At 41.0% G+C, this 72,089-nt stretch overlaps 1 long non-coding RNA gene across 1 annotated transcript; it reads right to left on the minus strand.

Annotated features, from left to right (window-relative positions):
- Window positions 1–2,260: 2,260 nt before the first annotated feature.
- On the minus strand, window positions 2,261–17,845 carry LOC134332105 (uncharacterized). The gene is made up of 3 exons (XR_010015213.1): window positions 17,767–17,845; window positions 2,686–2,827; window positions 2,261–2,449 (listed from the first exon to the last, which is right to left on the minus strand). It is a non-coding gene; the product is annotated as an uncharacterized LOC134332105 (long non-coding RNA).
- Window positions 17,846–72,089: the final 54,244 nt, after the last annotated feature.

Genomic DNA, 72,089 nt, shown 5'->3' on the forward strand with positions numbered 1-72,089 from the left:
AGTGAATAATTTAAAAGCCTTTTTAATGGTGGATATGGGGAATGTGATGAGCACTGTTGCAGAAGACAGGTTGAGAGCATAAGGCACTGATTCTGGGATTTAATTACTCTTCCAATTATCACAGTTCACACACCACAACCACTGGACACCTTAATGAATGTATTCTTAATGGTGAAAAGTGTCCTTATTGGGAGAAATGGCGACTAAACAATACAAGAGGAACTGAAGCAGAATGATTGAAGACCATAAGCCTTAAAGACCAGCCATCTCCGAGAATCACAGCACAATGAAAGCTTTAAAACAATGTGTTCAAAACATTTTACAACTTAAAAAACATGTTAATAGAGAACTTTAAACAGAACTATAACAATTACAGTAAACTAAAAAATCAAATAAAAAATGCATAGCAGAAATATTTCGTTGGATGTGAATGAAAACAGCTACAGTGGTACCTTGTAACTCGATGACCCTCAAACTCAAAATCTTTGAAACTTGATGCACTTTCTCGAGAAATTTGCAGTGTGTGCAACTGCTGTTTTGTTCAGCACTTGGCTTGAGCAGTGCGGTAAAACGTCATCAAAGTGCGAATATGAGACGAATCTGCATTTGTGTGGAATAACCATTAAATTCACTCTGAAAGCTCCACATGTATCTGTGTTTACCTGGATTTTTCTCCTGTTTCACTTTTAAACTTGTGTTATAGCTCTGGGTTCTGAGAAATTGTGAGAATCAGTTTTTCTGAGACAGTCTAAAGCGCTTATCCTTGAAAAAAAAAATTTGACTTCATGTATTAAAAAAATGACATAGAAACACTTAACCTCTCTGAATTATTACTGCTCATAAGTTCTCTCCACTAATGAATTTTTTTGCTTGTAGTTTTAGTACAATAAGCCACGTTAAGCTTTGTGCACCACCACACTCCATGGGAAATAACAGCACAGCCGGCGCAAAAGCGGTTTTGCCGCTTCTCATGTGACTGCTCCTTTACTGAACTCACTAAGGAATACGGTATTCCAAGATCAAGTATATCCACGACTAAGAAGCATAAGGAAACAATAAAGTAAATGTAAAGTGCAGGTTTTACTGTATTTTTTGTTAATTTTTAACTGTTTTTCAATTGTATTTCAGTGTTTTTATATTATATTTGTGTTATTTTTAGTGTATAAGTGTGAAAAACAACCACATTATTTTACATTAGCCTTAAATATATGCAGTTCCACAGGACCATGGAACACATTAACAGGTTTCCCATACATCCTTATGGGAAAAAATACCTTAAATATCAATGACTTTTAAACTTGACGCCACTCCCAGAACCAATTGACATCGAGTTTCAAGGTACAACTGTACTTACATCCCTTACTTGAGCTACTTCTCACCATATTTTATACAGACTGCTAATTATTTATGTTAAACACAAACCTTCATATATTGATCATTAAACAGAAAGATTCAGACTGCTTCTAAAACCAGCATCAGACAAGCAGATGCACACAAACCTAAATTTACCATGTGCAATGCCAAACATCAGCTAAATTAATGTGAAGAACCTCTTTATTGGACTTTAGGTCAGATAAAATGCTCTTTGTATTCTACAGTGATATATCAGTTTCTCTGTATTACAAAAATAGATTTGATTGTCTGACCTTAACCAAATCCAACACCTTTGGGATGAACTGGAGGTTTTCTTCAAAAGTCCAAATCAGCTAAAAAAAACTAGATTTATGATAAAGTCAGCAGTCAGCACTTGAGAGTTTGTGCCCAGATATGAAGGTTGCTGTTTTTCTTGGTTGGCATTTACAATGGTAACTCCCTCTTGTATTAAAAACAGATCCTAAAATCAGTTCAGAATCAGACCAATTCTACTGAGAGCCAAGCACTTCTATATTAAAACCATGGCAGTCTTCAACTTCAGTTGCCTGGCAATCTTGCCAACTCATTCAAGTAAAAAAATACACTGTACACTGTAAGCCCGGATGAGTTCAACCTACTTAAAAAATTTGGGGAAACCGCTTGCCTTAAAAAAGTTAAGTAATTTATAATGAAAACTTGAGTTAGCATAACTTAAATCATTAAGTTATTACATCTAAAAGGCAAGTTGATTAAACTTTATTTTTTTTGTTATACCAACTGGTTTCCCCAATAATTCTACTTATTATCTTGAGCTCAATGGACAAAAATATTGATTTCTTCTTAGTTTTCATGTTAATTACGTTTTACATATCAATTAGAAATGTTTATAGAAAAACAGACAGAATAATAACATTCTTTTTCTTTATTTCACTTCAGAAGTATTTACTTAAAATACAACATGTCAATAAAACATCTTAAAAACTGTACAAGCTGTATATAAAGTTCTGATGAAACACAAACAGCTCTTCACAGTAACCATGAACCTGTACTCAGTTTCACACAGCAAGCTGATTTCTTAACGTTTGGCTGCAGCTCTCTAAAACAAAAAAAACAAAAAACAAGAAACAGAAGTATTAATATCAACATTAATACCATTCATTTAAGGAATAAAATAAAGCAAGCCAGCACACTCTTTGCTTCGTATGAAGGCTAGCATGCTAGCATGTAGCCTAAACACGGGGAAATAAATCAGCGCTGTTTGATTATTTGTTTAGTGTCAACATTAAGATCATTTATTTGAAACAAAATTGTTAAGTAAAGTACAACACTTACCAAAATTAGACGGAAGATGAAAAAGTCCCATCAGACTGGTGTACATGCTACTCAAAAATAGCATAATGAGAAAGAAAATTTCGTCCATTTAGTTTAACAAAGGTTCCACTTCACAAAAGACAAGTTTACTTTTGCAAAAAGCCTTAAATGAAAAGTAAAAAGTAATTTGCAACAATAGGATATAAAAGTTAAAACAAATGGCTACCCGAACACAAGAAAATCATTTTTGCCTGATTCACCAACAGCAAGCTGAAAAAAGGCAGACTTACACGTAAATGGTGGGCGTTTTTCTGTTTAATGACCTTAACTTAACTTCTTTAAGTTAATCTGATAGAAAAGTCTTTTTTTTTTGTTTAGTAAACTTAAATCTTTTAGCACATTTAAATGTGTACTCAAATGAGTACAATGTACTCTGCATTTTATAGTAGGGCAAAAAAAACTTAAATATTTTATGTATGTTGTACTAAAAATGTTTGATTAGATATAAAGTCCGGGCTAACAGTGTATTCAAAACAATCTGCATTTCACACACTTCTGCGTGCATCAATTCTGCGTGATTCATTTACATGGAAAGGAGTCTGTTCATTTATGCTTGACCTGGAACTCAGTTCATTCTCATTCTGTACTGCATGAACAAGCAGATAAAGAGATCAGCAGCAAACAATCCAATTTCTATTCATTTCAAATTCTAAATCTGAACCTCTCTGACCTGCTGTAGCACAGCAATAACCAGTAACCAAAAACAGATTTGCAGTTAAAGAGCTAAACTGTATGGCCAAAAGTATGTGGACACCCATATGAATTTTAAGTGCAGGTGTGCAGTTTCAGTTACATCCATTGTTAGGTGTGTACAATAAATAAAATGAAAATACTTACATGGACCAGGCATAACATTATGACCGGTGAAGTGAATAACACTGATTATCTCTTCATCACAGCACCTGTTAGTGGGTGGGATATATTAAGCAGCAAGTGAACATTTTATCCTCAAAGTTGATGTGTTAGAAGCAGGAACAATGGTATAAGGAGTATAAGGATTTGAGCAAGTTTGATAATGGCCAGACTGTGATGGCTAGACAACTGGGTCAGAGCATCTCCAAAACTGCAGCTCTTGTGGGGTGTTCCCAGTCTGCATTGGTCAGTATCTATCAAAAGTGGTCCAAGGAAGGAACAGTGGTAAACTGCCGACAGGGTCATGGGAGACCAAGGCTCTTTGATGCACTTGGGGAGCGAAGGGCGCATTATCCTGCCACAAAGCAAAAATGGCTCAGGAATAGTTTGAGGAGCACAACAAGTTTGAGGTGTTGACTTGGCCTCCAAATTCCCCAGATCTCAATCCAATCTAGCATCTGTGGGATGGGCTGGACAAACAAGTCTGATCCATGGAGGCCCCACCTCACAACTTACCGAAGTTAAAGGATCTGCTGCTAACATCTTGGTGCCAGATACCATAGCACACCTTCAGGGGTCTAGTGGAGTCCATGCCTCAATGGGTCAAGGCTGTTTTGGCAGCAAAAGAGGGACCAACACAATATTAGCAAGGTGGCCATAATGTTATGCCTGGTCAGTGTATATTCTTTCAGCTTTGCAGCATTGACCTTAACCTCCTTTTTAACCATTTGGCAATAAATTGGAAAGTTGGTTGCAAGCCAGGCCTCCTCAGAAAACATTAGAAGCTGACCTCACACACAGCATATTTATAAGCATAAACCAATTTATATTTTATATTAAACATATAAAAAGTATTTAGACATCACAGATTATTAACATCAGTACTTCGTTCCTGACTTTCATTTGTGGTTCAATGTTGACTTATGCCTATTGGCCAATTGTTTTTAGGAACAACAGTACCATCAGTGCCCACTCCATTAATGACCTGTATACAGTGCCTTGCAAAAGTATTCAGCCCCCTTGAACTTTTCAACCTTTTGCCACATTTCAGGCTTCAAACATAACGATATGAAATTGTAATTTTTTGTGAAGAATCAACAACAAGTGGGACACAATCGTGAAGTAGAACGAAATTTATTGGATATTTAAAACTTTTTTTAGAAATAAAAAACTGAAAAGTGGGGCGTGCAATATTATTCAGCCCCCTTGCGTTAATACTTTGTAGCGCCACCTTTTGCTGCGATTACAGCTGCAAGTCGCTTGGGGTATGTCTCTATCAGTTTTGCACATCGAGAGACAGAAATTTTTGCCCATTCTTCCTTGCAAAACAGCTCGAGCTCAGTGAGGTTGGATGGAGAGCGTTTGTGAACAGCAGTTTTCAGCTCTTTCCACAGATTCTCGATGGGATTCAGGTCTGGACTTTGACTTGGCCATTCTAACACCTGGATACGTTTATTTGTGAACCATTCCATTGTAGATTTTGCTTTATGTTTTGGATCATTGTCTTGTTGGAAGATAAATCTCCGTCCCAGTCTCAGGTCTTTTGCAGACTGCAACAGGTTTTCTTCCAGAATGGTCCTGTATTTGGCTCCATCCATCTTCCCATCAATTTTAACCATCTTCCCTGTCCCTGCTGAAGAAAAGCAGGCCCAAACCATGATGCTGCCACCACCATGTTTGACAGTGGGGATGGTGTGTTCAGGGTGATGAGCTGTGTTGCTTTTACGCCAAACATAACGTTTTGCATTGTGGCCAAAAAGTTCGATTTTGGTTTCATCTGACCAGAGCACCTTCTTCCACATGTTTGGTGTGTCTCCCAGGTGACTTTTTATAGATATCTTTGAGAAATGGCTTTCTTCTTGCCACTCTTCCATAAAGGCCAGATTTGTGCATTGTACGACTGATTGTGTCCTATGGACAGAGTCTCCCACCTCAGCTGTAGATCTCTGCAGTTCATTCATGGTGATCATGGGCCTCTTGGCTGCATCTCTGATCAGTCTTCTCCTTGTTTGAGCTGAAAGTTTAGAGGGACGGCCGGGTCTTGGTAGATTTGCAGTGGTCTGATACTCCTTCCATTTCAATATGATCGCTTGCACAGTGCTCCTTGAGATGTTTAAAGCTTGGGAAATCTTTTTGTATCCAAATCCGGCTTTAAACTTCTCCACAACAGTATCTCGGACCTGCCTGGTGTGTTCCTTGGTCTTCATGATGCTCTCTGCGCTTTAAACAGAACTCTGAGACTGTCACAGAGCAGGTGCATTTATACGGAGACTTGATTACACACAGGTGGATTCTATTTATCACCATCAGTCATTTAGGTCAACATTGGATCATTCAGAGATCCTCACTGAACTTCTGGAGTGAGTTTGCTGCACTGAAAGTAAGGGGGCTGAATAATATTGCACGCCCCACTTTTTAGTTTTTTATTTCTAAAAAAAGTTTAAAATATCCAATCAATTTCGTTCTACTTCACCATTGTGTCCCACTTGTTGTTGATTCTTCACAAAAAATTACAATTTCATATCGTTATGTTTGAAGCCTGAAATGTGGCAAAAGGTTGAAAAGTTCAAGTGGGCTGAATACTTTTGCAAGGCACTGTATTTGTGACGGTACCATTGAAATGGACCCATGCTGCCACCAAGGCAATGAAGCTCCTAGTGATTAAGTGACTAATGAAGTGTATTGCTTTGGCAATACGAATGTCCCTATTTGTCATGCCAATAAAGCTTCTTTTGAGTTTGAGTTTGAGAAGTGACGGTGTAGCGCTCAAACGAGCTGTCAATCAAAACGGGATTCAGCCTTTCCACTGATCCTCCAATCATCTTGCAGAAGCTCAGCGTCCAGACCCGAGGCATTTATCCAATGACCGGCGAGTTTCGGAGCATTAAAAAAAAACCTCAACGCAGTCCCATAGAAGTGAAGAGACGCTCAGCTTCTGCGGGCAAATGCATTGACGCTACGGGAATGTATGAGTTAAGTTAAGAAAATCGAGTCGATTTGTGATAATTAGCTGATTCTGAACGAACTCGTCTTCGAGATATACGTGTTGTAACGCATTTGTAGTCAATGAAATGTTAACACAACTGTACATTTTTGACCATTTAATTGTGGACATTTTAGGGGAAGCTGAGCTTCCCTTGCAGTCTTAGAGAAATCGCCACTGATATATACACTGTATACTGCAAAACAATCGATGGCCATCCCTTTCGATCTACATAGTCCCTGTACCCGACTGCTGGAGGGAGGATTGGAATGTGTGTACCATCCAGTGCACCGTACACCTGTGGTATGTGGTGCGCTGCATAATTACGGTGTGCTATTTCTTTTGCTTCCTGCGCGTTTGGTAATACAACGTAATGTTTCATTAGTTTTGATGTTATTGCTTGGCATACAGCGTATACACTACGGTGAACTGTTGTTACGCTCACGCCGAACGTCTCACCCACTACCCTGTACTCCGCACAAGTGGCCAGCTTGTACAAGGCAATAGCAATCCTCTTTTCAGTTGGCACGGGTGGCCGGTGACTGTAAACTTTTGGCTCTGCAGATGACCCGATCATGGTGCATAGCTTATCAAAGGCTGATTTTGACATTCTGAAATTCTTGATCCAAAGCTCGTCTGAAAAATGGTTCTGCACAATGTGCTCCCAATATTGTTTAGTGCGTTTACGTTCCCAGATGCGAGGTGAACGTCGCCGTGGCACGGAAATTTGAGCCCGCATTAGATGGGCCATTGCTCGTTCTGCCCGACATCTCTTAGCTGCAAACAACATAACTATAAAAAGATGGCAAATGGTTGTAAATATAATTGTACTTAAAGCAAAAACCGAATTAAATCTCATCTTGCTCGTTTCTCTGCAGCGCGTTGACACGTCATGTAAAGGTTTTTTCGCATAACTGTAGTTGATGGAAACGCGACATTTTTAGCTTTTTTTCTGCCAATATTTTGTAAATGCGCATTACACTTGCGAAACGTTTGGATGGAAACCCGGTTTGTGACCAGGGGAACATTGAGTTGTTGAAGAGTTGTATCATGCAAGAATGGACAAAAAGTCCACTTGCAAAACTGCAACAATAAGTATTCTCAATTCCCCACAACCATGGTTAAAATTACAGAAGGGGGATTGGGGGAGGGGGGGTGTAGTCTAACCCTTTCCCCTAAAAAAAATAAAATAAATAAAAAATAAAAAGGTAAAAACCACAGCTCGCGTGCAGCTTAGCATATTGTAACTTTAGGCAAAACTTAGAAACTAGCTGATGTTAGCATTCATTAATATTTTGTTGACACAATCTAGTTCAGAAACTCAAAGCAATAAGCATACAGTGCCTCCTTTGGCTTGTGCAACTGCAACCTTAATAAAGACTTCACCAATGTGAGTGACGGCAGGCAGATGAGATGAGAAATTGTATGGTCCACCCTATGGGTAATCGTATTCTTCCAGACATAATTATGGTAATATTTATTCATTTATTACAATTATAATGTCATGGTTACATTCATGACAGAAATGGTAGTTACTCGTTACACACGATTCATCAGTTCAAGTTTAGTGTCAAACACAGTCATGGACAATTTTGTATCTCCAATTCACCTCACTTGCACGTCTTTGAAAAGAAACCAGAGCTCCCGGAGGAAACCCACACAGACACTGGGAGAACATGCAAACTCTACACAGAAAGGACCCAGACCGCCCCACCTGGGGATCAAACCCAGAACCTTCTTGCTGTGAGGTGACAGTGCTACCCACCAAGCAACCGTGCCGCGCCCCAGAAAGCATTAAAGTGTATTAAACAAGCTATTAAGCTTTTTACATTAACATACAGTGCCTTTTTTGGCTGGTGCAACTGCAACCCTAATAAAGACGTCACCAATGTAAGTGATGGCAGGCAGGCGAGATGAGAAATCGCATGGTCCACTTTATGGGTGTGTAAAATCATGTTCTTCCAGACATGAATATGGTAAAATGCTAAAAATACCTCAGCCCTAACTTTCTTAGAGTGCTGCAGACATCAAATTCTAAATCAGTTAATATTTATAAAACAAGAGAACCACAAATGTTTTATTACATTTTACAGGATGGATGGGTGGATTAAATGTTCCAGTTTTTTCAAGACAGTAAAACACACCCCACCCCCCCTCTCTGGGAGCTTTTTCTGCTAAACCTCTGCTAGCCCCTTGTATAAATATGGTCACACCAACATATGACCACCTACCCTGATCTGCTGTTAAATTCCCCTGTACCGAGTCTCTTAATGATGAGAGATCTGCAGGACATTCAGAGGCACCCAGCATATAAGAAGTTACAATCTGTGAACGATCTGGATGTGCTCTCTTCAGGGCATAAATTCATGATCCTCAATTCACATCACAGAAGGGGTGAACATAAAGTCAAGGGAGCACTGTGGTCTAATTTATGAGCCTTTTTGCCTTTCAAGGAACAAGATGCCAAGGTTATTTATTTGCCTTGACCTGAAATGTACAACTGAGCTTTGGTATATAAAGCTGTCATTGAACGCTATTTTAAATTATCTACTCAAGCCGATTTCTGTCATGCAGCTCTGCCATTATAGGTTGAATTACAAACCTTGTGGAAATCTGAAATCTGAGCAAAAAAAAAAGTGAAAAAGCTTAAAGTGAAAACTTGATGGTGAGTTTTTCAGCTTTCTGCCACTTAATTATTATTTTGAGACAATAAGCAAAAATGTCAATCTGTCAGATTTCACAGGATGTGTTGGTACAAATATGTCTTTTAGACACACTGTAATTAAGACTCAGCACTCTCGCCACCACTTACTGAAAACAGCACATGGAGGATGTTCTTATTCTTGACTGCTTAAAGGACAAAGATGTCGAAAAACAAATGTTTACGGCATTTAAATATGCTGTATAAATAGCACACAGCTGCTAGCTTCATAAAACTGCTAGCTTATGGAAAATGTGGCTCTGTGTTGCATAAACAAGCTTATTATTGTTGCAGTATAATTTTTTTTGTATACTGAAATCAAATTGTGGCACAGCATGTGTCAGGTCAAATATATAAAAACATAAGGCTTTGAGTGTTTCCAGGGCAAAAGTGACCCCAGCAATTTTTAAATGTGAAACCCTATGAAATAACTATGAACCCTCCTAAAGCCCTGGTAAGAAAGGCTTTGGTCAAGTAAATAAGAAATAACTCAATGGTTGCACTAACAGAGCTTCAAAATCATGTGCAGAAATTAGAGAACCTATTGGATGAACAACCGTCTATGCAGCAGTCCCCAAATTAGACAGTAAGGGAAGAGTGGCAGTGTGGTAGACATTTTTAAGTACAAGGGTTCTTCAGAAATTTTCCACACTTAACACTATTAAGAATTTCAAAAGCAAATGACATCACTTTTCTACATAGTCACCTCATTTTGCCATCAGCGAAAATGTTTTTGATTGAGCGTGTAGCCACTGATGCACCGCTGCTTTCACATCATCATCACATGAAAATCCTCTTCCCCTTAAAGCTTCTTTGAGTGGTCCAAAAAGGTGGAAATCAGATGGCTCTAAATCCAGACTCTCTCAGTCTCTCAGACATGACCAATTACTACTCGTCCCACCCTCACCGTTTCTAACAAAAATTTGTTTGGAAACTTTTTGAAGATCCCTCGTAAAAAGCATCTGACAGCCTGATTTGAGTTGGTTAAATGGGATGTTAAGGACTCTGGCAACATAAGAAAAACTCAGATTCTCTGATCTGATGAGACTAATAAAACTCTGGGCAGAATCAAGCACTGTGTACATCACCTGGCTAATTCAAATCATTTAACAAAACATGGCATTGGCAGCATTGTGCTATTGGTGCTTGATGCTATTGGAATAGAAATGCAGCCAACTATAGGAACATCCTTGAAGAAAACCTTCTGTGTGCATGCAAACTCAGACAAATGACAGTGACCTAAAGCATACAGCCAAAACAACTCTGGAACAGCTTCAGGTCAAGTTCCTGAATGTACTTTAAAAAGAAGCCCAGAAAAAAAACCAGACAAACTTTATTAGACATCTTTGGACAGACCTAAAGATGGAAATTTACATATGCTGGCTATTTAGTACATACAATCTCAGACTGGGTGACAATCCATTTTTCTAAATGACAGTGACCTAAAGCATACAGTCAAACAACTCTGGAACTGCTTCAGGTTGAGCTTCTGAATGTACCCGAGAAGCCCAGAAAAAAAAGACAAAATCTATTAGACGCCATTGGACAGACCTGAAGATTGCAGTTCACACGTGTGATGTGTAAAGTATGTAATGACATTTTTCAAAAAGACTTTGCAGCTGTGATTGCAACCAAAGCTTCTACAACATATTGACTTTAGGCTCTGAATACTTTTGTAAATAAGAATAAGATTTTAATTTGTATTACTTTTCAAAATACTGTATAAATGTTTTCACTATATCATTATGGGTGTAGATTGATAAAAAAGGCAAATTTTATAATTACCTCCACAATCCTTTCCCTCCATGGCCTAGAGAACAAAGACTAGCTGTCCATTGTTTACAAAAGCAATTTTATATGTGGATGTACCAGAGCATAGCACACAATCCCACTTTGCATCTGTCTATTTTACATTAAAGAAGTCAGCAGCATTTATGGATGTTGTTAATTTATAGTTTCAACTTTGCATTTGCTTTTTCAAAAGCTCAAAGAAGTTGGTGGCGATTGTGAATGTTGTTGATCAATGGCTTCTGCTTTGCTTAGCAAACCTGCACTTAAATAGCCAGCAAATAAATGTGTTTACTGAAATGGATTTTATAAAAAGTTTTTCAGATCAAGCATGTCAGATTTTAATGCAGTTTCATCTAAAGGATTGAAGGTCATGGGAGTTTATTATTTGGTTTTGCCCTCCCAAACCAAACCACCCCCTTACCTAACATTTCTAATATCTTAAATGGTCTTTTTTGTTATAAATACAACTATATTTTCCCTTAAATCTTAAATGATAGAATATACTGTACATTCTTGTAATAAACAATAATAAACAACAATACACAGTAGTACTGTACATAACACACATCACATTTCAGTACAGTAAGTGTGCTTTACTGTACACCATAATACATTTCCTTCTTTTTTTTTTTATTAAAATGTATCTACCAGAAACAACAATAACTCTTATATTTCTCTATTACTTCCTTCTTTATTTCAAGTTTTGTATTTTGTATGTGTAATTGCACGAAAGTAAGACTACTTTACTCAGTCGTCTTCCTTCCTCTCTCTCACTCACTGTCCCCTCTGTCTTATACACAGTGACAGCTACAGGCAGGAGTAATTATACAACAACGAATAGTAATAGATTTGTTCATTTTCTCAGCACTACGCTTCCTCTGCAACTTCTTTGAGGCCATTTTAATATTGAATTTTACAAAATATAAAGAAAACACAGAAAAAACACTGTCCGCTGTCTGAATGTTCGCTCACTGTATATACACTGCCTGGCCAAAAACAAGGTCACACACACTAATATTTCATTGGACCGCCTTTAGCTTTGATTACGGCACGCATTCGCTGTGGCATCATTTCCACAAGCAATGTCACAACATTTATTTCTGTCCATTGCATTCTGATTTTATTTAAATTGTAAATACTGTCCCAACTTGTAATGGTTTTAACTTAACAGTAATAGTTTACGAGAGAAGCTGAGCCAGGATTGCATTTGGGAAATCTTGGCAGTGGATTGTGGGACTGCTCATTTATTACAGTTAATCGACCAAATCACTAATGTCCCTTCTGGACAAGTGTTCAGTAGCCTTATCTTTTGGCAGCAGAGTAAATGCAAGTGTCCAGTGTGTGTTTGTGTGTGTGTGTGTGTGTGTGTGTATATACAGTGTATCACAAAAGTGAGTACACCCCTCACATTTTTGCAGATATTTAAGTATATCTTTTCATGGGACATCACTGACAAAATGACACTTTGACACAATGAAAAGTAGTCTGTGTGCAGCTTATATACCAGTGTAAATTTATTCTTCCCTCAAAATAACTCAATATACAGCCATTAATGTCTAAACCACCGGCAACAAAAGTGAGTACACCCCTAAGAGACTACACCCCTAAATGTCCAAATTGAGCACTGCTTGTCATTTTCCCTCCAAAATGTCATGTGATTTGTTAGTGTTACTAGGTCTCAGGTGTGCATAGGGAGCAGGTGTGTTCAATTTAGTAGTACAGCTCTCACACTCTCTCATACTGGTCACTGAAAGTTCCAACATGGCACCTCATGGCAAAGAACTCTCTGAGGATCTTAAAAGACGAATTGTTGCGCTACATGAAGATGGCCAAGGCTACAAGAAGATTGCCAACACCCTGAAACTGAGCTGCAGCACAGTGGCCAAGATCATCCAGCGTTTTAAAAGAGCAGGGTCCACTCAGAACAGACCTCGCGTTGGTCGTCCAAAGAAGCTGAGTGCACGTGCTAAGCGTCACATCCAACTGCTGTCTTTGAAAGATAGGCGCAGGAGTGCTGTCAGCATTGCTGCAGAGATTGAAAAGGTGGGGGGTCAGCCTGTCAGTGCTCAGACCATACGCCACACACTACATCAAATTGGTCTGCATGGCTGTCACCCCAGAAGGAAGCCTCTTCTGAAGTCTCTACACAAGAAAGCCCGCAAACAGTTTGCTGAAGACATGTCAACAAAGGACATGGATTACTGGAACCATGTCCTATGGTCTGATGAGACCAAGATTAATTTGTTTGGTTCAGATGGTCTCAAGCATGTGTGGCGGCAATCAGGTGAGGAGTACAAAGATAAGTGTGTCATGCCTACAGTCAAGCATGGTGGTGGGAATGCCATGGTCTGGGGCTGCATGAGTGCAGCAGGTGTTGGGGAGTTACATTTCATTGAGGGACACATGAACTCCAATATGTACTGTGAAATACTGAAGCAGAGCATGATCCCCTCCCTCCGGAAACTGGGTCGCAGGGCAGTGTTCCAGCATGATAATGACTGCAAACACACCTCTAAGACGACCACTGCTTTATTGAAGAGGCTGAGGGTAAAGGTGATGGACTGGCCAAGCATGTCTCCAGACCTAAACCCAATAGAACATCTTTGGGGCATCCTCAAGTGGAAGGTGGAGGAGCGCAAAGTCTCGAATATCCGCCAGCTCCGGGATGTCGTCATGGAGGAGTGGAAAAGCATTCCAGTGGCAACCTGTGAAGCTCTGGTAAACTCCATGCCCAGGAGAGTTAAGGCAGTTCTGGGAAATAATGGTGGCCACACAAAATATTGACAATTCAGGAACTTTCACTTAGGGGTGTACTCACTTTTGTTGCCAGTGGTTTAGACATTAATGGCTGTATATTTAGTTATTTTGAGGGAAGAATACATTTACACTGTTATATAAGCTGCACACAGACTACTTTTCATTGTGTCAAAGTGTCATTTTGTCAGTGTTGTCCCATGAAAAGATATACTTAAATATCTGCAGAAATGTGAGGGGTGTACTCACTTTTGTGATACACTGTATATATATGTGTGTGTGTGTGTGTGTGTGTGTGTGTGTGTATGTGTGTGTGTGTATGTGTGTGTATGTGTGTGTATGTGTGTACAAGAAAATGTAAATATCACTTGTCACTTGTTTGAGTAAAATTAACATTTTTGTACTATTAATTTGAATAAAATGCACTATAATAATGCTTTTAAAGTTTAAATCAATATTTGGTGGAATGACCCCGTTATTCTACTCTCTACGTCACAAATTGTTAATGTACGTATACTGAATATGGACTCTCAGTGAACCAGATAATAAAACACCTGATCTGAGAAAGAGGTGATGGACACTGCCCCTCTTGTACATCCAGTAAAACTGGATGCCATTCTGTTTAATAGAGGAATCCACTCATGTGTTCACTCATCCATCAGTAAACTGTTGGACTGACCTTCTGCACTCGGGGGCAAAATCAGTTGAACACTGCAAAGAGCTCAAGGTTGGCTCATATAAAACCTTTCCAGAGAAATAAAACATTTAAGCTTGGCTTGATTTATTTTATGGAGCCAAAACTGATTTTCTTGTGTAATGCATGAGTGTATGCAGGGTGGACTGTAGGAAGAGCACAGGGGGTCAATTCTTGACCAGTTCTGCCAGTTTACAAATCAGAGGTGTATGTTGGATGAAGTATCTGAGTTTTTTAAGCAACAGTAAGTTGTAACGTGTGTGGGGTGATGTGGAATGGTGTACATGGTCTGCAACAATGCTTAGGTAAGTGGTACGTGTCAAAGTAACATCCACATGGATGGCTGGATGCAATCCCAAAGCATCACACTGCCTCCGCCGGCATTAACTCCTTCAGCAATTTGAGCTACAGTAGCTCTTCTGTTGGATCGCTCCCCATGTGCATCAATGAGCCTTGGCCACCCATGACCCTGTCGCCGGTTTACCACTGTTCCTTCCTTGGACCACTTTTAATAGATACTGACCACTGCAGACCAGGAACAAAAAGCTGCAGTTTTGGAGATGCTCTGATCCAGTAGTCTAGCCATCACAATTTGGCCATTGTCAAAGTCGCTCAAATCATTGCACTTGCCCATTTTTCCTGCTTCTAACACATCAACTTTGAGGATAAAATGTTCACTTGCTGCCTAATATATCCCACCCACTAACAGGTGCTGTGATGAAGAGATCATAAGTGTTATTCACTTCACCATAATCATAATATTATGCCTGGTCAGTGTATAAGGTGTTTCAGCCATACTCATTGTCAAAAACCTAGTGAGCTCTCTACATAGGCAGCATTTTATATCATCCTACATGAACGCTCGAGAAGAAGGTTGTCTAAATTCATAAATATCTTAAAATGCTGCCTACCAAGATGTCCTATTTTGAGTAAGATTCTAGCCTAATAACGAGGGAGCATTTAATGCTTCCTCAGCAGTAAAGGCAATCCCAGCATTCAGTGCAACAACTTTTCAAATTCAAATGTGGTGGAGGACGCAGAGCAACGCACAGAGTTTTTTCTCATTTACCTTCAGTTTGTATAAGGGTGTACATTATTATTCATTATAGTGTGTTATTTATTTATTAGGATTTTAATGTTATGTTTTACACACTTTGGTTACATTCATGACAGAACATTCATCATTTTACAAAATTCAAGTACACAAAATTCATCAGTTTAAGTTTTTTTTTTTTAAATGTCAAACACAGTCATGGACAATATTGTATCTCCAATTCACCTCACTTGCATGTCTTTGAACTGTGGGAGGAAACTCACGCAGACACGAGAAGAACATGCAACCTCCGCACAGATAGGACCGCTTCTCCTGGGAATTGAACCCAGAACCTTTTTGCTGTGAGGCGACAGTGCTACCCACTGAGCCACCCCATGTAAAGATGTACAAGTGTAGTTTATTCACAAATGTGGCCTTGTCAGTGATAAACTGACCAATAGCTGGCATGGTAGTGGGTTGCGTCCCCTCAGCTCATTGGTTTGAATGGCCTCAGGCTAATTGTGTTAGCTCGGTAGCGAAACCTGCGTTGACAATCACTGTAGATGAGTGTTTACATAATCTGCCTTATAAGTTCAATGTCTTATTAGAATCCTCTTTACTTAGGCAGCTGCCTAGGTAGGCAGTAGGCAGCAAGGCAGCTCACTAGGTTTTCAGACAGATCCACAGTCAATTATACAAAGTAAGCAGTGGCGGCTGCTGGTCTTTCAAAGAGGGGAAGCTCATTGTCGGCTTACATCATAAAATTTGTCAATTTATTTACACATAAATTCTGCCCTCTGTTCCATTTACAAGAAAATGGCCTGAAATGGGTTGAAGTTTGTCTTTCGACTTCACTTGCAAAATCCGCGATGGGACTGAAGCTCCTAGTGATTAAGTGACTAATGAAGTGTATTGCTTTGGCAATACGAATGTCCCTATTTGTCATGCCAATAAAGCTTCTTTTGAGTTTGAGTTTGAGAAGTGACGGTGTAACGCTCAAACGAGCTGTCAATCAAAACGGGATTCAGCCTTTCCACTGATCCTCCAATCATCTTGCAGAAGCTCAGCGTCCAGACCCGCCCACAGCCCCATTCACCCCAAGAGACGCTCAGCGTCCAGGGGCGGGACAAAATCGAGGCATTTATCCAATGACCGGCGAGTTTCGGAGCATTAAAAAAAAAAACTCAACGCAGTCCCATAGAAGTGAAGAGACGCTCAGCGTCTGCGGGCAAATGCATTGACGCTACGAGAATGTATGAGTTAAGTTAAGAAAATCGAGTCGATTTGTGATAATTAGCTGATTCTGAACGAACTCGTCTTCGAGATGAACGTGTTCTAACGCATTTGTAGTCAATGAAATGTTAACACAACTGTACATATTTGACCATTTAATTTTGGACATTTTAGGGGAAGCTGAGCTTCCCTTGCAGTCTTGGAGAAATCGCCACTGAATGTAAGTTATATATTTAAATGTGGGGAAGGCCTATTTCTGTTTATTTTCCTTTTCTATAAAAATACGGTTTGCCAAGTTTGGTCTGGAGGAACTCCAGTTGCCTGCACAGAGACCTGACCTTAATTTCTTTTTTTTATTTGACTAAATGAGCTTAAATGTCCCACAGACAAAATCCAAAATATTGTGACAAGCCTTTCTGGAACACTGGAGGCAGTTACGTATCTCAAACAATGATTAATTTTAGCAGGGGATTTACCGACAGGATAAGCTTTTGATGATTTTAAATCTTGTCTAAGTACCTCAAACTTTAACAGAAGGAACAATTCAAGAAGCCTGAAGACACAAACAGAAGACAGGATGTTCTGGAGAAACACTATCCATATGGTTGCCAGGAGTCAGAATCGACTTGACGGAACTTAATAATGAGTGCTGCAATAGCTTTTCAGTTCTTGAGAAGAAAGAGATCTTTTTTCTGGTTTAAGGCAAATGCCCAAATCCCCCTTGAATTTTTATATAAGAACATGATGATGATGTTCCGTCAGAGTATTGTAAAATGTAATATATTTAACAACCTGCAGCAATACAGAATACTGTGAAGGGAAGCTTTAGCAGAAGGTCAAATAATTGGTGACTGCTCTTGCATAACACTTATTCCACACTTGAATGGAGCTTGCAGGAAACTTTTCCCAAGTGACTGTTATTTTTCTTGCAAAAATGAAACGTGAAAGGCCAGTTTGAAGATTTCTTTAATCTCTTAGTGTTAGGATCCGCCAGCACTTACCTTTCATTTTCAGGGTTTCCCAGCGTTTTGTTTTCATTCCGGTTTGTATTTTGTTTTTCTCCGTTTTCTTTAGTTTCCCCGATCGCTTTTGTTCTTGGTGGTGGTTTGCGTTTGCTTTCCCGTTTTGCTCCCTTCTCCCCCTAGCGGCCTGGAGCGGTACTGTTTTCGGAGGTTGCTGCGGTACCAGCCAATAGATCGCTGGAGGGCGGACCCCTCACACACCTGCGCCTCATTCCTCATCTCATCAACTCCTGCATTTAAACGCCGGCTTTTCTCTCACTCGTCGCCAGATTGTCTGCTTGCCATACGGTACACAGACGGCCGTTCGTTGTGTCCTTAAGTCCTCTTCTTGTACCTTCTCCTCTTTAACGTATTTTGTTTTTCATCGCCTCCTAGACCTTCCCCCCGTTCCTGCGTTCCTGCCGTTCCTGGTTCTCCTGTGTTCCTGCCGTTCCTGGTTTTCCTGCCGTTCCGCCGTTCCTGGTCATCCTGCATTCCTGCCGTTCTTGGTTCTCCTGCGTTCCTGCCATTCCTGGTTCTCCTGCCATTCCTGGTCATCCTGCATTCCGGTTCATCACTCCTGGTCATCAGTCCGCCCTGCAGTTCCCCGGCGCTTCCAGTACCGCTCCTGCCGCTCCCCTCTCGTTTTCTGTTATCTTTTTGGTTGTTTGTTTTTGTCGTTTATTTATTATTTGTTTAAATAAAATATCGTATTATCACTTCTGGGTTTTGTTGTTTGTGCACTCGCCTTTGGGTTCCCCCCTAGTCTTTGGTGGGTTATTAACTAACCCTAACAGTACAATCTGGCCACCATGGAACCCACGGGTGCACAAACGGTTGAGGGGATCCTTATCCGCCATAACCAGATGCTGGGGACACTCAGCCAGCAGCTCGCTGACTTGACCCAGCAGGTAGTACGTCTAATACCTCCTAATCCTGTACCTCTTGCTCCTTCCCAGGTTCCGGTCGTACCTCCGACGGGTCCCGTGGTTCCAGGGTCCTCCGTGGAAACACCTGTCCCCAACCCCGAGCCCTTCTGTGGAGACCTGGAGAGGTGCAGAGGGTTTTTGTTCCAATGCGAATCCATTTTCCGTCAGCGTCCCACTACCTTTGCCACCGAGGCCAGTAAGGTGGCCTTTATTATTGGTCACCTGAGAGGCAGGGCCCTGACCTGGGCCGAAGCGGTACAGTCACAGACGGACCCTCGAGAGGGCTCGTTTGTTGACTTCCTCGCCCGGTTCAGGACAGTGTTTGACCACCCGGATTATTCGGGGAGTGCCTCTTCCCGACTATTTTCCCTGCACCAAGGTTCCCGGTCCGTGGCTGATTATTCTATTGAGTTCTGGACCTTGGCCGCCGACTCGGGGTGGAACGACGAGGCCCTCCGGGAGGCTTTCCGGCAAGGTCTCATCGACTCCCTGAGGGATGAGTTGGCGGCAAGGGACGAGAGCCCCGACCTCCACTCCCTGGTAGCTCTGGCCATCCGCTTGGATAACCGCCTCCGCAGCCGCCGCCATGAAAGGGCGGCCAGAACCGGTTCCAGGCTACCTTCCCCTTTGACCTGTTCGAGCCCCTCAGAGCCCTCAGGTGCCTCCAGTGTTGCCCCTATACCCTTAGTACCAATGCCTGAACCCATGCAGTTGGGGCGTGCCCGGTTAACCCCCCAGGAGCGGGCTAACCGCTTCAGGGCCGGGCAATGCCTTTATTGTGGTCAGGCAGGCCATATTCTCCGGGCATGCCCTGTCCGGCCAAAAGAGGGCGCCCGTCAGTAGCCGTGGGGGTACTGGCGGGCGACTCTCAGCTATCCCCCCTCCCACAACTATCCCAATCCTCCCAGCAACGCCACCTCCGCATGCAGGCAACCCTTTGTTGCCATGGCTGCTCGGTCCCTCTCCAGGCCTTGGTGGACTCGGGTGCGGAGGACAACCTGTTAGACGAAGGGCTGGCAAGTCAGCTGGGGGGGACCCTGGAGCCCCTGGACCCTCCTATCACTGCGCGAGCCCTGGATGGACGGATCATTGCCCGGGTGACCCACCGTACCGCGCCTTTGTCCCTGATCCTCTCAGGAAACCACCGGGAGACCCTCTCCTTCGTAGTTATCAAAGCTCCTCAGACCCCCCTGGTCCTAGGCTACCCCTGGTTGGCACGTCACAACCCCCACATCGACTGGGCTCGTGGACGAGTTGTGGCTTGGAGCGACTTTTGCCACGCCAATTGTCTGGTCTCCGCCATCCCTCAGCCGGGGAACGGGACAAGCACCACCCCCTCTGCAGCATCCCCTGACCTGTCCAAGGTGCCCCGGGAGTACCACTTCCTCCGCGAGGTGTTCAGCAAGTACCGGGCCCAGTCTCTACCCCCTCACCGACCCTACGATTGTGCCATCGACTTGCTGCCTGGTGCCCCACTGCCTACCAGTCGGCTCTATAACCTCTCTCGTGCTGAGAGGAGCACGATGGAGAGCTACATCTCGGAGTCTCTGGCCGCCGGAATCATCCGCCCCTCATCATCTCCCGTAGGAGCTGGTTTCTTTTTTGTCGAAAAGAAGGATAAGACCCTGCGGCCATGCATCGACTACCGGGGCCTCAACCAGATCACGGTCAAGAACCGGTATCCCCTGCCGTTGATGTCGTCGGCCTTTGAACCCCTGCACAGTGCTACCATCTTCACAAAGTTGGACCTGCGTAACGCGTATCACCTGGTGCGGATCCGAGAAGGCGACGAGTGGAAGACGGCGTTCAACACCCCGCTCGGCCACTTCGAGTACCTCGTAATGCCCTTCGGGCTTTGTAACGCCCCAGCAGTCTTCCAAGCCTTGGTCAACGATGTGCTCAGAGACTTCCTCAACCGGTTCGTGTTCGTCTACCTTGACGACATCTTGATTTTTTCCAAGTCCCGGGAAGAACACGGAGCGCATGTCCGGAGGGTCCTCTCTCGGTTATTAGAGAACAGATTGTTCGTCAAGGTCGAGAAGTGTGAGTTCCACGTCGACTCTGTGGAATTCCTCGGGGTCGTTCTGGAGAGCGGCCAGGTTAGAGCCGACCCCCACAAGATCCGAGCGGTCACAGAGTGGCCTACCCCTACCACTCGGAAGGAGCTCCAACGCTTCCTGGGTTTCGCTAACTTCTACCGACGATTCATCCGAAACTACAGCCACGTGGCAGCACCCCTCACTCGCCTCACCTCGACTAAGATTTCCTTCACCTGGCCCCGGGAGGCAGAGGAAGCTTTCCTCCGGCTCAAGACTTTGTTCACTTCCGCCCCCATCCTCATCCAGCCCGACCCCGACAAGCAGTTCGTGGTGGAGGTGGATGCATCCGATACTGGGGTAGGGGCTGTGCTCTCCCAGCGGGTGAGTCCCGAGAACCCTCTGCACCCTTGTGCTTTTTTTTCACGTCGCCTTTCTTCAGCTGAGGCCAATTACGATGTCGGGGACCGTGAGCTACTGGCGGTGAAACTGGCCTTGGAGGAGTGGAGGCACTGGCTGGAGGGGGCCGCTCAGCCCTTTGTCGTCTGGACGGACCACAAGAATTTGTCTTACGTCCAGACGGCAAAGAGGCTGAACGCCAGGCAAGCCAGATGGGCACTGTTCTTCGCCCGTTTTGATTTTACTTTGACCTACCGGCCTGGATCCCGGAACATCAAACCGGACGCCCTCTCTCGCCAGTTTGCCCCGAAGGAAGCCCTCACCTCTTCCGAGACTATCCTCCCGCCGAGTCGACTTGTTGGGCTCCTCACTTGGGACGTTCGTCGTCTAGTCACCGAAGCCCAGGCCCAGGAACCAGACCCCAGGACAGGAACCCAAACCCGTCTCTTCGTCCCGGCCACAGCTCGCTCGCCGGTCCTTCAATGGGCCCATGAGTCCCGCGTCGCCTGCCATCCCGGGACTAGTCGTACCTTATCCTTCCTAAAGAGGCATTTCTGGTGGCCATCCTTGGAGAAGGATGTTGGGGAATTTGTGGCGGCCTGTACCACCTGTGCACGCAGCAAAGCATCCCATCAATCTCCTGCGGGGCTACTTCAGCCTCTCCCTATCCCGAGTCGCCCATGGTCCCATATTGCCTTGGACTTCGTCACGGGCCTTCCGGATTCCAACGGGAACACAGTCATCCTCACCATCGTTGACCGGTTTTCCAAGGCCGTACATTTTGCTGCTCTGCCGAAGCTCCCCACAGCCTTCCAAACAGCAGAACTTTTAGTTAATCTAGTTTTTCGCGTTCATGGAATACCATTGGACATTGTGTCAGACCGAGGACCCCAATTCACCTCCCAGGTTTGGAAGGCCTTCTGCAGGGCACTGGGCGCCACAGTCAGCTTGTCCTCCGGCTTCCACCCACAGTCCAACGGTCAGGCGGAGAGGACCAACCAGGGCCTGGAGTCGGCCTTACGGTGCATGGCTGCTCGCAACCCCAAGGCCTGGAGCTCCCACCTGGCCTGGGTCGAGTATGCCCACAACTCTCTGGTGTCATCTGCCACAGGATTGTCCCCCTTCGAGGCCTCCTTAGGCTACCAGCCACCACTGTTCCCCGAACAAGAAGCCGATGTGGCAGTCCCCTCTGTTGGGCACCACCTTCGCAGGTGCCGAAGACTCTGGCGCTCCACCAGGACCACCCTCCTGCGCACTCGGGACGCCAACCAGCAGTCGGCCGATCGTCGTAGAAGACCGGCCCCCCCCTATGCTCCTGGTCAAGCTGTCTGGTTGTCCACCCTTCACATCCCCTTGCGTGTCGAGTCTCGGAAACTCTCCCCCCGCTTCATCGGCCCCTACACCGTCGAGAAGATCATCAACCCCACGTCGGTACGACTGAAACTTCCCCGCCACATGCGGATCCACCCCACATTCCACGTCTCCCAGCTCAAGCCCGTGGTTTCCTCACCCTTGAACCCTCCGACCGAACCCCCACCACCCCCCCGGCTCATCGATGGGCATCCGGCATACACGGTTCGCCGGTTGCTGGATGTCCGTAGACGTGGTCGGGGCCTCCAATACCTGGTAGATTGGGAGGGTTATGGGCCTGAGGAGCGGTCGTGGGTTCCCCGGGTTGCCATCCTTGACTCCAACCTGGTCCGTGAGTTCCACCGTCTACATCCCGATAGACCCGGTAGGCCACCTAGAGGTGGCCGTTGAGGGGGGGGTACTGTTAGGATCCGCCAGCACTTACCTTTCATTTTCAGGGTTTCCCAGCGTTTTGTTTTCATTCCGGTTTGTATTTTGTTTTTCTCCGTTTTCTTTAGTTTCCCCGATCGCTTTTGTTCTTGGTGGTGGTTTGCGTTTGCTTTCCCGTTTTGCTCCCTTCTCCCCCTAGCGGCCTGGAGCGGTACTGTTTTCGGAGGTTGCTGCGGTACCAGCCAATAGATCGCTGGAGGGCGGACCCCTCACACACCTGCGCCTCATTCCTCATCTCATCAACTCCTGCATTTAAACGCCGGCTTTTCTCTCACTCGTCGCCAGATTGTCTGCTTGCCATACGGTACACAGACGGCCGTTCGTTGTGTCCTTAAACCGTGAGTCCTCTTCTTGTACCTTCTCCTCTTTAACGTATTTTGTTTTTCATCGCCTCCTAGACCTTCCCCCCGTTCCTGCGTTCCTGCCGTTCCTGGTTCTCCTGTGTTCCTGCCGTTCCTGGTTTTCCTGCCGTTCCGCCGTTCCTGGTCATCCTGCATTCCTGCCGTTCTTGGTTCTCCTGCGTTCCTGCCATTCCTGGTTCTCCTGCCATTCCTGGTCATCCTGCATTCCGGTTCATCACTCCTGGTCATCAGTCCGCCCTGCAGTTCCCCGGCGCTTCCAGTACCGCTCCTGCCGCTCCCCTCTCGTTTTCTGTTATCTTTTTGGTTGTTTGTTTTTGTCGTTTATTTATTATTTGTTTAAATAAAATATCGTATTATCACTTCTGGGTTTTGTTGTTTGTGCACTCGCCTTTGGGTTCCCCCCTAGTCTTTGGTGGGTTATTAACTAACCCTAACAGTTAGTTTCAAGGGTTCCGCTGAGGAATCTATTTATATGATCTCAAGACTGGAGTAGAATAGGCTCTATGTACATTAGTCTGGCAGTCCAGCTTCTGGTTTGTGAGAACGCCTGGAGAAGTTCAAAACATAAATACAATGTGTCGTATAGCTGGAAGAGAATATCAGAAAGAAATGGCTTGTCAACATCAAGAGGGATTACTTCCAAATCACCAAACACACAAAGGTCTGTAGTGTCCATTTCAATGGCAACGTTTTTAATGAGGGAACACAGAGGAGACACCTGGAAAAAACATGCTGTTCTGACCTTATTTCAGTAGAACAAGTTTGGGCAAGTACAGCCAAGACGAAGTGTGTGGGAGGGGCGAGAGAGGCCGGTGCCCCCTGATTCGGACACAGAGGAACATGGCATGGATCATGGTTTTGAGTCGACTTGCCATGACTATTGTTTAGTTCCCAAAGCTGCAGCTCTGGATATGGTGCTAATTAAGAACGAGGAGCTTATGAAGGAGGTAGAGGAGCTACGACAACAATTGGAGCAGACAAAATACAAAATCGATTTGATTTTCAGCGATTTGCAGGGTTTGATGAGGACATTTGGTTCTACACAAGGTAAGATATTATTCATGTGACAAGCTATATTTCCATAATTTAAACAGATAACAGTACAATAATAGCACAAGCAATATTATTGTACTGTCATATGAGTACAGCCTCTTAAATTAAAAGAGTTAACTAGTGTTAACTGCTTGTTGACGACCGGCGTATGAATACCGGAAGTTGATCTGCCAGTATATGAGAACCCGGAAGACAGGCATGCATAGAGGCTGTACAGGGCAACAATCATATACAAAGTTGCATTTTTCCTTTACAATTTTAAAAACACGTTATATTGCATTTTGCAAAAATGAAAACCATTAAGACATGGTTTAATAAGTTTGTGTGGGGGAACTCAGAACCCTGACCTCCCCAATAAACACTTCCATATTCTATGTAAAATACTTTCCATAAAAGCTCAGTCAGGCACAATGACTTTCCCTTTGCCTTATCCTGGCTTGGGCTGAACCGGTTTTGGCCAATGATGATCATATGGTGAGATTCATATGATCATATCATATAGTTAGATTTCGTATCAACCATCTTTTCAATATTAATTGTTAGGCATTTTGGATTTTAAAAATGCCACAATTGTTGTCTTTTATATACTCATTTTATTATATTATTATTATTATTATTATTATTATTATTATTATTATATACTCATTATATACTCATCTTTTATAGTCTCATTTTGCACAAAAACAGGGCAGTTATAGCCTAGTGGTTAAGGTACTGGACTAGTAAGCAGAAGGTTGCTGGTTCAAACTCCACCACTGCCAGGTTGCCACTGTTGGGCCCTTGAGCAACTTTTAAGAAGTACCTTAAATGTCAAAAAAAGACCAAAATCAAGCACAACAAAGGCAGGTGAATAGAATGTGAAAAGGCTAGTTGGTCAGACAAGTGTGGACCAGAGGTTGGTTGTTAAGGTGTCACCCTAGTGGCCAAACCCTTTGGCTAAACAATGTGATCCATGATATTAGCACAACCCATGATTCTCTATATAATAGCTACTGACCGAAGGAACACTTGACATTTTCCAAATTTGTCAATGTATGATATTTCATCTTTTTTGTAAATTGCTTTCACTCTTGCTTTAGAAAATAAAAATGGAAGATGAAAGCTTATAAGACAAGAACATGAAAGCAATCAGCAGAAAACTGAGGCAAAAACATGAAAGCTGCACTCAAACAAATGCTTTCTGTTTGAAATCCACAGAGAATATTCTCATATCTTTTATATACAGTATGTATTCATTTATTATTTATTTATTCATTTATTATAATGATTTTCTTACAAAGCACTAATAGTTTTACAGAAATGTTTAAATTCATACTGTTTTTTAAATGATGTTCCACTGTGTCTTGTGTGGCAACCAGTTCATGCTGCATTTTATTGTTTCTGTGCCTTGAATAAAGCGTAATTAAATGTGTCCAATCATGACCTACCACCCATCCTTGATTGCAACAGGGTGGTAATTGCTGGTCACAGACAGGCAATAAAGAGTTTGCTCTGATTGAGATTTTTTTTCCTGAGATGCTGTCAGATTTAAAAAGATAACCAGTAGGACCAAAAATAGCTGTCAGTAAAGGACTGCCTGCTCACAGTCTAGCTCTTAGGCTGCATTGACATGGTAAGCATTTTGCTCTTTGTTTATCGTGAGACTGGGCACATGGTGACACATTGCTGCGTCATCAGAATGCCCTCGCTCAGCAGTAAGTGTCAACAACTGACAGTTTAGTTGCATGCAGTTTTGTCCAAAATATATTTTAGTTTTAAAATAGAGCTCGGTCTGTGCTCATCAATTGAAAAGCAAGAAGGTAAAGGCACAACAAAAAAGAAAGTTGGTTCATTCATTGTCTGTTTTACCACCGCTTTATTCTATTCAGGGTGGCAGTGGGTACAATTCACCAGGCAGGTAGGGAACACCCTGGACAGGTCGCCAGTCCATCACAGGGAAAACACGCACACCGATATACACAGTTATTTTGAGACTTCCTAAATAAGTCTCTAAGAAGAATTACAATGACAAGCCAGCCACCTCTAGGAAGATTTAACACTGTTCTAAACTGTATTGTCTGTATTAAATGTAACTTATAGACCTTGTGATAGAAAATTATGAGTAAGGGGCTTCTTATAAAGTCATATAACAGTATTTCACATATTTAAAGTGTAAGATGTGTTTTCACATATTCAGTAAGATGGTTTTTAAAGCACTGTGACCAAGGACACGATAGAGAACAGAATGTGCAAACCTAAACATAACAAGGATGTAGAAACAAAAGATATCTAAAAAAGACTATCACATCACAAGACCAAAATTATTTAGAACATAGCAGGCGCTATGGCGCCAAGATGTATTTTTTTATTGCTGTATAAACACATGTAAGAATCATCCTCCTGATGATTCTCTTGTGTCCATCTCCGAGGAGGAGAGGTTGGCAATGGAATGGGCGGCAGGGTATAAAGGACCTATGCAAATTTACTTAGGTTGTTCTTACTGCAGTATGCTTCTATGCTGTATGTAAGAATCCACAATTGTGCTTTCATTAAACTTCAATCCAGAAAAAAAAATTCTCTGAATGTCTGAGTTTGCTTTCTAACAGGAAAAGTTCCACCACAACCTGAAAGAAATACATCTCACAAATATGCAAATGTATTTATTTATTTATTAGGATTTTAATGTCATATTTTACATTCTTTGGTTACATTCATGACCGGACACACAAGATTCACCAGTTTAAGTCTATATGTCAAACACAGTGATGGACAATTTTACCTCACTTGCATGTCTTTGGACTGTGGGAGGAAACCAGAGCTCCCAGAGGAAACTCACACAGACATGGAGAGAACATGCAAACCCCACACAGAAAGGACCCAGACCCTTCTTACTGTGAGGCAACAGTGTAACCCACTGAGCCACCAACAAATATGCAAATAATATCTTTAATACTTTCTTATAGCTGTGTATTTTAGAAAAAAGGCAAAACTGATAGGCAATACGATGGCACAAATAAAAGAGAAAGCACTTGAGAGAAGCCAGACAGCCTTCCATTTAACAATATAAATAAAACACATGATAGCTATAACACTTTCTTCAAGCTATTACCAACAGTCTTTCATTTACCTGCCTTTTTGTATCTCAAATTAACCTGACACAGGGAGAAACATGCAAACTCAGAACAGAAATGACCCAGACCGCTCCACCTGGGTATCAAACCCAGGACCTTCTTGCTGTGAGGCGTCAGCGCTACCCACCAAGCTACCTAGAAATGTATTTGTGAGTTTATCTTACTGAAGCAAATTAAAATTCAAGAGAGCAATTCTACAGATAATTTAGGCAGGATAAATAAACAGTTTGATGTTCTACATCATATACCATGGTACTGTTTTAAAGGTTTTCAAATTTCTATTCCATGTCTGTGCATCACATCTAACCATGTCATAAAAACAGACACATTGTTGTCGCTTTGAAAAGGTCAGTGGCAAACTGGGTCAACCAGATTGAACTGTGGGTGAGCAAAATGGCAGAGCAGTTAATCCACATGGTGGGCGACGCTCAAGGTAAGCAGTACCACCTCGCTTCTTCGGAAAATGATGGCCAGTCAGTGCAAAGCAGTTTTGCTGCTTATCATGTAAATACAGCCTTACTGTTACATTACTGCTTTTATTAAATGTGTGTCTTCGATTTGTGTATGTGTGGTGATCTACACTATATGGTCAAAATACATAGACTGTCCATGCAGTAAATTTTGAGCATTTTTAGCCAATTATGATCTGCATTTGAGCTTTGGATCAATGACGTGTTGCATAACTAGTTTTAAGGTTTCAAATCATGGACTGATGACCATGCATTCACTTTTTAAGACTCCTTGGTAAAGGGCAAAACAAAATGGTTTTGTCTTACCCAGTCCTAGAAGCAGTGGTAGCTAAGGACAGTGGTAGCCTTGTGGGTAGAGCTTTGGGCTATTAATCGAAAGGTTGTGAGTTCGAATCCTGGCTCTGCCATGCTGCCACTGGAGGGCTTTTGAGCAAGGCCCTTAACCCTCTCTGCTCCTGGAGTGCCATACAGTGGCCCTGTGCGACAAAAATAATTTTGTTGTAGTGTATATGACAATAAAGGTTGGCTATCTATCTGTTTATATGTCCATCTGTCCGTCCATCCATCCATCCATCACCTTTTTTGTACCATGGATCAGTTTCATATAAGATATAATTTCACTGACCGGCAGAGACGGGAGGATTTAAAAAAAAATTATACAACGAGCATAATAAAAAACACAAAGTGCATAACAATACTACTCACCAATGATGGAAAACCAGTGGGAACCCTAAACTTTTTTTGTTGCACGAGATGCTCCCACCTAGGCGTGATAACCTAGTAGACAATAACACCCGAAGTGTGTTCCTATGTCCAGTCTACTCCGTAACTTTGCATTGGTTGCTGTCACTGCAGAAAATCCTGCTTCACAAAGATAAGATGTTGGAAATGGTTGCAGATGTTTTCTTTGCCTTTGAAGTGATTTCTAATTATTTATTCTTACTGTGCTGCTCGGTAGCAGTCCGTGGCCGGTTGGTTGGGGACCACTGGTCTACACAATTATCCTTAAATGTACAGGGATCAACAAGGTTGTAAGACTAACCTTTCGTGTTCTGACTTCAATGACGAATACATTATTTCTGACCTTATACACTATACTGCCAAAAGTATTCGCTCGTCTGCCTTCACACGCATATGAACTTGAGTGAAATGCCATTCTTAATCCATAGGGTTTAATATGATGTGGGCCCACCCTTTGCAGCTATAACAGCTTCAACTCTTCTGGGAAGGCTTTCCACAAGGTTTAAGAGTGTGTTTATGAGAATTTTTGTGCAGGCCAGTCAAGTTCTTCCACACCAAACTCGCTCATCCATGTCTTTATGGACCTTGCTTTGTGCACTGGTGCGCAGTCATGTTGGAACAGGAGGGGGCCATCCCCAAGCTGTTTCCACAAAGTTGGGAGCATGAAATTGTCCAAAATCTCTTGGTATGCTGAAGCATTAAGAGTTCCTTTCACTGGAACTAAGGGGCCGAGCCCAACTCCTGAAAAACAACCCCACACCATAATCCCCCCTCCACCAAACTTTACACTTGGCACAATGCAGTCAGACAAGTACCGTTCTCCTGGCAACCGCCAAACCCAGACTAGTCCATCGGATTGCCAGATGGAGAAGCATGATCCATCACTCAAGAGAACACGTCTCCTCTGCTCTAGAGTCCAGTGGCAGCGTGCTTTACACCACTGCATCCGACGCTTTGCATTGTGCTTGGTGATGTAAGGCTTGGATGCAGCTGCTCGGCCATGGAAACCCATTCCATGAAGCTCTCTACACACTGTTCTTGAGCTAATCTGAAGGCCACATGAAGTTTGGAGGTCTGTAGCGATTGACTCTGCAGAAAGTTGGTGACCTCTGCGCACTATGTGCCTCAGCATCCACTGACCCCGCTCTGTCATTTTATGTGGCCTATCACTTGTTGGCTAAGTTTGATATAATACCACTGACAGTTGACTGTGGAATATTTAGTAGTGAGGAAATTTCCCGACTGGACTGCACAGGTGGCATCCTATCACGGTACCATGCTGGACTTTACTAAGCGACCCATTCTTTCACAAATGTTTGTAAAAGCAGTCTGCGTGCTTGCTTGGTTTTTTACACCTGTTGCCATGGAAGTGATTGGAACACCTGAATTCAATGATTTGGATGGGTGAGTGAATACTTTTGGCAATATAGTGTATAAGACCACTGGGACCTGTTACTAAGATGTACACTAAGTTATTTTGTGACTTCCTAAATAAGTCTTTTAAAAGAATGACGATGACAAGCCGACCACTTCTGGGAAGATTTAACACTGTTCCAAACTTGATTGTCTGTATTAAATTTAGTTTACAGACCTGAAAGAAATAGGTTTGACAAATATGCAAATAATGTCTTAAATACTTTCTCATGTCTGTGTATAATAGAAGGCAAAACTGATAGTCAATAAAAAGGCACAAGTAAAGAAGAAAGCACTCGAGAGAAGCCAGACAGCATTCCATTTAACAATATAAATACAAACAAATGATAGCTGTTACATTTTCTTCAAGCTATTACCAACAGCCTGCCATTTACCTGCTTTTAACTGCACATTAGTACAGCCTAACTATTATAAATGAACACCCACAATGTCTAGGAAACTCAAACCTTTCATGCCCCTTTCGTGTTATAAATGTAAAGAATGTATGGCATTTCCATTTCATATGCACAATGTGCATTAATAAAATGCATCACTGAGCACTTAAATGGTAACTCCTGGAAGATCTAACTTATGGCCAAATGTATAGAACATTAGTTGCAGTGTGTGTAGCACAGTTACTGTTGCCTCTTTTTTAATAAATTCACAGTAAATTAGGCGATATATAAGGTGGTTTTATGGGTAAGAATCTCTAGCAGACTTTTGCATTCCAAGTAAATATGCATATATGGACAGTGGTAGCCTAGATTGTTGGTTCAAATCCAGCCTCTGCTATGCAGCTACTGTTGGGCCATTGAGCAAGTCCTGTTTGCTCCAGGGGTGATGTACAATGGCTTACTCTGCGCCCTAACCCCAGCTTCTAAACAAGCCGAGTATACACAGAAAAAGAATTTGTATATGTGCATATGTATATATGACAAATAAAGGCATTTTTTATGTTTCTATAAATATTTCTATATAAAATTCCTGTTCACATGAACACCATTTTTAACATAGTATTTACCCTTTCATAATGCTTTAATACCTGACCATGTAAAGTTGGTTTGCAACATGATTGAACTTTTGGGAACTTAACAACGACCCTTAATTTGCTTTAGTTATGATAAATAACCACCAGGGATTGTGTGCTGCAACAGTAGTGAAAACTAAGAAGCTGGCACAAAAGCTAACAGAGATCACCACTTCATGAACATCCCTAGAGACACCATTGTCCAAAAGTATTGTTCGGAAGTTCTTATAGAACAGCAGCAAACCCCTGTGTTGCTAAAGACTTACAGAATGTGTCAGTGCCAACCATAAAAAGCTTGCTTAACTAAAGGCTTCATATTTGGACTCTATGGGTGTGTTCGAAAACCTAGTGAGCTGCCTTGGTGCCTTACTGCCTACATAGGCAGCTGCCTTAGTAGAGAGGATTCTAATAAGTCAATGATTTATAAGTCCGGTTATTCGAACGCGCTACTCAGACAGCGATTCCATCGGGTTTCGCTTACTAAACTAACAGTTAGAATCTTGCCATTTAAACCAATGGGATGGGGTGGCACAGCGCGCTAGCATGTCAACTAACATCTCCCTCCTTGTACCGAAAACGGTTACATTCGCTGACAAGCCTGAACTTGCAAATAAAAACACTTGTACAAGTTTATACAAGTTAAAAAATCAATAATAATTTATTTACGTTTGAAAATAACCATGTTTTTTAGCCATGTTTTTTTAATTTTTTCTGTGAGAGAGGAGCTGCCGCACTGAATGCTGGGATTGCCTTGATCACTAAGGACGCTTCCGATGCTTACTCGTTCTTGAGTCAAAATAACATTGAAATTTTAAGATGCCTTACTAGACAGCATATTAAGGCATCTAGGATTTCGAACAGCCTCCTTCTCGGGAGCGCGCGTAGGATGACGTACAATGCTGTCTATGTAGAGAGCTCCCTAGCTTTTCAAACACACCCTATTATGCCTGACACTCTTTACCAAGTAGCACAAGAAGTGCTAGCTAAAATAAACTAGAAGCAATTTGGAAAGGCCTACAGAGATTTGGCAAATAGTTCAATAAAGTGGCAATCAAAACCCAGCGTGGTAAGTCGCTAGTCACTAGTAAGTCGCACACCAGCGCTGAGATTCGGAACTTTTGAGTCTCGGCTCGGCTATTGGTCGACTGGGCGCCCTCTAGCAGGCATAATTGGCTAATGCCTGCAGCAGACAAAATTGTTATAAGTGAGGTTGTGAGTTTGAATCCTGGCTCTGCCATGCTGCCACTGGTGGGCTCTTGAGCAAGGCCCTTAACCCTCTCCGCTCCTGGAGTGCCATACAATTACCCTGTGCAACAAAAATAATTTTGTTGTAGTGTATATGACAATAAAGGCTGGCTATCTATCTATCTGTCCACCATGGACCAGTTTCATATAAGATATAATTTCACTGACCGGCAGAGACGGGAGGATTAAAAAAAAAAAAAAAATTATATGACGAGCATAATAAAAAACACAAAGTGCATAACAATACTACTCACCAGTGATGGAAAACCAGTGGGAACCCTAAGCTTTTTTTGCTGCACGAGATGCTCCCACCTAGGCGTGATAACCTTGGAGACAATAACACTCAAAGTGTGTTCCTATGTCCAGTCTACTCCGTAACTTTGCATTGGTTGAGGTCACTGCAGAAAATCCTGCTTCACAAAGATAAGATGTTGGAAATGGAAGAAGATGTTTTCATTGCTTTTGAAGTGATTTCTAATTATTTATTCTTTCTGTGCTGCCCGGTAGCAGTCCGTGGCCCGTTGGTTGGGGACCACAGACAAAATTGGCCTCCAGTCTGCTAGGGTGGGAAATGATTGGATTAAACAGAGGGGTGGGGCTGTGTAAGGATCCTGGTTGCCCAGGGCACCCGCACAGCAGTGGAGGAGCGCAGAGTTCGGGACCTGGCTCTCTGTGCACAAAGCCGGCCTCACACGCAAATCCACCAAGGTGTGGGTGTATAAAGAGAGTCAGTAGACTGCTCACACATCGGAGGGAGTGTGTGTCAGTCAAGTCACCCCCTCATTGGGTACCACTACGGGTCCCCAGCAGGACACTGACTAAGCTAAATTTGGAGAAAAAAGGGGGTAAAATGCAACTGTTTGGTCAAATTGATCAGTGTTTTGTCTGGTGCAAGAAAGGCAAGATTTATGACCAGAAGAATACTGTCCCCAGTCAAGCATGGAGGCAGGTTACTAATGATGTGGGAGCAAAGCAGTGACTGTGACTCGCATCATGGTTTCACAGAAATATTTGAGCATTTTGAGGAGGAATGTGAAGCTGTCCTGATTGAAGGAATTAGTTCTGGAATGTCCTGGAGAGGCCTTCTCAGTATCCAGATTTAAATCCCATAGAAAATCTTTGGTGGGATTTAAATGAAGCAGTTGCGGAAAAAAGCAAAGGTTAATGAGCTGGAAGCTTTTGCATGGCATGAGACGAATGGGTAAATATTCCACAAGAGGTGCCAGAAGTTTGGTTTTATTAAAGGTTATCAGGGGAAAGGATGTTCGTCCAAGTACTGAGACTGGGGATTGAATAAGAATACATAAACATATGCCAGGAGAAGAAGATGTTTTTCATTTAAAATTACCAAAACTGCTTGTATCAATAAATATTTACTCTGTTTACTGAGACTGCTTGTTGTATATATATTATTCATAGCCTCTCTGTTCTCATATTCCATATCCTTCTCATCCCAAAGTACAAGTACATATGTTCTGTTTAATTAATAAATATTTTATTTCTTTAAAACTCAGGCTGCCACATTCTTAGTGTAGATTGTTTTTATCTATTCTGGGTTAAGATAAATCCAGATAAATCAGATGTTTGACTAAGATTATGGGGTAAAATGCCATATTTTCTTTGCAGCTGTCATTTTCTTTTCAGTGTCAAGCAGAATTTATGCACTGTCTCTGTAACTGGAAATCTGAAGTCATCCAAAAATATATAGAGAACAAGAATGGTCCATAAGGAAATCAGTTTTGATCATGCTGATATCATAATCCAGTCCAGTATAATGTTCCAAAATCAAAATACTCTGGGCAATTGTGCACACTGTTTGCTAATTCTGATCACAGGACACTGTTGGCTATATATTTTTGGTTGGAGCGCTATTCTACTCCCAACGTAGACAATGAGGGGTTTAAAAAAATCCCAAAAACAATGGGGGTCCCTTTTGATTGAAAATTGGGCTACAAGAGTGTGACAGAGTGGACAGAACAACAGATAGACTATAGCCAGTGGGTGTCAAAAAATGTAATCAATATGCTAGGAGTTAATAAAATAATCAATAAACATGTACCAATCATGTACCAAATTCTTGTCCAGTCACTTGTAATCTCACGGTTGGACTACTGCAACTCCCTCCAGGCAGGTGCTTCTACGTCCACTATTAAACCCTTACAACTCATCCAAAATGCAGCTGCTCGCCTGGTTTTGAACCAACCTAGACACTGCCACATGACCCCACTGCTGCGTTCTCTTTACTGGCTTCCTGTAGCTGCACGCATTCAGTTTAAAACACTGATGCTCGTCTACACAGTCAAAAATGGACCAGCCCCAAGTACCTTTGAGGTCTAATAAAACCCTGCTCTGTACCACGCAACCTCTGAGCCACTAGTCTCTAGGCTCGACTTGATCCTCCACCCAAAACTCAAGGAAGACAGGCATCAAGGCGCTTCTCTGTACTTGCACCCAAGTGGGGGAATGAGCTTCCCTTGTCTGTCCGAACATCTGAGTCTCTCGCTGTCTTTACTTACTAATGCTCTTATTTATTTCTTGCATAAAAAAAACTTTGGTTCTAACAGGGTTTTCAGCAGATTGGTATTCTTAAACTGTTGTCTACTTAAACTAGAGTAAGGTAATGTTCACTTCTGGAAGTCACCTTGAGTAAGACCATCTACTAAATGCTGACAATGTAAATGTACCAGATAGGTGTACCTAATAAACTGCTCATTGAGTATATGTTATATGGATTATCTAGTAAATTTAAGTTTTTAAATGCTGACATGAAATGGCATCGCAACCTAATACAAGAAACTATTTTAAATGCTTTTCATGTTCCATGAATTCCATCGCAGCTTGTATCAGCACCTCAGTCAGACAGCAGGAGTCGTCAGAATGGCAGGGAGGTAAATCCCTGACCGTGATTTTGCTTCCTCAGCTGCGTCTCTTGAGCACCTGGTTTTGCTGGTGGAACCACTGGGGACACTAGTAAACTCTCCCACAGCAGTTTACCACCTGTTAGTAAATCAGAGCTCCGAAAATGATAATCAGAAGCTCTAAAGATGCATTAAAATGCCTGACAAATGTGTCCATGTTTATCCAGCAGGTGTGCCAACCTAACCAGCATGTGGTGGTACAGTGGTCTACACCCCATGCAGAGATGTTACTCTTTCTAGTCTGTACCAGGCAATCAAGCCCACATTAAATAATGTTCTAACAAGAAAATTAGCATTAGCTAGCTGATGAAAAAAGTGTCTGTTCTGAATCATTAACATTCCATAACTGAGTGCAGCACGAGAGCGATTCACCAACTACAGGCGGTGACATGTGATGAATGACCAGGGCATTGATGGTAGTAATGAGAGCACCACAATGATATTAAATTCTTAACACCAGGTGTGCAAGAGTGAGAGAGAAAAGGAATAGAACAAAAAGCTACAGATGTGTAAAGGTAATATGTTTAATGTATTCAACCAGGCACAATAGGGATCAAGTCCTGGGACTTTGGGATTTGTGCTGGCTTTAGAGCAGGGACTTCAAGGAAGAGCCTTGCTCTGCTGTTGGACTTTTGCAGGACCCATGGGTATCAGTGTAATAGCTGGCAGAGTGAGATTGACTCTGAAGTTTGTGGGCAGGGGAGGGCAAATTAAAACAACCAATTTTAATGGATGTTCAAATTCATCCCAAAGGTGTTCAGTGGGGTTGAAGTCATGGCTCTGTGCAGGTCAACAGAGTTCTTTAACACCAGACTAATCAAACCATACTTTTATGGACAACAGTAATTAATAATACACTGGAAGGTTCTGGATGTGTACACATTCCAGTTCTTTACAAAAGTGTTCGATAAGGCTGAGGTCAGGGTTCTGTGCAGGCAGGGAAGTAAAGTTTGTCCAATCATAAACAAGGTCCAGATGTGTGCTCAGACTTTATACCTCGTTCTGTTTCTGTTATTACAAAGGTATAAACAGCATATAATCTGTATATATCTGTTAGCAATTGTTGTAGTGGAAGCACCAGAACACAGAAATTGCAAGGGGTGTCTGTGTATTTTTGGCCTTATAATGTTCTGTATCTCAACAAAAATCTGGAGTTTATGACAGCTGATGTCTATTAAAATGAGGTTATTGTTACGTCTGCTCGTTTAAGGATTATTACAGGATGTAAGCACAGAGACGATGTGGTAGACTTTATTAGAAAAAAGGAACAATAAACTAGATACATAAGATAAACTATGAACATGGACCCCCACACAGAAATGTAATATATGACATATATGCTCCTATATCAATAATATATACTGTATATATATATATATATATATATATATATATATATATATATATATATATATATATATATATATATATATATATATATATATAAATAAATATATATATATATATATATATATATATATATATATATATATATATATATATATATATATATATATACACTATATATATATATATATATATATATATATATATATATATATATGTATATATATATATATATATATATATATATATATATATATACTTAAGCAATAGAACACGAGAGGGAGTGTGTTATCGCGAATAACATCACGGCTGTGATTCGGTCGCAGGCACGAGCCGAAGGCGAGTGCCGTAGACCATCACAGCCGTGATGTTATTCGCGATAACACACGACCTCGAGTGTTCTATTGCTTTTATACAACAGTTTTTACAAAAAAAGAAAGAAAATAAATCAAAGAAGCCCTGAATTTCATAATAAATATGCTTTAATATTGACAATACCTTCCGCCAAAAAGTAGTTCCACAACAAATATAAAGTTTAACACTACAAAGCAGACATTCCAAGTTGCAAAAACTCATTTCAGGGAGGTAAGAACAACAAGAAGAAAAAGGCAAGAACCTCCGAAGGGAAAAAAAGAAATAAAAAAACCTCTTGCACACACCAGAGGATATACGGGTGATAACAGAATTCTTAGAAGCTGCTAACTGGGCTATTATGCTAACTGTTCGCGTTACAAACACATTAAAGTTCCCTACATAGTGCACTAGAATGTATATCAAATCACGGATTTATGTTCGCTACACAGTGCACTAGATAGTGAATTAGACAATTGGTTATGTTCCCTATACAGTGCGATAGATTGTATATCAGATCACGGATTTAAAACGTAATCGGGAGCTGTGTCGCCTGCGTGCACGTTTGTGTGTGAAGTATTATTGGAAAGAAATACAGGAGATAAACTGTTCAGTAGAGCTTTGTTTTATTGCATCCTTAAACTGAACCCACGCATGCGTATACGGCATCGAGCATAACTCCGTATTCTGTGTTAATCCTTTAACGTCTTAAAGGCATATTACAACAGTGTGCATGCAGCTTGTCGTTACTGGCAACGCGTCAGCGGAGTAATACAGTTGTGGTGTGAAAAGACCGTGCTGTTGTCACGAATATCAGTTGTCAGCACGGTTAGAAGGCTTCTCAACCAATCAGATTGTACGGTCGGAACTAACTGTTGTATAAAGTATATATATACTATATATACTGTATATAGGCTGTATGGCAACGTGATTTTTCTTATTGTCAGGCATTCATGTATATGTTTTATATTTAAATGTTGTATGTTGTTATACAACAGGTAGTTCCGACCTTACAATCTGATTGGTTGAGAAGCGTTCTAACTGTGCTGATATTCGTGATAACATCACTGTCTTTTCACACCACAAGGGTATTACTCCGCTGACGCGTTGCCAGTAACGACAAGCTTCATGCACACAAACGCGCATGCAGACGACACAGCCTTTTTTTTCCTGATCGCGTTTTAAATCCATTATCTGATATACAATCTAGCGCACTGTGTAGGGAACATAAATCAATTGTCTAATATATTGTCTAGTGCACTATGTAGTGAACATGAATGCATTATCTGATGTACAATCTAGTGCACTGTGTAGGGAACATAAATCAATTGTCTAATATTGTCTAGTGCACTATGTAGTGAACATGAATGCGTTATCCGATACACAATCTAGTGCACAATGTTGGGAACATTAATGTGTTTGTAACGTAAACAGTTAGCTTAATAGCCCAGTTAGCAGCTCCTAAGAGTTCTGTTCTCACCAATATCCTTTGGTGTGTGCAAGATGTTTTTTGTTTCTTTTTTTTTCTCTTCGGAGGTTCTTGACTTTTTCTTCTTCTTGTTCTTACCTCCCTGAAATGAGTTTTTGCAACCTGGGATGTCTGCTTTGTAGTGTTAAACTTTATATTTGTTGTGGAACTACTTTTTGGCGGAAGGTATTGTCAATATTAAAGCATATTTATTATGAAATTCAGGGCTTCTTTGATTTATTTTCTTTCTTTATTTTGTAAAAACTGTTGTATAAAAGCAATAGAACACTCGAGGTCGTGTGTTATCGCAAATAACATCACGGCTGTGATTCGGTCGCAGGCACGAGCCGAAGGCGATAACACACTCCCTCTCGTGTTTATTGCTTAAATATATATATATTTATATATATATATATATATATATATATATATATATATATATATATATATACAGTATATATATATATATATATATACAGTATATATACTGTATATATGACTGTAGTCCATCTGTTTCTTTGCATGCTTTGTTAGACCTTCGGCTCATGCCTGCGATCGAATCACAGCCGTGATGTTATTCGCGATAACACACTCCCTCTCGTGTTCTATTGCTTAAATATATATATATATTATATATATATTATATATACAGTATATATATATATACAGTGTATCACAAAAGTGAGTACACCCCTCACATTTCTGCAGATATTTAAGTATATCTTTTCATGGGACAACACTGACAAAATGACACTTTGACACAATGAAAAGTAGTCTGTGTGCAGCTTATATAACAGTGTAAATTTATTCTTCCCTCAAAATAACTCAATATACAGCCATTAATGTCTAAACCACCGGCAACAAAAGTGAGTACACCCCTTAGTGAAAGTTCCTAAAGTGTCAATATTTTGTGTGGCCACCATTATTTCCCAGAACTGCCTTAACTCTCCTGGGCATGGAGTTTACCAGAGCTTCACAGGTTGCCACTGGAATGCTTTTCCACTCCTCCATGACGACATCACGGAGCTGGCGGATATTCGAGACTTTGCGCTCCTCCACCTTCCGCTTGAGGATGCCCCAAAGATGTTCTATTGGGTTTAGGTCTGGAGACATGCTTGGCCAGTCCATCACCTTTACCCTCAGCCTCTTCAATAAAGCAGTGGTCGTCTTAGAGGTGTGTTTGGGGTCATTATCATGCTGGAACACTGCCCTGCGACCCAGTTTCCAGAGGGAGGGGATCATGCTCTGCTTCAGTATTTCACAGTACATATTGGAGTTCATGTGTCCCTCAATGAAATGTAACTCCCCAACACCTGCTGCACTCATGCAGCCCCGGACCATGGCATTCCCACCACCATGCTTGACTGTAGGCATGACACACTTATCTTTGTACTCCTCACCTGATTGCCGCCACACATGCTTGAGACCATCTGAACCAAACAAATTAATCTTGGTCTCATCAGACCATAGGACATGGTTCCAGTAATCCCATGTCCTTTGTTGACATGTTTTCAGCAAACTGTTTGCGGGCTTTCTTGTGTAGAGACTTCAGAAGAGGCTTCCTTCTGGGGTGACAGCCATGCAGACCAATTTGATGTAGTGTGCGGCGTATGGTCTGAGCACTGACAGGCTGACCCCCCACCTTTTCAATCTCTGCAGCAATGCTGACAGCACTCCTGCGCCTATCTTTCAAAGACAGCAGTTGGATGTAACGCTGAGCACGTGCACTCAGCTTCTTTGGACGACCAACGCGAGGTCTGTTCTGAGTGGACCCTGCTCTTTTAAAACGCTGGATGATCTTGGCCACTGTGCTGCAGCTCAGTTTCAGGGTGTTGGCAATCTTCTTGTAGCCTTGGCCATCTTCATGTAGCGCAACAATTCGTCTTTTAAGATCCTCAGAGAGTTCTTTGCCATGAGGTGCCATGTTGGAACTTTCAGTGACCAGTATGAGAGAGTGTGAGAGCTGTACTACTAAATTGAACACACCTGCTCCCTATGCACACCTGAGACCTAGTAACATTAACAAATCACATGACATTTTGGAGGGAAAATGACAAGCAGTGCTCAATTTGGACATTTAGGGGTGTAGTCTCTTAGGGGTGTACTCACTTTTGTTGCCGGTGGTTTAGACATTAATGGCTGTATATTGAGTTATTTTGAGGGAAGAATAAATTTACACTGTTATATAAGCTGCACACAGACTACTTTTCATTGTGTCAAAGTGTCATTTTGTCAGTGTTGTCCCATGAAAAGATATACTTAAATATCTGCAGAAATGTGAGGGGTGTACTCACTTTTGTGATACACTGTATATATATATATATATATATATATATATATATACAGTATATATATATATATATATATATACAGTATATGACTGTAGTCCATCTGTTTCTTTGCATGCTTTGTTAGACCTCTTTTTATGCTGTTATTCAATGGTCAGGACTCTCCCAGGACCACCACAGAGTTGGTATTATTTGGGTGGTGGGTCATTCTCAGCACTGCAGTGACACTGACATGGTGGTTGTGTGTTAGTGTGTGTTGTGCTGGTATGAGTGGATAAGACACAGTAATGCTAATGGAGTTTTTAAACACCTCACTGTCACTGCTGGACTGAGAATAGTCCACCAACCAAAAATATCCAGCCAACAGCGCCTTGTAGGCAGCGTCCTGTGACAACTACTGAAGGTCTAGAAGATGACCAACTCAAATAGCAGCAATAGATGAGTGATCGTCTTTGACTTTACATCTACTAGGTGGACCAACTAGGTAGGAGTATCTGACGGAGTGGACAGTGAGTGGACACAGTATTTAAAAACTTCAGCAGCACTACTGTGTCTGATCCACTCATACCAGCACAACACACACTAACACACCACCACCATGTCAGTGTCACTGCAGTGCTGAGAATCATCCACCAACTTCTTGGCCTGTCTTTGTAAACAAAGATTTATGAGGGGGGGTGACCACGTCTACCGCAGGCATGCTGATGGCTGAATAGGCCTATCCAAGACAGGCAGGTTCTGCCACAGTGTCTGCAGACAAAGATCCGGGTGGGGTCAGGGGCGCTGATGGTCCTGTTCTTTCGTTTGCTCCTTTTCTCTTCCAGGCCAGCTCTTCGGGCATCCTCAAAGGACTGGACGGCTGTATGAACTGTCCTCCGCCAGTTATCCCGGTCTGTGGCTAAGAGGGACCAGTGGGAAGGGCTGATGTTAGAGGCCATAAGAGAGGATTGAGGAGGTCTTTATAACGCTTCTTTGGGGCCCCTCTGTTGTGCCGGCCAGAGGACAGCACCCCATACAGCGCGACCTTTGGCAGGCGATGGTCATCCATTCTGGCCATGTGGCCTGCCCAACAAAGCCGAGCCTTGAGGAGCATGATCTCTACACTGGTGATCTCTGCCTGCTTTAGAACCTCGACGTTGGTGACAAATTCACTCCAGTGAATGTTTAGAATAGAGCGAAGACACCGTTGATGGAAACGCTCCAGAAGTCGCAGGTGTCGCTGATAGGTGACCCACGACTCCGAGCCATAGAGTAGTGTCGAAAGTACCACCGCTTGGTAAACTCTGACTTTGATGCCTTTCTTTAGATCCCTGTTGCTCCACACCCTCTTGTAGAGCCTACCAAAGGCGCTGTTTGCTTTCGCCAGCCTACTGTCAATCTCCTTGTCGATTGTGGCATCGGAGGAGATGGTGCAGCCAAGGTAAGTGAAGTGCTGCACAGATTTCAGCTCAGACTGGTTGATGGTAATGTGCGGGTGGTGGTACTGATGGTTAGAGGCAGGCTGGTGGAGAACCACTGTCTTTTCAAGGCCAAAGAGATGAGCTGCCTCAGCAAAGCAGGTCACAAGGCGCTGCATGGCACATTCCGTGTGGGCGACGAGAGCGGCGTCATCAGCGAATAGGAGTTCGCGAATCAGCAGCTCCGTTGTCTTGGTGTGGGCCAGCAGGCGTCTCAGGTTGAATAGGCAGCCATCGGTGCGATAGCGGATGTATATTCTGTCGTTTTCGTCCAGATCTCGTAGTGCCTGGCGCAGCATCATGCTGAAGAAGATGGTAAACAGCATTTGTGCCAAGATGCAGCCTTGTTTGACACCATTCATAATGGGAAAGGGCTCAGAGAGCTCTTGTTGTTTCTCACTTGTCCCACCTGATTTTCATGAAGTTGGATGACCATAGACAGGGTCTTTGGGGGACAGCCCAAACGGTCCATGATCTGCCAGAGACCTTGCCTGCTCACGGTATCAAACGCTTTGGTCAGGTCCACAAAGGTCACGTACAGGCCCTTATTCTGCTCCCGACACTTCTCCTGGAGTTGTCTGAGGACAAACACCATATCTGCCGTGCCTCTATTGGCTCTAAAGCCGCACTGGCTTTCTGGCAAGTGTTCTTCGGCAACAGAGACCAACCTGTTGAGGAGGATTCTGGCCAAGATTTTGCCTGTGATGGAGAGCAAGGTGATTCCCCTATAGTTTGAGCAGTCAGACTTTACTCACTTGTTCTTATACAGGGTAATGATGACTGCGTCTCGAAAGTCACTGGGGAGTTCGCCTTGCTCCCAGCAGCGGGTGAAGAACCCGTGGAGTTTGGAAAGTAGTGCTGGGCCGCCGTGTTTCCAGATATCTGGTGGAATGCCGTCGATGCCCGCTGCCTTGCCGGTTTTCAGCTGTTCTATGGCTTTAGCGGTTTCCTCCAAAGAGGGTGCTACATCCAGGTCGGCCTTAATTGGCTGCTGTGGTATGCTTTCCAGGGCTGCGACCTGCACTGTGCGATTGGCGCTGAAGAGGGCCTTGAAGTGTTCAGACCAGCGGTTCAGGATGCTGGCCTTGTCCGTGAAAAGGTCCTTGCCATCTGCACTGCGCAGAGGACTTTGCCATCTGCACTGCGCAGAGGACTTTGGACTTGGAAGAAAGGTCCATACACGGTTTTCAGGGCTTCAAAGAAGCCCTTATAGTCCCCCCTGTCTGCGCACAGCTGGGTCCTCACTGCGAGAGAGATCTACCACTGGTTCTGGATCTCTCTAAGTGTGCGCTGGAGGTTGCTGCAGGTGAGGCAAAAGGCTGCTTTCTTTACTGGGCAGGCTGGCTGGGCAAGGTGGGCCTGGTGAGCTGCCCTCTTTTTCGCCAATAAGTCTTGGATTGTGTGGTTGTTTTCATCAAACCAGTCCTGATTTTTCCTGGTTGTATATCCCTAGGATGTCTCTGGAGGCTTGTAGAACAGAGTTTTTGATGTGTTTCCAGTGTTCATCTAAAGGAGTATCATTGGTAAGGTCAGTGTCTTCCAGCTTGGTCTGCAAATATGCTTGGAATTCAGCTCTCATTTCGGCAGTTTGAAGGCTGCTGACTTTGAGCTATCGCTGCTGTACACCCCTTTTCTTTGGCTTAGGTTTGGCTATAATACCCATTATACAAGAGCATACATATTTCTATGGGGGCAGCACAGTGGCTCAGTGGGTAGCACTGCTGCCTCACAGCAAGAAGGTCCTGGGTTCGATCCCCAGATGGAGCTGTCCGGGTCCTTTCTGTGTGGAGTTTGCATGTTCTCCCCGTGTCTGCGTGGGTTTACTCCGGGTGCTCTGGTTTCCTCCCACAGTCCAAAGACAAAGACAGTGAGGTGAATTGGAGATACTAAATTGTCCATGACTGTGTTCGATATAACCTTTGAACTGAAGAACTTTGTGTAATGAGTAACTACCGTTCCTGTCATGAATGTAACCAAAGTTTAAAACATGACATTAAAATCCTAATAAACAAACATATTTCTATGGGCCACACATGTGTCAATACATGAAATTGTTCCAATTTCTAATAGGTTTCATATATGTCCATTGTTGTGCTAACTGTATGTTTTATATATTAAAAAAAATGCATATATGTACATGCATTTGTGTATGGGTCTCTAAACTGAAGACTAAGCTAATGCTAGGCTATTGCAATGCTAGCATTTAGAAACACAGAACAGATCCCTAAACTATTCTGAACCCTAAATTGCCTTTTTTTAGGGTTACACTAATGGATAATTCTAAGGCTACCACCATGGACTAGACACAATGGGGAAACCAGGGCAAGGACAAAGACATGACTAGGTAATGACAAGAAAGGTCCATCGCTTGGTGCACAGGTGCCACAATTCGAGCCACATTTTTGGAAGCAAATAATTTACATCATTGATTCAATTGGTATTTCATATTTTTTTATGAACTCATGATTTACCACTGAATAAATTTACTCCAGCTCCTACATCAGGTCCAATATTACCCCTTGTAGTCATCCATTTGCCATAAATTTACACCATGCTGAAAGAAATTGCACTCACATGAACCCTGTATCTCTTGATAATCACTTTATCCAACACTGAAGATTTAATTATGTTGCTCGAAGCAAAGAACTAAAGAAGCTGTATTAGTTTTAAGCAAGATGTAACAGGTCACAATAGGATCATTAATGTGTTAATTGTTTTGGCTGTGAGATGAACCTTTATAATACTGTTGTAACTTAATGAATGCTTATCCTATCCTAGATAAACAAAGCCTGCCGTTTCTTATTTACTGGTCTGGATTTTGGTCTTTTTTGATTTCCTGGAAGAGTCATCGATGTGAATTTGTAACCCTTTTTAGATTAATATGTTTTGACAAGGCAGTTTCATTTGTTCATCACCTTTCCTAAGTAAGAGATCCCTAAGTGAACTGTTTATAAGGTGGACTGAAGTGCCCACTCCATCGCATGTACTGTGAAGGATCCAAACGTGCATTCATTTTCTTTAATTAAATGCCAATCCAGTGTTAATCCAGCTTGTGGCCAGTTTGTCCCAGCGCACCCTAGGCAATATTGTGTATATTTAATAGAGCTGAACATTATTTAGCAGAAGTGGATAATGGATCTGTAGCACCGCATGAATAAATTTAACACCCAGGTCTTTTTTAGCAATTATCATTAATTAACAACTTCATCTACTGATGTTTTTGTGCACTGAACTCTTCACACAATACGTTGCTGTTAAGCTGTTAAGTTCAAAGGATTTTAGTGTCAAATCCTCAATAACAACTGCATCCTACAGACTCAAATTGATGTTTTTTTCCTGCATAATAAAAAAGTAGCACCCTATAATGAGTGTGGAAATCATGAATCTTAAATGGAATTACATTTTTAATTCAAACCAGTTGAATTTATGTGACAGCAAATTGTTCAGCACTCACAGAAACAAACAAAGGAGCTGAATTATGAATGCAATGCATGCAAACCTTCATACAATCGTAATAAGTGCAGCCATATAACACCACTGATATTGCCCTAGGACTGGACTGAATAATTAGCATCTATCAATGTATCATTCATAAATGAATGCCAGAATGTAGCAGGTAAACATTATTCACTATATTGCTTGACTATGTGCTAATTGGGCATCCCATACCAAAATCATGGGCATTATTGCACCTAAAAAGCTTCCACAGGATTTTGGAGTGTCTGTGAGAATTTGTGCCAAAGCAGTACAAGTGATCCTGGCTCTTTACAAAGGTGTTATTTGTAGTTAAGGACATGGCTTTTTGTAGGCCACTGGAATGTCTTCACATCAAACTCATCAAGCCATGTCTTTATGGACTATTCATGCAAAAGCAGAATGCAGTATTAATTTAGTTACAACCCCAAATCAGAAAAAGTTGGAGTTTCTTACATTTACTTTGACTTTTATTTCATTGCAGACAGAATGAACCTGAAATATTCCTGCATTCCTGCATTTCAGGCCTACAACACATTCCAAAAAAAGTTGTGACAGTAAAGCATTTACCACTTTGTAATGTTGCCATTCCGTTTCACCACACTTAAAAGACGTTTTGGCACCGAGGATACCAAGTGATTTAGTGTTTCAGCTTTTATTTTGTCTCATTCCTCCTGCAAACACGTCTTAAGATGTGCAACAGTACGGGGTCGTCATTGTCGCATTTTTCTTTTTAAAATTCTTCACACATTCTCTATTGGGGACAGATCAGGACTGCAGGCAGGCCAGCCCAGTACCCATACCCTCTTCTTCTGCAGCCATGCCTTTGTAATGTGTGCAGCATGTGGTTTTGCATTATCCCTGGAAAAGATGACGTCTTGAAGGCAGCATGTGTTGCTCCAAGATCTGTACTTTTATGGATTAATGCTGCAATCACAGAAGTGTAAATGACCTTTGACAAGGGCACTGACACAGCCCCATACCATGACAGACCTTGGCTTTTTGACTTGTTGCTGATAAGTCTGGATGGTCTTTTTTGTTTTTGTTCTGCAGCACACAGCGTCCATTTAAAAAAAAAAAAAGACCTGAAATGCTGATTCATCTGACCACAGTACACGTCTCCACTGTGTGATGGTCCATTCGAGATGCCCCAGAGCCCAGAGAAGTCGACGCAGCTTCTGGACATGGTTAACATAAGGCTTCTTTTTTGCACAGTAAAGTTTTAAGTGGCATTTGTGCATGTAACTCTGTATTGTAGTGCTTGATAAAGGTTTGCCAAAGTAATCCCTCACCCATGTGGTTATATCAGCTATTGTTGAGTGGCAGTGCCGTCTGAGGGCTTGAAGATCATGGCTGTTCAGCTTAAGCTTGCGCCCTTGGCCATTACACACTGAAATCCCTCCTGATTCCTTGAATCAGTTAATGATATTATGCACTGTAGAGGGAAAAATATGCAAATCGCTTCCAATCTTTTTTTTGAGGTACATTGTTTGTAAACATTTCAATCATTTTCTCACACGTGTTGACAAACTTGAGATCCTCTGATCATCTTTGCTCATCAAAGACTCAGCCTTTCCTGGATGCTACTTTTGTACAAAACCATGATTACAATCACCTGTTGACATCACCTGTTTGGAATCACATAATTATTTAGTTAATTACTACTAGCCCTAAATTGCCCTGTCCCAACTTTTTTTGGAATGTGTTACAGGCCTGAAATGCAGGAATGAATGTTTGAAATGAAATGAAAGAAATAAAGTTGACCAGACAAAACATAAAATATCTTGGGTTCAAACTGTCTGCAATCAAATAAAAGTCAAAGTAAATGTAAGGAACACTGCAGTTTTTATTATATCTGCATTTTCCATACTGTCCCAACTTTTTCTGATTTGGGGTTGTACTTATTAGGATTTTAACGTCATGTTTTACACTTATACACTGTTATATTCATGAAATAACAGGCAACAGTGCGTACCCATTGAGCCATCGAGCTGCCCAGAAGCAGAAACAAGAAACAGAAGAAACCTCAGTGGGTGTGGTTGTAACACCTAAACTCAATCATTTAAAGGGTGTCCACATACCTTTTTTTATAGAATGCATGTTTAATGATTTTTGGCACATTGACAGAATTGCTTGGTTTTTTTTTTTTAACTTGACTCAGTGCCTTTAGTTGAAGGTCCTGTGGCTTAAAAAATTTTCATTTCATTATGCTTTCACTGCTGTGCCTTATAGATGGTATGAGGTATCTGTGGTGACATGCTGTATTCATTTTTTGTAGTCATATCACTGACCATCACCACTTTTGTTTGTGTTAAGGACACTAATCTAAAAGTCTAATTTAGTCTTATGCTGATTTTTTTTTGTTTTTTTTGGCTCTTCATGATTTCTTGTACTACAGTGTAATCATTACAGCTGGTAACTGGAATAAAGTGTTACCCTTTTCAAACAATTTTCTCTGTAGATTAAAAAGCTTAAAGTTGTTCATATTGGCTTTATAACAGTTTTGACAATTAGTTAATTAGATTATTACCACATTACTGCTGTTGTCCTTTCCTTCTGCCATAGTGTTTAGTTAAAAGTTAAATGCTTCAGATCACCAAACTGTACCAAGAACTCACAGGCGGGTTTAGGATGCAGATGCAGGTTTTATTAGAAGAAGAAGAAAAAAACAGACAAGGGTCAGTCAATCAGCAAACAGGCTATAATAGACAAGGTGAGAACAGGAGGTCAAAGATACAATCTGTATGCAATCAAGATCAAGGGCAATCGATACAAAAGACCACTCAGTACAGGCTACGAAATGGCACTGACACCTCATGCTCGTCTGCGGGACCAAACAGTTTTAAATACCTGAACAGAAACAAGGCACAGGTGAAACTCATTAACATAACTGGGGAGAGACTGAAAATAAGTGGAAAAAAAACTGAAGACAGGTATACATACCAAAATGGGTGGGAAACAAAATAATGCAGAGACCAGCACAAAGTATAAACACAAACTGCCTACACATCACCCCCCCCCCCCCCCCTTTCCCCCCCAAATTTTTATCCCCCAGTCTAGTCATGTCCAATTACCCTCTATACTGATTTGACCCTTCACCGCTGACTGAGGACGCCTCTCAACGGTACCCCTCCGGTACGCACAGTCAGTACAGATAGTGCATTTTTCACCTGCACGAGTCGAGTTCATACACTTGATGGGCACCGTGTATGGAGGGCCACACCACCATCAGCATTATTCCTCAGCCCTGTGCAGTAGCCATCAGTCAGCCAGCAGGGGCCGCAGTCGCACCAGTTATGAGGACCTATGATCCGACTTTTTTTTACCCTCTAACCCTGAACAACAGCCAATCGTTGTTCATACAGCCACCCAGCCTAGTCAAAAAGGCAGAGCTGAGATTTGATACGATGTATTCGAAACCCCAACTCTGGTGAGCTAGCGTACTTTACCGCTGCGCCACCTGAGCTTCAACACATCAGCTTTTTATATGCACTCCTGCTTTGAATGCTGGCAGGGTACACTTACTTTTGCCCACATGGCTTTTTGGTAAATTAATACTAATTACATATTGGAATCTGTAACCTGGTGTGTTTTTACTTCTATCTCAGGACCTGGTTAGGATTTCACACAACATGACTGATCGGCAATCGGGGTCACACACTACAAAATATACCATCAGGAGGAATCGCAGATGAGTCTGTCTGGTCTCACAAACTACAGTATGTTTTGTCACGAAAACACACGCAAGAAGTGACGAGGGGTTTAATGATACCATGTTGATCAGTACCTTAAACACTAGGATACAGCTGCCCACATTCATGACAGGACAGGTAGTTACTGGTTACACAAGAATCATCAGTTTAAGTCTTTAATGTCAATCACAGTCATAGACAATTTTGTATCTTTAATTAACCTGGCTGCATGTCTTTGGACTGTGGAAAGAAAACCTGAGCTTCCTGAGGAAACTCACACAGACACGGGGAGAACATGCAAACTCCACACAGAAAGGACCTAGACTACTCCATCTGGGAATCAGACCCAGGACCTTCTTGTTGTGAGGCTACCCATCAAGCCACCATGCCACTCAAAAATTTTGATGTAAAGGAACACTAGTGGCCTTCACTCAACCTTGGGGAAAAATTTGAGTACTGATTGCAACGCAGGCCTCCCTGCCCATCATCAGTGCCTAATCATGTTATTGCTTATTTGACTGAATATGCTAATGTACAAGTTTACACTAACACTCTCCTGAATGTTGTATTAATGCAGAAAGTCCAACAGGCTCATGGTAAAGTGTCTACATACATTTATCCTTATGGTGTACATTTGCAGAATTAAAAGAGCATGTGTATGTGCGTGTAGGTGCTAATTAAAGTTGTACAATGGTGTGTTTTCGGTGTTTTAATAACCTTTGAGGGACATGGGCAGCTCCTCTGGGTCAGTGTTTGAACCTGCTTCACTCTTCACTTTGAACAACACTTCATTATTGATGGTGCTCATATCTCCCATCATCCTAGGGCATTTCTGTAAGGTTTCTTCTCCACTTTCATTAGAAAAAAAGGAATGAAATATGTATGTACATTAAATATTACAGACACTCCTCTGGCTTGTATTTTAGTTTAAAATCTCAAAGCTTCTTCATGGTTCTTGGCTCATGCTAAGGTAATGTGCTGCTCACTTTCACACCTTCACACTTCCGCACAGTTCTGCAGACAAGAAAAAGGCAATAATATCCAACTTGTGAAGATTAAAACTCCTTTGGGCTTGAAAGAGGAGTTATTATGACTTAATAGAAACTCGGACCTGGCACACACACACATGCTAAAGATGCCTAAAACCACAGATAATTCTAAACTCTAAATATACACTGGATCAGCCATAACATTAAAACCATCTCCTTGTTTCAACACTCGCTGTCTATTTTATCAGCTCCACTTACCATATAGAAGCACTTTGAAGTTCTACAATTACTGACTGTAGTCCATCTGTTTCTCTACATACTTTTTTAACCTGCTTTCACCCTGTTCTTTAATGGTCAGGACCCCCACAGGACCACCACAGAGCAGGTATTATTTAGGTGGTGGATCATTCTCAGCACTGCATTGACAATGGTGGTGTGTTAGTGTGTGTTGTGCTGGTATGAGTGGATCAGACACAGCAGCACTGCTGGAGTTTTTAAATACCAGGGGGGGTATTGCAGAGAAAGCATGCAGAGAAACAGATGGACTACAGTCAGTAATTGTAGACTAAAACTACAAATCTATACATACATACCAGTGATAAAAAATTAAGTTATAAATAAGGCACAATAAGAGATTACCAACAATAATAATAAACTGAATAGTCACACTGTAATTCCTTTCAAAAGTGTTTAATAAGGTTAAGGTCAAGGTTCTGTGCAGGCAGGTCACTGGAGTTCATCCAAATTCAACATTATACCCTTTTCTGTTCCAGTTGTCACAAAGGTAGAAGCACATAATTTATTTTATAGAATTAGTTTTATGCACCTGTTAGCTGTTGAAGTGGAAACACCAGAACAAGATAATTAGAAGGGGTGTCCATGTATTTTAGGCCATATAACGTTCGATATGTCAACAAAAATCTAAAGTTCGAGAGCTGACGTCTATTAAAAGAAGGTTTCTGCCGATCTAAGATAAATAAACAGGATGCAAGCGCAGAGATGATTCTGTAGACTTTTTACAACCACTAAACAGGTGAAACCAGAAGCAATGCAAGAACTGTAAAACAAGGACACTATGAACACTAGGGGGAGCTACACTATGAACATGGATCTCTAGACTATAGGCTAAGCTAATGTTAAATGCTAACACTGACTTAAAAACACAGAACAGACCCCTTAACTATTCTAAACCCTAAACTGCTAATTCATATGCAAATGGATAATTTTAAGTGTAACGGCAAGGACTAGACATAATGGGGAGACAAGGACCAGGACAAGCACATGAAATGACAGACATGACTAGGAAATGACAAGGTACAAGGATCAAGGTTATACTACGGATGGACCATTACAAAGAACAAGGATATCAAGGTTATACTGGCTATACTATATGGCTATTGTAACATCAAGGAAGCTTTGAGGCTGAAACTGTCCAATCCTACTTCAACCTAACAACCTTCAACATGAGCAAGGAGACATGGGACACTTATACAAATGACACTCATTAAATAACAAGACAGGTGGTGATCATGAGGGCAAATCAGGAGACGTGTTGGAGACAGATGGGGCGTAAAATTTAAAAAACATCAAGTCCATGTGCTCCCAGTACCGAGCGGGTGTGGCACGTAAACAAAACACATGAATGTGTTCTGGGAGCCAGGAGAAGCTGGAACCATGAGAGTTGTTTGTTGTTTAATTCTTAAACGTTAATTCCAAATCAGCTGCTATGGCTATTATTATCATGGCTTGCTAATAGATGCAGTCTTAAAATGTCAAAGTGGGGGGTCGATTTGCTTTCTTTGCGTGTGTATGGTGGTTAGAGTGTTTGTGTAACTATGTAGGTGTAGAATTTTAATTGTTTTGTTTTTTTTTGAACATTAAGGAAAAAAGAAAGAAAGAAAAAAAACCCCAAGAGAACAGCAGCTAGCACTCAATATACTGCCACCTTCCAGTCCTCCTCTGTGTTCCTGGTCGGCAACCGGCAGATGCAACCGTCCCCTGGACTCGTCCATACAACACGCACCCCAACACCGTACCATGTGGCTCACAAGATGCACCGTTTCCTCGAACACTCTGCTCCTAGCTCCCTTAGCAGCCAGCCGGTACAAATGGACCCCAAAGGTGCCCGCCTAAATGCCTTCCATTAGGGAGGCTACCTAATTGCCGTTTCCGCCCCGCATTAATTAGAAATACATTACACCTGCTACATGTAGATACTTTGTTCCTATGGTTTTTGGGGTATTGCGCTCTATCCGTTTTATGGTAGGGTGGATCCCGTGAAGTTTGTTGGTGGTATGAGTTTCCCATTGTTTTTGCCAAGTTGCTTTGGTGTATGCTTTTATAATTGTTCTGAGATTGGATGGCGGGTAGGGGCATGTTGGATCGGGGATATTACGGCTGGCTTTGCTGTCAAGTCTGCGTGTTTATTTCCTTTAAGACCACAGTGTCTTGGGATCCAGCAGAACTTTGTCATGGCCACGACTTTTTAGTTGCTTTAGTTTTTGAGTTTTTAATGATTGCTATTATCGGGTGTGTGGAATTATGAGATGCTAAATCTTGAAGACAGGCTTTTAAATCTGTGCAGATTAGAAAGTTAACCTGCTGGTTACCATGATAGTTTAAAGTAAGTGTAGGGTTGTTCCTATGTCTCCGTGGCCAGCTGTACTATTAAATTATTGCAAATGTATTTATCCCTGCAAATACAGTTTCAATTTACTTTTATTTTTATTGTGAAGAGAGTCATAAATTACAGTAGCACCTACACACAGCTAAACCAGTACTGCTCATGTGGACTCATTATGTGTGCTGTGCACTGATAAACACTATTTTAAGCTATTCAAAGAAGCAGAGTCTCAAAAACCACAAAGCTGAGAGCAATCTGAAATAAGCAGACAAAGAATCAAATGGGTAGAAGTGATTTTTTTTTATTTTTTTTTTTATTTTTTTTATTTCCCTCTTTCTTTCCCAATCTAGTTGTCACCAGTTCTCTATTGTACTCTGTCTGACGCTTGCACCTCCCTCCATTGGCTGAGAAGAGCTGCAGACTAACACTTACATTCTCAATAGTCTCACAGTAATCCTTACTGAGTCATGCTGTGCGTTATGTGAATCCAAAAGTACTTGTTCTGGTGCCTTCATCACACCCGCACCTGAAACTATGAGGTTTAAATATAGGGCTTAATTTAATTACTGACAATCTTAGAAAATTAAAAAATGCTTTTTAATATGTCATATTTACCAGATGTTACAATACAAATAAAAAGCCATTTTAGGGTGTGCAGACATTAAGGCAAGTATGGTAATTGTCAAACCTGGTCTACTCATTGGTAAACAAATATTTTAAAAGACAAATTTATTTCTTTTGTTTGCTATTTTCTTTTCTAGAATAGAACAGAATAGAATAGAATGAAATATTAGAATAAAACACCTTTGTCATACATTCAAAATGTCGCTGGTTTAAGCCCCACCACTGCCAGGTTGCCAGTGTTGGGCCCTTACGCAAGGCCCTTAACCCTCAATTGCTTAGACAATATGCTGTCACAGTACTGTAAGTTGCTTTGGACAAAAGTGTCTACTAAATGCCAAAAATGTAAATGTAAATATTCATATACACATTTACAGTACAGTGGAATCCTTTATTCCCAGCTTGTTTGGAAGCTGGGGTCAGAGCAGTGCCTCTGGAGCAGACAGGGTTAAGGGCCTTGATCAAAGGCCCAACAGTGGCTGCATAGCTTAGATAGGATTTAACAGGCAATCTTCCTATTGATAGCCCAAAGTCCTACCCACTAGGCTATTGTTGTCCCCAAAAATAGAGAAGAAAGATATTTAGAAGTAGGTATTTTATTCTTTGATGTGGTTCATTTAGTCATTCATTCCATGATTCCTTACAGATCTACTATTACACTGTTCTATATGGCACAATGTGACTATTTATTGAATGAATCCTATTTATAGTTTAGGTGTTTGTCACACCTATTGCTTACAGGTGTAGAACAGCTATGATATAATGTCAATTACATGCTTCCAACTGTGGCAACAGTGTGTTAAAGGTCTTTTTCAATTTGAGCACGACTGTTCCCCTGTGCACAAAGCGAGGTCCATAAAGACATGAGGTGACAAATGTGATGTAAAGGCACTCCACAGGCCTGCACAAAGTCCTAGCCTCAATGAAAGGAATTCAGTGGCTGGCTTTACAAATGCTTTTTGTGATGTTTAATGTTCAAGTTCCAGAGGGTTTATTGTTATTTCAGCTATAGACATGGATACTTAAATGGAACAACATTCCTCCCGGACCATGGTGCAACATAATACACAAAGAAAACATAAATACAAGGGATTTTTGGATCTAGAAATAAAGGGATGGGCTCAAAAGATAAATGTGTTGTTGGCCTTTACACAGTACTGCTATGTGATAAACAGAAGCCTCCTAATCTTGATATCTCTGAAATACAACAAACTCTTACCACTGCCTCAAGTACCTGTATGATTTGATAATTGCATGCAGGTCTGTATGATTCATATTTCTTATTACAATAAAATGGTCTGAAATGGAAGCAAAGAACACTAATGTGACAGGGACAGTGGTAGCTCAGCGTTAAGGTACTGGACTAGTTATCAGAAGGTTGCAGATTCAAGCCTCACTACTGCCAAGTTGGACTGTTAGGCCCTGAGCAAGGCTCTTACCACTCAAATGCTTAAACTGTAGTCAGTCAGAATTGTAATTTGCTTTGGATAAAAGCGTCTGCTAAATGCTAAAAATGTAAATGTACCCTTTGGGGACTCTTAATTGGAAAAATAAGGATTGATGCTGTAAATAGGAAAGCAAACTGATGCTCCCTTACTCTAACACCCACTGATTCCACATCACTGAAAAGCAAAAAAACAAGTGTATATGTTTACTGTTATAGAGCAGGGTTTTAATTCTAAAAGCATAGCGCAAATACTGCAATCCGCATACTTCCACATTCCAAAAGCCTCATGCTTTAAATATGTAGTGGGAGGCATTTAAAACAGCAGAGGCTACAAAGCTAGCTAGAGGCTGAGCAAAAACATCAAAGAATGCCATGTGCATTCTTCAAAGAGTTTCTTTTTTTATTTGGTACACTTAAAAGGTATAAAGATACCAGTTTAACCAATCTGGTACTATGTGTGGTCTGTCACCTGCTTTCTCACAATTGTAAATGTAAAAAGACCAACATGAGACAACCAGTGACCAGATGTTCTTTGGAAAACCAGGGGTCACATAAATAGTGGTACGGCACTGCGTGATGCTGATATAATACGGTTCTTGTACTTGCCACTTACATACATATTCTATTTATTTATTAGGATTTTAACATCATGTTTTACATACTTTAGTTACACTCATGACGGGACCGGTAGTTATTCGTTACATAAGATTCATCAGTTCACAAGTTTATGGTCAAACACAGTCATGGACAATTTTGTATCTCCAATTTACCTCACTTGCATGTCTTGGAGGAAACCCACACAGACATAGGAAGAACATGCAAACTCCACACAGAAAGGACCCAGACTGCTTCACCTGGGAGTCAAACCCAGGACCTTCTTGCTGTGAGGCGATAGTGCTACCCACTGAGCCACCGTGCCGCCCACAAACACATTCTTGTTTTTGTGCTGTAGCTATAGCTTTCCATGTATAATGTTACTTTCTGGGTCTCTAGTCATTCATCAGTGTCAGTTTTTGACTACAGAACACTGTTAGCAGATTAAATTTGTTGGGTAAGATTAAGGCAGCATTCACATGGAGGTTCTTTATGTTTATTAAAAATAAATAAATGGAAATAATAATGAAAAAAAAGTAAAAGATTGACAAGTTGGGACACAAATAAAATCTAAAAATAATAATAACAGTAATAATAGGTTTGCTTTCTTTTGCGCCTTCACAAACCCAAGGTCGCAGTACAAAACTGTGACTGTATGAGTGAATTGTCCAACTGTTTTAGAGCAATGCTCAATTGCAAAGAAGCAAAGGATTTGGGATTTTGGTCAATAATATCGTTGGAAAAAAAAAAAAAAGAATCTGTGAAACATCTGTGTATGCCTGTGCCCTTTAATCCCTCAAATATTGTATTAAATGCTATGCTTGCTGCTATAATAAATAACCTCAGAAAGACCTGGAATATTTCAGAAAACAATTGTCAGTAAACACAGTTTGTTATTAGTCTACTACACAAAGTTAAAGCCATTCATTATATCAACAATATCCAAAAATGCTACTGACTTTCGTGGGCTTAAGCTGGACGATGGGCTGACGGAAACTAGAAACATTTAGGTGCTAGACTAATCCTTCTGCAGTCCAGACCTAATTATACATCCTTAACTAATTTAAACTATATGTTCTGTATGTTGTTTTAAGTTCTTGCTCCCAGTATACAGTACAGCTATTTGCTTACAGGGATCTATGGCCGTGTCCCAATCCACATTATAATGCAATAAATACAAGGAAAAAAGTCCTTTATTTACCATATTTTGTAGTATGTGACAAAGTGCTAATTTACACTAGAAGTATTATTGATATTTAGAACATGTAGATATACACTGATCAGCCATAACATTAAAACCACCACCTTGTTTCTACACACATTGTCCATTTTATCATTTACCATATAGAAGCACTTTGTAATTCTACAATTACTGACTGTAGTCCATCTGTTTCTCTACATACTCTGTTAGCCCCCTTTTATGCTGTTCTTCAATGGTCAGGACTCCCACAGGACCACTACAGAGCAGGTATTATTTGTGTGGTGAATGATTCTCAGCACTGCAGTGACACTGACATAGTGGTGGTGTGTTAGTGTGTCTTGTGCCGGTATGATAAAACACAGCAGCGCTGATTGAGTTTTAAAAACCTTACTGTCACTGCTGGACTGAGAATAGTCCACCAACCAAAAATATCCAGCCAACAGTGCCCCATGGCAGCGTCCTGTGGCCACTTATGAAGGTCTAGAAGATGACCAACTCGAACAGCAGCAATAGATAAGCTATCTACAAGGTGGACCAACTAGGTAGGAGTGTCTAATAGAGTGGACAGTGAGTGGACACGGTATTTAAAAACCCCATCAGCGCTGCTGTGTCTGATCCACTCATACCAGCACAACACACTCTAACACACCACCATCATGTCATTGTCACTGCAGCGCTGAGAATGATCCACCACCTAAACAATACTTGTTCTGTGGTGGTCCTGTGGGGGTCCTGACAATTGAAGAACAGGGTGAAAGCAGGTAAAAAAAAAGCATGCAGAGTAACAGATGGACTACAGTCAGTAATTGTAGTGACAGTGAGTATTTCTTATTATTGGACAGTGAGTGTAGAAACAAGGAGGTGGTTTAAATGATATGGTTGATCGGTGTATTTAGGGCATGATTGCCAGTAGTCATTCCAATATTCCAAGAATACACAGACAAGAATAAAACTCTTTTCTACTAATAATCCAGTCTGTTTCATCAAGGTTTTTTTTCCACCACAGTGGGCAAATTAAACTCTCTTTACAAACCAACAACAACTATTAATGCTTTTTCAGTTAAGAAAAAATATGTGTTTAAAAATTCCCAGCAACACAGCTGTACCTAATAAACTTGTACAAGTAACACACAGTTTCAGTGTCCCTGCCTTACTGGTAATTGCCCTCCTCTTTAATAATAACAGATTAGTAATTGTCTTAAAGTGACCCCTTATTATTCAAAGGGTCTTACTGATTGGATTAAGCAATAAGTTAGTCTTAACTGTCAATAACTTAGTCAATAACTGTCTACCCAGAAAGTGAACTTGTATGATTTGTGTACTCTAAACCAAACCAATCAAAAGTACTGGAATGTACAACTGTAATAATGGTCCATCATTATTAAATAATATAATAATAATATGTCTTAATAATCTTGTCATGTTCTGGCTAATTCTCCCTTTAAGCTTCACCAAACCATAATGAAATGCTTAGTGACAGCCCTGATGTGAACCCCACTGCTCTGTATTGACTGCACAGTCAATAACACTAAAGATTCGCAAGGTTAAGGAACTGATTTCCATTCTTATGACTCGCTCCATCAACCCTGCAGGTTACCAACATCTTTTTTGTCTGCTGACCATTAGATTGATCACTACTGTGATATGTGAGGTAATCTGCCAAGATAAACATTAGCCTTCTACAGTAATCAAAACCATCTAGAAACCTGACTGTATCAAGTACATTTCTGGTAAGATACTTGTACTTTTATACTTTACACATCACTGGTAACTGAGCTAATGTCCATTTTATGGTATGAATATGTACAAGTTGGGAGGAAAACAGAGACGTGAATCCCCTACACTATTGTTTGACTGCTGTAGTGTACAAACACAAGAACCATTAGCTTGATAAACAACACAAACTGTGATTATCCAATCAAAACCATCTAGAAATCTAACAATAAGCTTGTAGGACATCCCATTCCAAAACCATGAGCATTAATGTCAAATATTTATGACAGCACCTACCCTTTTTAAAAGGCTTTCCTGCCGCTCAGGTGGTGCAGCGTTAAAACACACGCTGTTCACTAGAGCTGAGATCTCTAATACATCGTATCGAATCACAGCTCTGCCTTGCCGGCTGAATGGCTACATGAACAATGATTGGCCTGTTGTTCAGATAAGGGGCGGGACTAAGTCAGATGGGGACTCTCTCTCAGACTAGTGCTATTACGACCTTTGCTGGCTGGTTGGTGGCGCCTGCACGGAGATGGGGAAGGAGTGCGGTAGAGGGTGTGGCCCTGTACCGCACTGCACTCGTCAATGATAAGATAAGATGTGATAAGGTGATAAGATGTTCGATTGCTGTGCACATGTCGGAGGGGGCGTGGAGCAGCCTCATCCTCCCCAATCAGGAGCGGGGACCAGCATTAGTGAGAGGATGATTGACGGTTAGAAATTGGAGAAAAAGTCTTTCCAGAAGACTTTTGTGCCCATCCAGTCAAATGAACATTTGATGATTCAATGTCAGTCTCACAATTGGCATTTACTTAGGGTGACCATATGGTTTTCAAAAAAGAGGACACTTGTAGTAAGTTGGCAGCATGGGGAAAACAGACACCTGCACTGGGTTGAAGGTTGGGTTCCGGGGGTGAGGGAGTTGGATTGGCAAAGTAATTTCATGCCATTGGTGGCACCATGGAATTGTGTATGGGGTAGGGATTGAAATGCATTAATAATGCAACTGTGTTATTGAACTTTAATAAATAAACAGCAACACTAACAAGACAAAAATATAATATCACCCCCCCCACACACACACACATTCAGCATTTGGCCCTAAACAATAAAAACAACTAATAAAATAGTTCATCAGTAGAGCGTTTTCGTCAGAATGTGGCGCTATCCCGGCATAACCTCTATCTCAGTACACGCATTTGGAAATGTTTACGCCATTTCAGAATCAAGGAAAGACTTTTTAACAAGGCAGACGTGCAGTACACTGATCTGTAGCTGTTGTGATGCTCCGTAGAGCAAAATGCAAAAACTCCCTCTGCAGCAGTATCATCTACTACTTTACCCAGTCTCACAAAATAATTCAGCTACCTGACGAACTCTGTGCTTTAGCTTCAGTATTGTGTTTTGCTAAACTAGCACCTTTATTGGACACTTTGCAGGTCATGCATTCTGCTTCCCAAGGATCCTAACCAAGACGAAGACACAGATTTTTTATTTTTTGTAATTCGTCTGTGAATTTTCATTTGCACTTGTACATTTTAAGAGAAGTGCGAGAGGGCAGGACCTAAAAAGAGAGGTGAAATCAGTGCAAAAAGACACAAAGAAAAGTGTGAGCAGACTACAAAAGCCAAATCCCAGACATTTTAGGTGATTTAGAAATCCCAGCCTGATGCATTTTTAGGTCCAAAAAGAGGACATCCCAAAGGTATTTAATAAGGTTGAGGTCAGGGCTCTGTGCATGCTTAAGAAGTTTCTTCATACCAGAATGGAAAGGTGTTCTCTTTATAGGCACAAAGACATAGGCAAGCTGTAGCAGCAACTGGCCTTTTTCAAACTGCCACCAAGTTGAAGTAAATTAATTTGAAATACACCCCAAAATCAGAAAAAGTTGGTACAGAATGGAAAATAAAAAAAAAGCCACACAGTTTTCTTACATCTACTGTGACTTATTTAATTGCAAACAGCATGAACCCAAGACATTTTATGTTATGTCATGTAACAGTATAAAAGTGCAAGTATCTTACCAGAAATGCACTTTGATAGATACATGATAGAAGTAAATGCTCTTAATAAAAGCGCAAGCAGTCAGAATTTTGAAAATATGAAGATTGTTCTTTTAAGCATGTAAACCACCTTAACAATTAAAAATACCTTAAACCTACAGAAAAACAAGGTCTTCACAACATGATTTACAGAACAAAATAAATTTGTGCCAAATCATGATTATAATCACATTTATACTTTATATTATACTTTATACACCACTGTATCAAAGTAAATTTCTGGTAAGATACTTGTACTTTTATACTTTATACATCACTGTATCAAGTACATTTCTGGTAAGATACTTGTACTTTTATACTTTATACATCACTGGTAACGGAGCTAATGTCCATTTTATGGTATGAACATGTACAAGTTGTGAGGAAAACAGAGAAGTGAACCCTCTACACTATTGTTTGACTACTGTAGTGTTCAAACACCAGAATCATTAGCTTGGTATACAATACAAACTGTAATTATCTAACATTATTGAGGGTGGGCAACTGAAGGTGTGGCTGATTTAAAGAAGTGTGATAATTGTTTATGCGTGGTTAGCACTGTTCACTTTTTTTAAAGGTTGGTTTAAGTTATTGTACTTACAGGTTTTCATCAGGCATGCAGACAGCTGTGCTGAGAATCAAAGGACCTGAGCACTGAGGGTTGCTGGGATTTGAAGTTCTTGGACTGCACTATTTTGTAAATGTTCTAGGTTAAATGTATGTGTAGGGCGGGATTGTAAGTTATCCTTTGTATGGTGTTCTTATGTAATTGGGTTAGTGATACTGTCTTAAGGTGATTAATATGAAGTTATTTATTAATATAATAAAGTAATGTAATGGTAGACCAATGTATGCTTGATAATGGTGACCTTATGGAAATGCTGAGCTACCTGTAGTTGGTTTTGCCTAATACCATTTAAGAAGTATTTAAGAAGCAGACTTCAGCCTGGTGTTATTTTATTTATGCATTTTCTCTCAATTATTTTATTAGAGCCAATTAGTTTTCCACTGCTGGTGATCTCGATTGCGTCCGAGTTGGGTATAATCGCCTGCCCCACGCCCCCTCCGACGTGCACGCAGTCACTCAACCCCTTTCTTATTCACCAGCGTTTTGGTGGGTTGGTACATGAGGCTGGATATCGCGCACGAAGTGACAGCAATCTCAATGCTCCTCCACCTATACACAGGCGCCTTGGCATTTGAAGACCCCACCCACATTTTAGTCCGGTCTTTTCCCACATAGCAGACCAATGGCCTATTTTATTCTGTGCCCGCGAGATGGTGCCCAGCCGACCAGTAGCAGAGCAGAGCTAAGATTCGAACCGGGGAGTTTAGAATCCCACCACTGGTGTGCTAGTGATTTATCCTGCTGCGCCACAAGTGTTAGTTTGTCTGGCTCTTTCTGCAAACACGTCTTAAGGTGTGCAACAGTACAAGGTTGTCGTCACATTTTTCTTCCTAGAAAAGATGACGTCTTGAAGGCAGCATATGTTGCTAAAATCTCAATGTACTTGTCTGCATTAATGCTGCCATCACAGAAGTGTAAATGAACTTTGCCAAGGGCACTGACACAGCCCCATACCATGACAGAGCCTGGCTTTTGGACTTGGTAAATACTGTTCGCAATACAATAAAAGTCAAGTAAATGTAAGAAAGATTGCATTTTTTTAAATTAGCATTTAGCATTCTGTCTCAACTTCTTATGATCTGGGGTTGTAGATAAATTAATTTTAGATAAAGTAATTTGTATATCAGTGCTTTGACATGTAAAACATCCATCTAACTGAATAAAACAGAAGTTGGTAGTCTTATAGTGGGTTACAGGCAAGAATAATTTTGGTGTCATTACTTACAAAGCACCACAAGGTTAAGGATGATGGCATTGGACTTCTTGAGTGGGTTTTATGCTGTCTGATAAAAAAAAAATGTGTCACTATGTCAGATAATTATTCAGCTTTAAAGTATCTGCTGGTAAAAGCACTCGAGAGTCTCATTTTTTACACACACAGTTACAGTAGGTTCAATAGCAGTTCTTAACTCAAACAGCCATTATTTGTAAGCTGCACAAACAACCTAATGGGCAAAAAAAGAACAGAACACTTTTCCACCCTTGACCGTAGATTCCATTTCTTAAAAGTACATGTACGTATTTCTTGAATTCAGAATGAATGAGCTCTATTGAAGTGTGCACTTTTACACCAACGTAACCTGAAGGCCATGATAAATGGCTGTGCCACTCTGTGGTTAACCAGTTTTGCCCACATATCACATATGCTTGGAGACTACAGGTTCAGCATCACTGTGTTTGTTTATATTAGATGGCCAAAAGTATATAGACACCTGACCCTGTTGGATATTCCATTCCAAAACTATAGGCCTTAACATGGAGTTACCAACCGTCCCTTTCCTCACAACTATTACAACCCACATTCATCTGAAAAGGCTTTTCACAAGATTTTGAACTGTGTCTGAATGTATGTGTGCCCATTTAGTTAAAAGTGTATTTGTAAGATGGCCTGACTCGCAATGTGGTATTCCAATTCATCCCAAACATGTTCAGTTAGGTTGGAGTCAGGATTCTTTGTACACAAGTTGGATGCATATAATTTATTTAATACACCTGTTAGCATCCACATACTTTTGGTCTTATAGTGTATCATAAGTTAGTTTTAAGGTCGTTTCAGTCCCATTAAAACAATGATAAATATGAATGTTCTTCAAAAAGTTTCTGCACTTTTTAAAACTCTATTTAAAATTTCAAAAACAAATTACACCTTGTTTCTACATAGTCACCCTTCTTTGTGATGCATTTTCCCCAGCGTCGTACCAACTTTTTAATGCCAACAGCAAAAAATGTTTTTGGTTGAGCGCGTAGCCACTGATGTGTCGCTGCTTTCACATCATCATCACATGAAAATCTTCTTCCCCTTAAAGCTTTTTTTGAGCAGTGGTGCCCCCAGAAATTTTTCATAGTGGTGGCCAGATGGGGCCACTGAAAATCTTGGGGTGGCACACCAAAACAAAAAGCCATAACTACATTTCAGGAAGTCTGTCATTGTAATACACAGACTAGTTGATAACTAATTATCTGATGTGCATAGACTAATATGGTACAATTAACATTTTACTGTACAACAATATTAGCAGCTACTATGCTAACGCTAATAGCTAACATTTTATAGACTCAGAGTTGATACAGTTTTTGTACAGTAATTTGATTTACCCGTAACAGTCTGGTGGTCTCTCAGCTTCCAGTGATGCACCAGAGAAACGAGACTGCGATTAGATGCTGCACTCTGTGAGGCAAACCCACCTGCACAGTGCACCGCGCAGCATCGGGCAGAGGGGTTGTGGGGTGTTTAAAGTGTGATACAGCGATGGCGGTTGGCTGCCTGCATTTTTATTTTTACATTATCTATTGTAAAAATATACATTATTGACTGAAATGGACATCTAATTGGAAGGATATTATGCATATGCAAATACATTTTCGGGGGGGGGGCAGCGATTTTATAAGGGTGGCCGTGAACCCCCCGTCCCCCCTAGATGGCGCCTCTATTTTTCAGTGGTCCAAAAAAGGTGGAAATCTGACAGCGCTAAATCCGGACTATAAACTCTCTCTCAGTCTCTCAGACACGACCAATTATTACTCCTCCCACCCTCACCGTTTCCAACCAACATATAAAACTTTTTGAACATCCCTTCGTATATAGACATACACCATCAAAGAAGGCATCCCAGAATCTTGAAATCCTCTGAGGCTCATTGTGGGTGCTGGTGTAGAGAAGCACATTAGAAGCTGGTCATTCTGGGTCTTGTTTTCTTGTAATTTCTATTTTAATTTCACCCAGTTTAGTCATCTCTATTTCACCTTTATAACAATTTTCTGCTGCTCTTTCAACCAGTGCTGGCTGAGAAGAGCCAAAGACTAGCATTTGCCTCCTCTGACACGTGAATATGACAGCTGCTTCTTCACACTAGCCAGCAGTGAATTCTCACAGAGAGCAATACCACATACAGATGATCAGGATATGTCCTATGTTTCTCCACTACTCATCCCAGCACCTCGAAAAAATAGCAAGAGTTGCTGTTGCAGCAGAAATAAAAATAAACCCTAGCTTGCACAGACATGACCAGTTGTGTCTGTTGGGGGCCCGGCCAGACTGATGCAGCGATGACTTATTTTATCTTTCTCACAGACCTATAGCTTTCAACCTATTAGACCTGACAACAAAATGAGCCGCTTAGAGAATAACATTATCATCATTATCATCTTCTCAAGGGAATCTGTGAATGGTTTCAAAGAATCATAGAGGCCACTTATCCCATCAGCTTTAACATTTTATGTGTATGCACATTTTCAAAACAACCTGTTCTCAGCAGGAAGAATCTCAAAAGCTTTTCTCATTAGTGAGGATAATAGAAATCTAGATTAGGGAGGTTTCAGCTTCTTCAGAAATGAAATGTCTCAGGTCTACAGCTAAGACAAAATACAGAGCTGTACATTGTGTGCCATCTACTTTTACTCAGAGTCAAGAGTAGATGGATGATGAGCGTTTAATGTCTGTTAGTGTGCAATTGTTTAAACTTGAATAATCAACTCATTAATTAATACAAAAGCTCATTTATTACAAAGGCCTCCTACAGACTGTGCACATCATTCTTTACTTGTAACTTAAGCTGTCACTTCACATTAATCTTCCGCAATTAAAGACCACTGTGTGTGTGTGTGTGTATTTTTTTTTTTTAAATGTGAGTAATTTTTATTAAGTTAATTAATCTTTTTATCTCATTATAATGTTAATTAAAATTTGTAATTATGAGTGCTTATCATTAATTCAATGTTGAAAAGCCTTTAACTAAATGTATACACTGGTTAATTTTCAAATGAGTTGTTATAGCGACTGTGCTTTGCTCTATTAACAGGCCTATGGTATTTCTTTGGCAAAAAAGCATAAAGTTTAAAGTATTTACCAACTTTTAGGGTGCATTCACTTGAGAAGCGTTTTGCGCCGCGCTCACCACAAACCTCGGTGCAAACCATCGCTTTGCTCAGCACTTAGTTTGAGCGGTCCATTTAAACGTCATCAAATGCGAATATAAGACAAATATGCATTTGTGTGGCATAACCGTCAAATCCACTGTAAAGCACCACACATATCTATGATTAACTGTATTTTCTTCACTGTTTCACTTTTAAACTTGTATAGCTCAGGAGAGCCTAAACCGTTTAAAAAATCTTTTAAAAAAGCTTAACGTGGTTTAATGCAGAGATGGGGAGTCGCACATAATGCCAAGTTCACACTACACGACTTTCTGATTTGCCGGGTTGCTGTATATTTCACACTACATGACTGATCGGTGATAGGGGGTTTCACACTACACCATCTATCACCAACTGGAATCGCAGGCGAGCTTCTCTGATCTCCCAAACTACTTTTTTTTTTTTTACAAAAACACACGTGAGAAGTGACGAGGGGTTTAATGATACCACTTCCAAAAATGCCCGTCAACAAGTAGCGAGTGATCAAAGTGTTTGTGCGCTGATGTGCAGCGTAAAATCAAGGAGAAAAAATAAATGAATCTGAGTGGATTTGGCAACACGAACAGCATGGATTATTCTATAGTAAGTTGGAGGTTAATTAATATTTTTGCAATGCAGTGTTGGTGTTATGTTTTGTATAGGATCAAGTCAGAAATACTGTAAAACTTGTGTGTGCCAGTGTATTCTGATATAAACTATATTAAGCCTCTGTCCCACCTGTTTACACTCCTCTCCTGCAATTCCCCTCATACCGTATCTTACGTTCTCATTGGCTGTTTGACATAGCACTCACTGCCAGTCGGGCAACTGAGATCAGATATCTGACATGTTAGAAATCTTGATCTGGTTGCCGAGATCAATTGAGAGCCGAGTTTTGATCGCCGAGCAAACGCCGAGTTGCTCCCGAGCCGGCAAATCTAGTGCCGACCAGTCGCCGAGCGAAAATCAGGGCAAAAATCGTGTAGTGTGAACTAGGCATAAGTCGAACACACAGCGACTTCAGACTCGACTCGTTTCAAATGACTCTGACTCGACTCATGACTCGCAAAAAATGACTTATAGACAACAAAAGTCAGCAGCATGTGTTAACATTAGTTACGTGTGACAATTATATATATATATGATCCGACATCATTCTGATCGTGTCATTTTCTGCTCTCTAATAACGCTCCAACCATTTGAACCCACAACGCACGCAATGGGTAAATGTTCCAGCCAGAAAAGTAAAGGCACTAAGTAAAACGGCAAAATACAGTTGGTAATTTGTTTTTAATCTGAACTAACATATTATTTGCTTCTACACTACATTTCCAATATATGTTTTGTGTAGATTATATTGACTCTTGACTTGACTCGGACTCTAGCATAAAGACTCGTGACTCGACTCGGACTCGTATTTTGTGACTTGTGAACATCTCTGATTTAATGTATTAAATGAACGACATAGGAACCATAAACCTCTCTTAATTATAACTGCTTGTAATTTCTCTCCATCAGTCATTGTTTTAATACAATAAGTCACATTATGTTTTGTTCACGTTAAGCATTGTTCGTACTGCCTGTGCCGCTTTTACCACGTCATATCAAACCGTTCGTCTCATTGGAGGTGCTTTGAAAAGGTCAGCGCCAAACTGGATCAAAATTCAATCAGGTGACCTTTGAGCGCAAAAAAACGTGAGACCATCACAGCAAAAGTGTGGGTGTGCACTGCTTGGGGCGCAGTGGCAAGTTAAGTGGTACCTCCTTACTTCATAGGAAACAATGACACAGCCAATGGAAAAGCACTTTGCGCTTCTCTTGTGAATGTGCTCTTACTGCTGTAATCCACTACCTCTGTGATCCTTAGAGACATGATGGGCTATGTCTCAAGGGTAGTTGGTCAAGGCTCTGTGATGGATTGATGTCCTGCCTGGGGGGTTTAACTGCATTGCATCCAATAATTCCGGTGATTTTACATGCCTGACCTGGACAGCTTTACATGCCAACCAGCCCCTAAAGCAGCAAAGCATCACCACACCATCATACCACTACCATGTTTGACTCCTGATATATTATTCATATTGTAAAATGCTGTAGTAACTTCATTTCAAGTGTAACAAAACCCCCGTCTTTCAAAAAGTTTCACTTTCAACTTTCACACTAAATTATTTAAAAAAGCCATGGGGTCATCAAGGTGTTTTAGGCTAATGTAAACCTTTTTGTTCCTCTTGGACTTTCAAGTGAATTTCTTTTGATTGTGTGCTGCTTGTCGGGACCTTTAAGCTTTTTACATTACTATCAAGGTTCTCTTTGATGTTGAGATTCAAAGCCGGCACTAATCAAGTCTGAGGGTGTCTAGTGTATCTGAATCCAATAATCAGATTCTGACTTTGTTGAATTAAAAACTGTGGGTCCAGTGACCAACTATCTTATGCAATTGTCTTTTTTGAATAAAAAAAACTATTTTTTCTCACTTAAAATGCAGTTTTAAACAATCACTGGTTAAATAGATAGAATTGTGAAGAGAGAATAATGTGCGTCAAAGGTCTGATCAGCTCTACTGAAAAGTCTAAGCAGAGCAGAATGGTCAGGTGTCCATATACTATTGGCCATATAGTTTATCTTCCCCATTAACTTTCATCTTTTTTATTTAACGTTTTGGTACTCAGTGGCCTCTCTGAAGCCTAATGTTGTTCTGGGCTCCGTGGTGAATGTAGGAGGCATCTAGTTAGAGGAGAGAGCTGGCTGATGAGCAGTAATGAAGAATAGCTGGAGATGTTCTGTTTTCACCAGGTGAAGAGAGAATAATGGGCGTCAGAGATCTGATCAGCTCTACTGAAAAGTCTAAGCGAAGCAGAATAAATGAGAAGCTGTTTAATCTCCACCTGCAGCTACACCTGTGAAGTGGCTCATGTCGTAGATGGGTTATTCCTACAATTCGGTGCCTTTTGTGTCCCCAGTACTGATCATTGTATTTATTAAGTAAATTTTAAACAATACAATTTTCTAAACATCTTACTGAAATAATTAACACCTTCAAATACTAAACACAATGTTTTCTACCCCCCCCCCCCCCCCCAAATAAAATTACTGTATACATACTGTTTTTATCTCTTATATACCAGAGGTTTTCCCATGTCCCCAGTGCTGTATATTCTGATTAGTCTTTCAATATTGTTTAAAAGGTTTGCTTAAGTCTCTCTAGACCTTGATTTTTTTTTTCTTAATGAGTTTCATTTTATTGCTGATTATAAGGCTTTTTCACACGTCCCACAAGTTGCTGTCCATTCTGTTATTTCTTACTACTACTGTCTCTTAAAATGAAGAGCTGTTTTGCATACTGACATCATTTCCTGGAGCTCACATGATCTTTTTAGAGGGAAAACAACTGTGGAAGATGAGTGGCTCATTAAACTCCTCATTTTAATGTTGTTTTTTCCACATTTTATCCTAAAAGTCTTATATGGTCAACCATAACATGTCCACCCTGTTATGGGATATATGAGAAAAAGCAATATGATTTGATCATTTTAAAAATGATCACACTAAAAAGCAGAGAATTCTTTGTCTGAATTCACTTTTATGCTAGCATGGTTTTGCTCACTCACTAGCTAATGGCTAATTTTATGTCAGAATGTCCACCCTGTTACGACCTAATACGTAACAGACTAGACGTCACAGTGTATGAGGTTCATGTGTAATTTAGCTTGACCAATATTAGTTTGGAAAAGTATAACATGTCCTTTTTATAATAAAACATGAAAAACAAATTAAAACAGTGTTTTATTTTCAAAAAGTTTTAAGGTCCAAAAGGCACCCAATCCCAGGTATGACCCAGATGTTCAGCCACCATTGGGGTTTCCTCTATTGTTTCTGCTGCAGAGATAGGATGCCTTCAATGAGCCTTGATCATAGTTTTCAGTCAGGACCTTTAGTTCTGAGCCTTGTTTTCTTTTATCTAAGACAGAAAAGAACCTTTTGACCTTTTTTAGCAATGAAATAAACAACTTTAAGCAGTGAACATGTTCTTAAGAAAAGATAAATCAGCGAGTGAATGATTATGCCAGGCTGCAGAATTTCAGGGATGGGGTTGATGGGGGGGAAGGGGGGGGGGTTGAATGCTGTCCCAACAATCTGAAACATTATTCCTTTATTTTATAGCTAAAAAATGACTTTTGCTAAACTAAAAAATGACCATTGTTAATACAACCTGAAAAGTAATGTGGGTGGTGCACAGTTCCAGTATCCTAAGGATCTACTTTCAAACCTTACCTCCAGTCACTTCTAGGTTTTCTCCTGATACTCTCCTGATACTCTGATTCTCTGGATAATTGGCTGCTTTAAAATCTTCCTAGGTGTGAATGAGTGAGCAAGTAAGTGTTACGTCTGCCTGTCTAAGACAGATTAGTAAACAGGATATAGTGCTTTATTTTTAAGGTTTTTTTTTTTTTTTTAACAAAGAATTAATATTCATTTCCAGCTGTTTTGTTTATATGTCTTAATATTTTATTTTGCTTAAAGTTAATTATTTTTTTAAGGTTTTAATTTTACATGTACAGTGGTACCTTGTAACTCGACATACCCTAAACTCGAAATATTTGAAACTTTATTTAATTTTAAATTAACAATAAACAGTCACTTTGTTTAGTGCCCTGCTTAAGCAGTGCGGTGAAACATCATCAGAATGCAAATATTAGACAAATCTGCATTATAGCTGGGGGTTGTGAGAAATTGTGAGAATCACCTTTTCCGAGTTTAAAACCCTTATAGTAAAAAATAAAGCTTAACAATGGTTTAATGTACTAAAAGAACGACACAGAAACACTAAACTTAATTATTACTGCTTATAAGTTCTCTCCACTAATGAAATTCATCACTCGTTGTTTTAATACAATAAGTCTATATAAAAACACTGAAATACAATTGAAAACAGTTAAACTCAATATAAAAATACAATAAATCCTGCACTTAACCTTTACTTCTTTATTGTTTCCTTACGCTTCTTAACGTGGAGACACTTTTGTAATACGTATTTTCGTATTCCGTTTAGTAAAGTCACATTCACAGGCGGTGCACAAACGGTGAAAAAAGCGCAAAAGCTATTTTGTCACTACTCATGTGAATGCGCCTTTACTGTACGGAACACAGTATTAAGAAGCGTAAGGAAACAAAGAAGTAAACACAAAGTGCAGGTTTAATTGTATTTTCATATTGATTTTTAACTGTTTTTCAATTATATTTCAGTATATTTCAATATATTTTTTATATTCTATTTGTGTTATTTTCAGTGTATAAGTGTCAAAAACAACCCCGTTATTTTACATTTGCCTGAAATATATGCAGTTCCACAGGACCATGGAACGCATTAATAGGTTTCCCATACATCCTTATGGAAAAAAAATACCTTAAAACTCAACGCCTTTTAAACTCGACGCCACTCCCAGAACCAATTAACGTCGAGTTTCAAGGTACCACTGTCCAACCAAAAGTATGTAGACACCAGCTTGTCCTGAGGTCAGTGCTGTGTGCAGGCCATCACACAGTGATGAGTTCATCTAGTTAGTGTTGAATAAATGTTTCCCTATAAAAAATAAATAAATAAAATGACCATTTAAAACCTGGAGTTTTTGTTTCCGTCTTCGTCTGATATTAATTTTTTGTTTCAAGAAAACATTTTTACTACATGGTATGAGTGACTAAACAGTTATTGTCCTTTAATTATTAATTAAAATATACTTGTAATAGTAAATAATTTAACAATAAACGGGCAATTGTCTTGCAAAGCCCATAACATAATGATTAACCTTTTTTCTACTGTGGGGGAACAAAGCTTTTTCTTGTACAGGAAAAAAAAACACAAGACTTTTCTGGTGCGGCACCCCACAGGCCATGTCACCAACCTGACAGAGTTAAAGTCATGGGGGGACACAGAAATAATTGCCAATTATCCTCAAACACCAATGCAAAGTCAGCAATCACTTTTATCTTGAGGCTTGTAACAACTTTATTTCTGCTGCAACAAGCCTGCAGCTTTTTGTAATTAGATGATGTCTTTTTCCCTTTCCTGTTTCTTTTAATTTAGTCCAATTATTCTTGCATTATCAACCTCAACCCGTAGGCTAGCACACGCCTTCTTCGACGTGTGAAGAGTTGCTTCCTGCCTTTTTTTTGCCAGCCAGTGGTGGAATCCTTCAACTCTAAACACAGCTTCAACTTGCATGAAGAATAGGATAAACTACCCAAATCCAGGTGTGCAAAGCTTGTTAAGACATTTCCAAGGAAACTTGCAGCTGTAACCACTGCCAAAAGGCCGTCTGCAAAGTATTGTACAAAGAGTATGAATACTTTTGTAAAATAAAATTTTCAGTTTCTAATTTATTTTTGAAAAACTCTAAGACTGCATCTGATGCAAGCAAAGCCAGTAGTTTCTTTAATTTGCATCTGGGTTTTTGTGGCTCCCTGGATGAGTCACGCTCATCCAAAA

Source organism: Trichomycterus rosablanca, chromosome 18, assembly GCF_030014385.1.
Source record: "Trichomycterus rosablanca isolate fTriRos1 chromosome 18, fTriRos1.hap1, whole genome shotgun sequence".
Lineage (NCBI taxonomy): Eukaryota > Metazoa > Chordata > Actinopteri > Siluriformes > Trichomycteridae > Trichomycterus > Trichomycterus rosablanca.